This window comes from Onychomys torridus, chromosome 13, assembly GCF_903995425.1.
Source record: "Onychomys torridus chromosome 13, mOncTor1.1, whole genome shotgun sequence".
Classification (NCBI taxonomy): Eukaryota; Metazoa; Chordata; class Mammalia; order Rodentia; family Cricetidae; genus Onychomys; species Onychomys torridus.
The window spans coordinates 1,083,895-1,155,983 of record NC_050455.1 but is presented as its reverse complement, the minus strand read 5'-3'; the positions used below and the strand labels follow the sequence as shown (position 1 = coordinate 1,155,983).

Sequence of the window (72,089 nt, the reverse complement as noted above, 5' to 3'; positions counted from 1 at the left end):
ATGGGTGAAAATGACCCCCAGCAATATATTGCACAATTCTCTATTAACTTGCAGTTTTTTAAATGCTAATGAGAAACAACAGCTGCAGAGAGACATTGGTTAGGAGAAAAAACTGCTGAGTTAAATCCCCATGAATAATTCAAAGATGTGTTGACCTCAGAATGGAAACCAGGATATGTGTTACATTGGGAAAGAGGTTTGCTTTTGTTTCTACAGGAGAAGATAAACTATGGATACTATCAACATTGATAAAGATTAGATTCAAACAGGAGAGACCTTTTGATTAGGAGAGGTGATAGTTCATCAAAGAGCATGGTATTCAATCTAAACTAACTTACAAGACTGACATATGTCTTTCATTTGATCAAACATAACCTGCCAAAAAGGGAAACTCCACAATGTTAGGGTTGGGTCAGGGTTTTGTTTTTGTCTTTCCAGGAGAATAAAAGCATCCAACTAAAGACTCTGAAGACCACTGCACAAATAAGACATCTAAAAAAGGATGAAACAGAGAAAATGTCCAAAAAAAGAGTAAATCAGCTTAATAGTATAGCACATTTCCAACAGAAAAAAATTTCATAAATCAGCTGGGCAGTGGTGATGCACACCTTTAATCCCAGCACTTGGGAGGCAGAGGCAGGCGGATCTCTGTGAGTTCGAGGCCAGCCTGGGCTACAGAGTGAGTTCCAGGAAAGGCTCCAAAGCTACACAGAGAAACCCTGTCTCAAAAATTTTTTTCAGAAATCTTCCCAAATGTTTGTTTCTGCTGTTCTCTACAGACATATAAGGCAAATGACCTTTTTGTAATCCCAACTCAATTAAAATTTAAAGCTGATTTTGGAGTTAGAGCATGTTTCTCTCCTTCTCTAAACCCAAGCATGCTTGTTAAAGGAAAATCTAAAGTCTCTGTCTCATGTCAGAAGAATCACCTGATAGGGCACAGAAGAAAAACCAAAAATAAGGGACTATTCTGTTGTCACTAATCTCATAATTCCTTGGCTTTATTTTGACTCTAAAACTTTTCCTAAATTATAAATATTATCTCAAAATTTATAAGATTAATATATGTATATATATTTAAACTTTCTATCATGGTATTAACGGTCATATAGTGTACTAATTCTAGAAATAAGCTTTATCTAGCTTCCTGTAGGTGACTTCAGACTTGAGTCTAAAGCAGATATTAGGAATTAAACTCTTATATATCCTGGGTGTGTTTAATAGATTGTAGTCCTTTAACCTGTCTGAGATCTGCTGCATATGACATTTAAAATGTTCAAGTTTTCTGTAGTGAATGGTGACCATTCCTAGAAGCAACATTTGAAGTCTCCAAAGGGAGGATAAGGCCCAACAATGATGACTCCACTTGGATTGTTATAATACCACTAAGCTGATAAACACCACTACCACTCAAAGATCAGCTTTGGACTACAAACTGGTCAGGACAATTTCAAGGCAGTTAGCTTAGATGGTCCAACATCTTAGACTACTCCAGCCAGAACTTCAGATAAGCCTCACACTTTTCCACCACACCAAAACTGGGCAACTCTCCTAGGACTTGATCTTTATCTCAGTTTTTTTCAGGGTCCCCTAAAGATGCCATCACCCCCAGACAATAGGAAGTAATTTGAAGAACATGATGCCCACATTCCCAAGAGGTGAGGTGGGTGGTTTGGGGTCATTCGGTGGATGTTATCATTCAGGAGGGTTGGTTACAAGTTGTTATTGGTCATGGTCAGGGATGAAACTAAGCAAAGGACTTTAGACTCAGGGATCTTGTTCTGAAAAGAAAAGTGGGGATACAGAAATGATAGGATAAAAGGGCAGATTATTGAATCTACTTTTAAGCTAAAAAAGCAATTGCTAGTCTCAAATATTTTATATTGTTATGGATTTTTATACATTGATACAAATTTAAGGTTACTTTTGTTATATTGTATATATGTTTTCATTCTTTTTCAAGGTATTGTACCTATGCAGCTCATTTAAAAAATGTAATGTAAAGTTCTAGTCCTAGAAATATATTTAGGATAATAAAGAAAGATTAGCAGTCATCTATAACAATAAAACTTATAGTCATGTTAGGTATGTTTTCAAGGTCAAACAGAGATATATTTTAAATAGATTGATGGTCTTCAAATACTTCAGAGACCTACAGAATTATGGAATTTAAAATGCTTTAATAACATAAGACTTTTCATGACAGTGAAACACATCTGCTCCTAGCAGCATCAATTTACTTCAAAAAAGAATTATGGGCATCAAAGAACCTCCATGTGGAGTTTGCTTTCATCATGGCAAAGTTAGCCACTGGGCAAGAAACTGCTCTTACCTCGACTGCTGACAACATGATCTCTAAATTGGACAAGCAGGACACAAAAGAAGGCAACTGTCAAACTCTGCCAAGACAAGGTAGGACAGTCCTTCAAATTTTCCTGCTTCACAGAAAGATCTGTCAGATATTCTAGGCCTGTTGGCCAAAGATGGATGACCCAACATTGCAGAGGAACAAGGAGTGACTGCCCAAACTACAAGATGTCTCTGTTGTTTCTATAATTTTGCAAGTTGTTTGCTCTGCACTCTTGTTTACTCAGGTAATACTGTATTCTTCTTGGGTCTCTGATGGTGTTAAAGACAGTTATAGTTACAGTTTTCCTTAGTTATGATAGAAAGTAAATTAGATACAAAACTTAGCACTCACCAAGAGAGGATAGATAATGGTGTATTTTCTCTGAATTTGCCTAGTACACATGAATTGGACATCATGAATGTAATTCTTACTTGATAATTGTTCTTATTGTATATAGTTTTACTATGTTATTGTTAAAATCTTTTCTATTTAGAAAAGAAGTGGGAAATGTTGCAGAAGATTTGTTTGTATTGTTGTTTTGAGACCACCAATGGAATTAAACCTTGATTCAGAGGGTGGAGCTGGCCTGAATAAACCATAAAGTTTTCTGACTAACTCAGAGGAAATGGAGAAACTCAGAGAGAAATAAGGAGGGACTTGGAAAGATTCACAGGGCTTTTCTATCTGAGAAGGTAGAAAGGAGGACAGCAGATTTTAAACCCTAATATCTGATCCCCGAGATTTATTTATTAATAAAACAAAAGAATCCACAATGTGTCAGAATTCTGGGTATAGAAGCAAGATGATTAGAAGTTCAAACTCATCTTTGGCTACTTAAGTTCAAAGCCAGCCTGGGCTGTATAAGGCCCTGTCTCAAAAAAAAAAAAAAATTGGTCAGCCAAGATTACATAGTAAGACCCTGTCTCAAAAAGGAGAGGGAGAGAGAGAATGAAATATAAAGAAGATTGGAAGGAAGGAAAGAAAAAGCAGTCAGCTTTATGTATCCCATAATGAAGTCAATCGTGGTGGAGCTGAGAACAGGACTCCGTGGTCGAGCACTTGCCCTACACGCGCAGGGTCCTGGATTTGATCCCCACACTGAAAGTGAAGTACCAGAAGGAAATAAATCCAGCTAGATAAAAGCCACTTGAATGAGATCCCATTGCTCCCTTGTCTCTCCTCTTTCCCTCACTTCAACACAGGAGGACTCAGAAGCTGCCTGGACAAGTGGGGAATAGCAGCCCTCTTTTCTGATAAGTGTTTCCAACTCATGAGCTAAAAGGAGAGGACAACTGTTACTTTAAACCAAATTTGAAGTAAAAATGTTTATAGTGAACTCTAAATGACATGTCAACAATGTGTCAGGGTTTCATGTTGCTCAGGTTGACCTCAAATCCCAAGTCAAACGGTCTGCCTTCCAAATAGTTGGGATCACAGGTGCACACTGCTGTATCCAGCTGCCAGTGTTTATTTTCAAAGCATGTATTAGATTCTTGGTCTAGAAACAGCAGAAAAATTAAAAAAGATGACAACCTAAAGGCCTAGATAACATAATAACAAAGAAGTCTTTGCAGGCCTTGAAAAGAGTTCAAGTAACTTCTGAAGGCAAAAATCAGACAACAGTAACAGTTTGAAGAGCTAGTGAATTCATGGGAACTCCTGCAGACAGCTTTGGCAGAGATGGCTAGTTCCTCCGTCTTGGTCTGGATCCCAGAAAGTCTAGTGGGTCTGTTGTCTGTTATAGACATTAAATGCTATATTCTGGCTGTGTGTCCCTGAAGTTTTCCTATCTTAAAATTTAACTCCTAATGTGATAACTTGAAAAAAAATAATTTAGAGAAAAGAAGAGAAAGCAGAGACTTCCAGGAGATGGTTATGTCAGGGGTTTTAAACCCTCATAAATGGATTCAGGTCTGTACAGAACTACCTTGAGCCAGGTGTAGTGATAGATACCTTTAATTCCTGCTCTGCAGAGGCAGAGGCAGATGTTCTGAGGTTAAGCAACAGCCTGGTCTGCTGGAGGATGGGGAGGAGGGCTGTGACATGCTGCCTTGTGGACGTGATATGACTGTTTCATTCATGAACTGACCACAGTTGTGATGACCTGAACATGATCAAGCCAGGTAACATTCCAGCATGGATGGGGAGGGGCTTCATGAGGCCTCTGTCCTCCCTGAGCAGATACTACAGTTCCTGGAAGGACAGGAATCATTTTTTCTTCAGTGATAGAATCACTGGTAAGTTGCCCATAGGTGGGTCTATGTGAGTTTGAAGTTAGCCTGGTCTACAGAGCAAGTTCCAGGACAGCCAGGGCTACACAGAGAAACCTTGTCTTGAAAAACAAAAACAAACAAAGAGTTAAGATTTATACCTTTCCCAGTTCTCTCCCTCTGCTTCCTGTTTATTGTTCAAGATGTGAGCCCTTGGCTTCCTGTTCCAGCCATCAGTTCTGCCACAATGGACTCTTACCCATCTGGAACTGTAAACACAAATAAACCTTTCCGTCTACAATCTGCCTTGGTCATGATTTATCATAGCACCAGAATGGTGACTGATACAGTGCTGGTTTTATAGGCCTGTAGGAATGCAAATGTGACAGCGTCACGGAGCCTGTACCAAGGTTCTAGAAAGTCACCAGGGTCAAGCAGCATGTATCAGGGTCTGATTCCCTGCAAACAGGCTCCGAACAGACATGTGATAAAGCTAGGAAGGTGAACCCTAAGTGGCTACAGAGCCCCAGGATGTTGAAGATGCCATGGCCATGGGATATCTGCTAAGATAATTTGCAGGCATGGGATAGAGCTAGCCCAAGATAGAGGCTCTGTGTGCTGTGGGCAGCAGAACTTGCCAGGTAGGTTCTCCAAGCCCATTGAATCCCAAATGATGCTCCTATAAGCCCTAGATGGCAGATATAGAGCTTTAGCATTTGGTGTTTCCCTGCTATACTTCAGTGTTACTTTGGTCTGTCTGTCTTTGCTATACCCCATTTCTCTCCTCGCCATGAGAGTATTTCTCTGGTACCACTCTACATTGCAACTTTTACTTTGTAGGGTTTCACACATGAGTTTGTCGATGTCTCAGGAGAGTCTGACTATTTTTTGTTTGTTTGTTTGTTTGTTTGTTTGTTTTTGTTGTTGTTGTTGTTTTTCGAGACAGAGTTTCTCTGTGTAACAGCCCTGGCTGTCCTGGGATTTGCTCTGTAGACCAGGCTGGCCTCAAACTCAGAGATCCACCTGCCTCTGCCTCCTGAGTGCTGGGATTCTAGGTGTGCACCACCATGCTCAGCTGAGACACTACTCTTATGCTTTTAAAGACTGTTGGAACTATCTAGATTTGGGGGACTTTTAGAGATGGACTACATGAATGCTGCATTATAAAATTAACATGAGTCTTTAGGGGCCATAAGTTGTGAGTGAGATATTATACTCTTTAAATGTTTGGGTGTCATGTTGACAAGGGGAGAATTTAGGATCATTAATCTTGATTGTGGACTTTACAAAATTTAGAACCACCTAAGAGACGAACACCTGGAAGTGCCTATGAGAACGTTTCCAGAGAGGTGAAGCTGAGGAGGGAGAATATACCTGAATATGGACAGCACCATTCCATGGGTTCTACCCTGAATAAAGAAGAGAGTGAACTAAATACCAGCCCTCCCCTCTCTCTCCTTTCACCCTCCCTACTCCCCTCCTTTCTCTGAATCCTGACTCTAGATGCCACCTACCTCCCATGCCTCCTATGTCTTTTCCACCATGGTGAACTGTACTCTCAAACTGTGAGTTGGAATAGATTATTTTTTCCTTAAGTTACCTTCTCAGGAATTTTGTCACAATAATAAGTAACTAGACAGGCAGTGGTGGTGGTGCACACCTTTAATCCCAGCACTTCGGAGGCAGAGGCAGAGGCAGGCAGAGGATCTCTGTGAGATCCAGGACAACCTGGTCCACAGAGTGAGTTCCAAGACAGCCAGGACTGTTACACAGAGAAATCCTGTCTCAGGAAAAAACAAAGTACTAATACACACTGACTGACCTGGAACTTGCTATGTAAGCCAGGCTGGCCTCAGACTTGCAGCTCTCCTCTTGCTTCTGCCTCCTGAAGTGGAATTGCAGAGCTGCACCACTATGCCTGGCCCCTGCTGGTGTCTTTACTTCAACTTCACAGCTTCTAGTCTTTCAGTAATAAATTCCCATTGATTATGAATTGCATAACAGCCTGGCGGCAGTGGAGACAGTGATAGTGGTGGTAGTGGCGCACGCCTTTAATCCCATCACTCAGGAGGCAGAGGCAGGTGAATCTCTCTGAGTTCGAGGCCACCCTGGGCTACAAAGCAAGTTCCAGAACAGCCAGGGATACACAGAGAAACCCTGTCTCAAAAAAACAAAGGAAACAACAACAACAAAAATTGCATAACAAAGTTTTTTTTTCCATAGCAACACAAGTAGACTAAGATACCATCTCCTTCACATATGAGGCCCCTATTATGTTGAGGGAAGCCATGAGCCCAACTAAAGACTGACATTTCCAAAATCCCATAAGGCAGTGTGACCATTTGGCCCAGTTCTAGAAAGTGAAGTCATTGAGTGAGGTGTCTGAGGTCACTCCTTAAGGAGGTGACAGTGCCTTCTATCACTTGCCCTTTCTACCTGCCTGCAATACAATAGAAAGGGCCGAGAGAATCACAAAAGCGACCACAAGAATACACATTAAGCAATGAAAAACAGCATCTTGGGACATTGAAGATGTTCTTTGAGTTGCTGCCGATACCCTATATCATTACCTGCCTTCACATGAAAGAAAAACAAAACCTTATCTTGTTCAACCCCCCTTTATAAGCAGTCCCTGATGCCATACTATTTTTTCAAGATGTCTAGCTATCATTTGGAAGGTGATAACTACATGGAAACATGTGATTAGGAATAGATTTATGAGACTGGGCAGACTTGAACTTGTTTAATTCACAAGAAACAGCCTGGGGAACAAGGGAGAAAAACAGACAAATAGATGAAGTGCCAGATAATAGAGATGACTGGTAAGACTATATTAATTTTCCATTGCTGCTTTATAAAATGCCACAGATACAGTGATTTCACACTTGTTTATTGTCTCTCCGTCTCTCTGAGTGAGTCAAGACTCCAGATGCAGTTACTAGATCCTCTGCTCAGAGTCTCACAAACCAGGAGTCTAGTCTGAAGTCCAAAGTCCTCTTCCAAGCTCACAGTTGCTCACAGAATGCATTGGCTTGCTGCTATAGAGCCAGCAGTCAAGCCGCTGATCTCAGGTCTCTCTCTTAAAGGACTCAACCAGTTAGATCAGTCTGCCCAAGATAATCTTCCTTTTGATAACACAAAGTCAACTCACTAGAGACCTAAATTACACCTGCAACTTCCTTTACCTTTGTCATATGAAGCAGTGGTCATCATATTCACATATCCTGACCCCTCACCAAGGGGAGGAGGTGGAACAGAACTGTATAAATGAGGGAATACATTATGAATAAATGATGAATGAGTAAAATGAGAAAGACCCCCACAGGTTCATGTTTGAATACGTGGTCCCCAATGGTGGAACTGTCAAGAGCCCATGCCATTCCCAGTGTGCCTCTTTTGGCCCACTGTTTAGATGTCAGGATGTAAGCTCTCAGATGTTCCTGCTACCATGCTTTGTTCCATCATCACAGACTCCAATCCTCTACACCAGTGATTCTCAACCCCTTTGGGGGTTGCATATCAGATGCGTACATTACAATTCATAACAGTAGCAAAATTACAGTTATGAAGTAACAATGAAATCATTTTATGACTGGGATCACCAAAACATAAAATATTAATTTACCCCACAAGTCAGGAGGCAAAGGCAGAGGTATTGCAAAAGTCCAAGGCTGCCTGATCTACCTAACGATTCCAGGCCAGTAGGGCTACATAGCAAGACCCTGTCTCAAAACACCAAAAGAAGAAGGAAGGAAAGAGAGAGAGAGGGACAGAAGAAGGGAGGGAGGGAGAGAGGGAGGGAGGGAGGGAGGGAGAGAAAAGTGGGAAGGAGGGAGGGAGGGATAATTTTAGCAATCTTTACAGCATTTCACATGACTACTCTATACTACTTTTTGGTTACACTTCCTTGTAGATATTTTAAGTATTAACAGGACAGAATGTTTTCCCAGATGTCAAAACTACCAAAAATATTTCTCTTTCCAAATCCATATGATCAAAAAGTTGCTTCTTGGGCCAGCCAGATGGTTCAGTGGGTAAAGGGGCTTATGCCAAGCCTGATGACCTGAATTTAATCCCTAAAACCACTTCATGATGGAAGAAGCAAAATGACTCCCATAGTTGTCTTCTTACTGCCACACTGGTGCTGTTGTACACACTCACACACACACCAGGGAGCATGTTCATACACACACATACACACACACCAGGGAGCACGTTTATACACACATTCACCAGGGAGCAGGGAGCATGTTCCTACACACACACACACACACACACACACACACACACACACACACACGAGAGAATGATAATCATACTTTTTTAAAAGTTGCTTCTTGGTGAGATGGGCTCAGCAGTAAAGAAAGGCACTTGCTCGGTGACTTGGGTTCCATCCCCAGAACCCATGTAAAGATGAACTGAGAGAGCAGACTCCACCAAAGTGTCCTCATACCTCCACATGCATGTATATACAACACCACCAATCATGCATACACACATAACATCAGTAATTTTTAAGAGAAATTTGCTTCTTTGCATGAAGTGGAAATAGAAGAATTAAGCTGTAGTTCTGATATCTTTGTCTCAGTCATTACATTTATAACCTGTGTCTGTCTGTCTTCCTTCCCTTCCCCCTCCTTCCTTCCTTCCGTGTCTCATAAAAAGTAGGTCCTTGGCTTTTTCCTAGGGAAGGAACATCATTCTCTGTGCCTCTCTGTTTGTCTGTCTTTCCTCCTCACTCCCCTGTTGGGTTATTAGTCTGTAAATTAATCCTCTCCACACAAAGCTATTCCCAAAAGACGCAGTCACCTTGGAGGAAGCAGGGATAATTTTTCTCTCTATTATGGATACAGCGTGGCTTCTACACTCTGAATCTAATAAACACAAATTAATGTTGAGGGAAGCCATGCACACATTTGTACTCAAGACTCCAGAGATGAGTATAAATAATAGACTGGAGTGAGGTCCAAGGCCACAGACTCATCTGACCCTTGATGACTCTGAGCATCTTCGCTAAGTCTCCTGGGCCAAATAGACACCCTTTCTTTCCAATCTAAGTTGCTTTTGCTTTCTTAGATTTGATTTTTTTTTTTTTTTTTTTTTTTTTTGGTTTATCGAGACAGGGTTTCTCGGTGTAGTTTTGGTGCCTGTTCTAAATGTCACTCTGTTGCCCAGGCTGGCCTCGAACTCACAGAGATCCACTTGGCTCTGCCTTCTGAGTGCTGGGATCAAAGGTGTGCACTGCAACCTGGTTTTGCTTTCTTACATCAGTCAGCTCCCCTGCCCTCAGGTATAGGTCCTCGCTTTCTTCCTTGTTTCACACATGAGTGCCAGACAAGCTGTGCAGTGAGCTCCATCTGTCCCACCATAGGAGTGCTTGGATTACACACGTGTGCTACCGTGTCTGGCTTGACATAGGTTCTGGGGAGTCTGAATTCAGCTCTTCACCCTTGTATGTCAAGCACTTTACCCAGTGAGCATTATCCCCAGCCTTTTTTGTGTGTGTGCTGGAAATTAAACCCAGGACCTCCTCCATGCTATGCTTATGCTCTACAACTGAGCTACACATTCTCTCTCTAAATTGCATGGATGTAGAGAGGTTAACACAGTTAATGCCATGGAACAGTCAGCTAACCCAACCCATTTCCACTTCAATTCCCACCCACTTCCCCCTGGAATTTATTTTTTTTTTAATGCTCCAGAAAGCACTTCATTAATAAATACTTTAGTAACCCCACTAAAATCTAAGTATGCTAGGCTGGGTGTGGTGGCACATGTCTGTAATACCTGCACTTGGAAGGTGGAGACAGGAGAATCAGGAGTTCAAGGCCAGCCTGGCCTACATGAGGTCCTATTAAAACAAAACAAAGAATAGAAGAGGACTTACTGTAAAGGAGGAAAGTGAAGTGGGAGGGAGAGGGGGATGAGTGTGGATAATAGGGTCAAAGTGCATCAATACATGTGTTTATCTATGTAATTATGAAAAATAAACTTGTAAGTGCTCTTAAAAACAGAAAATACAAATACTTCTAACTACCTGACTTCATTAAATATCCATTCTTTCTTCATATTTTTCTCATTGTTTTGTGTAATTTTTTTTTAAAGAATAGTTTGGCCAGGCATGGTACCTTATATCTATCATCCCAACAGTCACAATGAGGCTAACCTGGTCTGCATAGTGAGTACCAGCAGGCCAGCTTGGGCTACAGAGTGAGATCCTGTTTGTCTGTCTGTCCATCCTTCTGTCCATCCGTCCAACTGTCTGTCTGTCTCTCTCTCTCTCTCTCTCTCTCTCTCTCTCTCTCTCTCTCTCTCACTCACACACACACACACACACACACACACACACACACACACACATCTGGGTTGCTCTCCTTGGAATTGTCATCTGTGCCTGCTATTATTAAATGGCACAGATGAAGCTTCCTCACAGTCATGAAAGGTTTGTTCTGAAACATTTCACAGTGGTAAAAGTATCAGGGAAGACCTATTAGAAATGAGAAATTCCATATTAGTTCCTCTGCACTATTTATTTCAAAGAAGCTATTATTGAGATAGTTAAATTTCTCATCCACTCAGAACAAGCATTTACAAAGTGCAATAAAAATTGATTCCCTTATGGTTGGATCACATATTGGCTCACTGACATCAAGGAGACAACTAGAATTGAATTCTCCTGCCACTACCTCATCTAGTACCTAAGCACTAGCTTTCGTTAACTATTGTTGACTACAAAATCACCTCAAAAACGTAGTAACTGAAACAACAAAGTACAGTCATAGCAGACAGAGTTTTGTAGGTTAGCTGGGCTCAGCTAGGTGGTGTGTGTGTGTGTGTGTGTGTGTGTGTGTGTGTACATGAATGTGTGTGCACACAGAGGCCAGAGGTCAAGATCTTTTGCTGGAATGTGAAGCCTGCTGAGTAGGCTAGGCTGGCCCATAAGCCCCAGAGATCCATTTGTCTCTGCCTCCTCATCCTAGAATCACAAGCATGCATGTCCAGATTTTCCCATGGATTCTAGGGCTCAAAGTTAGGTTCTCTGCTTGTCCCAGTACCTCACTGACTGAGCTATCCCCCAGCCCTGCCTAGAGGCTCTTGTGTGGCTGTGGTGGGGTCTCTGGGGCCAGAGTCATGGACAGGTCTGGTTGAGTGGAACATCATGAAGATTTCTTTACACAGATGATTGGTACCTCAGCTGGGTTGGCAGAACATCTGGGGGCTGGCTGGGTATTTCCCTCAAAATGAGAAGCCTGTGCATGGGATCACCCCAAGCTTTGTCACTGAGCAGAAGGTCTGAGAAGAACTTCCTACATGGCAACTTGCTTTCCTTCAGCTTGTGTTTCAAAGGCCAAATTAGAAACTGCAAGGCTTCCTATGAAATCACATTCAACATGGTGGGGGAGGGGAGATCACCCCAGTGTGGGTTCAGCCGCTATAGTACACTCACTGCAAGGCTGATTTAGACACTATCCACCATAGCCTCTGAATGAAGAGACTCCTTGACAAGAACAAAACTATGGAGACAAGTCAATGGGGCCTGTTAGAGGACACTGAGCAAGAGTGAGTCTCTCAGAAACCATTCAATAGGGTGGTCTGCAGATTTGTCTAGCCATATAAGTGCCCACTCATCTCTCTCCATCCTGAGTGAGGAATTCATTCCCCTTACAAAACAAGCAGCATTTATGTATCTGCCACCAGAAAGGGCTTTAAAATAAATTCCCAGATCAACAATTCAAAGCCCCAATTCCCTCTCCCAGTCCAGTCTGTCTGTATGGCCCAGAAGAGGAGGAAGCACCTAGAATGTTGACACTGGGTATTTAGGCCAGGGTAGACATGGCTTACTAAACCTAGAGAGCTGCAGAGATCACCACCTCTAGACACCTGACATCCCCATGCATGTATATGTATTACATTGAATTCTAGGGCAAGAGAGAAATTGCTAACAACATTGTTACCCTGGGTGAGACCACAGCTGTATTCAAGTATGCACTGTCAACTGTGTATTTACCCAGGGTGGAAGGCATAGCTCAAGATAAAGCCCACACATTCAGTCCTCAGGACCCAAAACCCAACCAAAGCAAAAAGTCTCCAAATCCCATCCTCTAAGACATGAGACTTAATGGATTTCCTATGAAATCCAGGAATAATGTTACAGTTTGTCATCCAAGTGACATGGAGCAAGTGCCCTAGCAGATTGCTTCAGTCCTCCTTTTACAGTATAGTCCGAGGGTGTTCGCAGAATTGCACCCCACACTCTCACTTTGACATAGCCTACTGGTTTCCAGACAGCAAAAAGATACATTTGTCCAAAGTTTATCAGTTTAACACCAGGATATTTTCTGTGGTCTAGCCCTTAAACTTGAAACAACGTTAACTAGTAAAGTTCTCTTTGCCCTTTGCTGTTGTTTACATGAGATACAAAAACATGATACAAAATTTAAAAGGTGTTTAATGACAAGTCAATTCTGCTTTTCAGATCTAGCCACCAATTTTCAGTCTCTGGAATCATCCACTCTTCTCTTTTGTATTTTTCTGGAATGTATATATTTTTAGGTAGATTTTCTATATTTTAGTATAGTAGACTTGAACTAAATATGGTATATTAACACAAAACTTGTGGTGATGTGTTCCTGTTAAAAGTTGTCATCCATTCAATCTTAGAATGTTTTGACCTTGAGCCAGCATTCAGGAGGCAGAATTACAAGGACTGTTGCAACCTCTGGGCCGCCCAGGTCTACATAAGTAAGTTTCAGGTCATCCATGGTTACTTCCCAAAAAATCTGCCAAAATAAATAAATAAAAGGTTTTTGGCCTTCTCATTGGTAATAGGCCTTTTTATGTGATTTATGCCTTTACTGTGAGTTTTAAGTTGTCTTTAAAAATAACTTTTTACTCTTTGGCAGATGTTCATTGTGACAATTATAAGCAAAGTAAAGCATAATGAGAGAGGTAGAGAAACAGCTTAGTGGTAAGAGCACTTGCTGCTCTCACAAAGAACTGGACTTCACTTCCCAGCATCCACAGGTGAGGTAGCTCCCAACTGCTCACAGCTCCAGCTCCTGAGGTTCCAGTGGCTTCCACATGCACATGCATACACACACACACAGTTTGAAAGTATAACAAGATATACATTCTTACTGGGTTATTTATTTATGAATATCAGTTGAAGAGTTGAAAGTTTTAACTTATTTAGAGATTTTTTATGTGCTATATTTGAAAATGGTATGCTACCTTTGAAACTCATGTGTAGGCAGAGTTTCTCTTTGTCTCCACAGCCATTTCCAAATAACCATTCAGAGACCTATAATTACTTTTAAATGCTCAGCCAATAGCTCAGTATTGTTACTAGCTAACTCTTACATTTTAAAATAACCCGTATTTCTTAGCTACCCTCTGACACATGGTGGTACCTTCCTTCAACATGGCATGTTCATCTTGCTTCTCTCTGCATCTCTGGAGACTCCCAAAACTCTGTCCTTCTTCCTCCCAGCATCCTCTGTGTCTGCTGTTCTGCCTATACCTCCTGCCTAGCTACCAGCCAGTCAGCTTTTTCATTAAACCAATCAGAAGGCACCTTAACAAAGACACATCTTCACAGTGTACAAAAAGTTTATTTCATAACATTCATGTCAAAATGTTGTCCTTAAGGTAACAATGCTGAGAGGCAGTGAGAATTTGAATAGGTAATGGGGTAGTGAAGAGGCTTACCCCCTTTCTGGAGGGACTACATTAATCTTCACAGTAGGTTTCATGGAGCTGGTAGGTTCTGGAGAGCAGACTGTTGTAAGGCCACACCTGTTTGTCTCCTCTGCACAGCCTGCTGTCTTTGTGATATTTACCATATCTGAGACCCTTGTCAGATGAGGTCATCCTGGACTTCCAGTCTCTAGAAATACAAGCTAAGCTTCTTTCCTTTGGAAACCACTCTTACCCTCTGGATATTATGTAATAGCAACTGAAAGTTACACTAAGATACCGGGTCTTTGCTCACATCTTTTCTTCTCCACTAAAGATTGGAGCTGAGAATGAGAGCTGGGCTATAACGTAGTGGTGGGGCACTCCTCAACATTTCATGAGGCTGTGGGTTCAGTCCCTAACACTGCACACAGGAAAAACAACAAAAACCAGTGGTTGTTTTCCTACCTTTGTAGGAAAGCTGAGCTGTAACCCAGACTGAATTTTTAGCTCCACTTATACCAGACAAGTTAAGAAGCAGAGGGGTAGAGACGACAGCACGTTGTTTCCAAAGGTAGTAGTGCTAATGGCCCAGAGCAGAGCTTGGTGCCCAGTGTGGTGAGTATGGATGCCCAACACCATGGAGGAAGGCTTAGAAACAGCAGGAGTGCTGCCATCATGGGGCCAGTGCTGCAATATCTGGAAGTGGGCAGAGTCTGGCATAACCCATGCTGGTTTCCAACTCACTGTGTAGTAGGGGATGACCTTGAACTCCTGACCTCCTCAGTGCTGAGATTCCAGTGATACACCACCATGTCAAATGTATGCACTGCTGGAGATTGAACCCAGGTCCTGGTGTATGCTGAGTAAGCACACTCTGCCTACTGAGTAGTATCCTAGCACCAGCTCTTCAGCTTCTTAAGGCACTGCTTCTGAATCCCAAGCCTTGTTCTTTGGCCTGCAGAAAGATTGTTGTTCATTGCCAAATGCTATTAAAATACATTTCTTTGTACAATAAACCAAAAATGGGTTTTCCTCTTACTCTAAGAACTCTGTGTTGGTGCAACTCTTCCCTTTAGCACATTTTCTGCAATTTAAGTGCTCACTCCTCTGTTAGCTCTAATTTTGAAGTCTTTTGGTCTCTTGATCATCAAAGAAGTTAGTTGAAAGTGAATAAACTCCAGAACTCTCATTTTCTCACCTGTAAATTGGGAGTCCCAGTTCTTGAGTCAAGAAAGACAGGAAATGGAGACAAGAAAGAGGCTTGGGCATCAAGGTGTGGTGGAGGAGAAGCATGCCAGGAGTACAGGACAGTGGTGGACTGCTTTTCTAGCTTGCACCACACACAGAAACAAGACAACACATGTTGCTGGCACAGTGGCACAGGCCTGTAATCACAGCACTAGAAAGATTCAGCCTGGAGATCGCCACAAGCTCCCACTAGTCTGAACCATAGGGTTCCCCAGCCATCCTGCACAGTAAGACCTTGTCTCATATGAAACTTTTTTTAAAAAGTTCATGTTGTAGTGGCATACACTTGTATGGCCAGCACTCGGGGGACTGAGACAGGGTGACTGTGAGTTCTAGGATACCAAGGCTACACAGTGAGTTTCAGGTAAATCTTGGCTATACAGTAGGACCCTGACCCCCCAAAAAAGTGATGGGCTTGGAATGTGGCTCAGTGGTAAAGTGCTTGGTAGCATGCACAAAACTCTAGGTTTGATCCCAAGCAGCTCATAAAACATGGTGGACATGGTGTCAGTGCAACCCCTGATCTCAGCCTTTGGGAGATGGAGGCAAGAGAATCAGAAGTTCAAGGTCATTCTCAGCTCCACAGTGAGTAGGAGGCCAGCCCAAAATACATTAGATTTTAGACTGTCTAGACCAGTGGTTCTCAACCTTCCTAATGCTGAGACCCTTTAATACAGTTCCTCATGTTGTGGTGACCCTCAATCTTAATTTTTTCATTACTACTTTATAACTGTAATTTTGCTACTGTTATGAATCATAATGTAAATATCTGATATGCAGGATATCTGATATACCACCCCTGTGAAAGGGTTGGTCATCCCCAGGGTTAAGACCCACTGGTTGAGAAACAAAAACAAAGTATCAGTGAGAAATCCAGAGAGACTTGTTCAGTGAAAGTAACTGAATTATTCTGGTTTCCAACTCTGACAAGCTCCAATGGCCAAATCAAAGCCAAATAAATCGCTCACTTCCAACCATCTCATTTCCCTGTCAAGTGAGAGATCATTGACTTACAATCCTAACTGGCTGACAACACTTTATTATTTCAAAACTATATGTTCCAAACACAAAGAAGTGATGAGTGTCTGCAGGAATGCACACTAGTTACCCTGATTTGATCACTATAGATTAGACATGTATTGCCATCTCACACTCTGATCCATAAAATACAACTACCATGTGTTGACATAAAAATAAGCAATGTATAGCTGGGGATGTAGCTCAGTTGTCGAGTGCCTAGCAGGCACAAAGCCTGGGCTCAATCCTCTGCACTGTATAAACTTGGTTTGGTGGTAATCCCAGCACTAGAAGCATGAAGGGCGGAAGTTCAGGGTCACCCTTAGTTACACAGTGCGTTCGGGGCAAGCTTGAGCTACATAAGACTCTGATTTTAAAAAGAAAAAAATCGATATATTCAAATAATTTAAACCTGTGACATTTTCTGTAGTCTCATCAGCCCTTACCTTCACTTTACATCTAGCCATCCTTGTTTCAAATGTCTGGAACTATCCTCAAACTTCTGTCACGTTGCCACAAACAAGCCTAAGAGAACCTACTTCATAAATGCTTTCCTGTGTTCATCCTGTGTAATCAGCCAGAATTGCCATACACCTGTGAGTTCACAGCATTAATCAACCACATGATTGAATCCTATTTCCGGTTCCCGACCTTTTCAAGACCCAGTTCTCATTGAAAAGCCCTTAGCTATCTAAAAGAGAGCATGAGGCATGAGTGTCTGCAGTTGATGGGATTTTGGGGTGGTGGGGGTGGTGGGGGTGGTGGAGGATAGTTTCCCTAGGGAAGCAAGCTCCAGTAGGATAGAGGATTCTCTGCCAATGTAGTGCACACTCTCCTTCCGCTTCAACTTTGGAATCGGAAGCAAGTGCCCGCTTCTCTGCAAACCGCTGCGTCCCGAGCTCGGCCGAGTCTATCTATTTCAAGTTCACGGCGGCAGGTGGTGGCCGGCCTGTTCCTTCTGCAGGGCTCACACGCTCGCTCTGGGCACTCCAGGGACACCGGGGGTCCACCTCCGCCGGGCGGTCCAGCGCGTCGGGAAGGTTCGCGGGCGGGGCGGGGCGGGCCACGCCTCCCGGGCCGCGGTTGGCCGAGGCTGCGCTCCGCCCCGCCGGCGCCGCTTCCCCGCACCGCGGGTCCCGGCGCTCCCGCAGGCCGGCCTCCGCTGCAGCTGCGCCGCGCTCGCGCTATGCAGCGCCTGGCCATGGACCTGCGGGTGCTGTCCCGGGAGCTGGCGCTCTACCTGGAGCACCAGGTCCGCGTCGGTTTCTTCGGCTCGGGCGTGGGCTTGTCGCTGATCCTGGGCTTCAGCGTCGCCTACGCCTGCTACTACCTGAGCAGCATTGCCAAGGTGAGCCGGGGGCGGGGGCGACGGAGCGTGGCGGGCCCCGGGGCTGCTCCGAGGGCGCGCGGGCGACACTAGCCGCCTGCCACGGTTCAAGGTCCTGCCACCAGGTCCTCCCGGCGGCCCTTGCCCCCGACCGGCCAGCCCAGCTGCGGTACTTCGGGGAGGACACCCGGCGCTCAGTTCGCGTGTCCTCTGGGATGCCACTGAGCGCATCTTGGGACTGTTGTGATTGTGGCTTCTGTGCGTCAGTCTCCGGGGAGATGGAATCGGAGGGTTCGCGTGCGGCCTGCGGGTGGGGACACGATAAATCCGCTGGTTGCTGGTTTACGGCCGCCGTAAACTTTGTTCTGGACCCCTCACCGATGCTGCTTCTTCCGGCAGAAACCCCAGTTAGTGACTGGAGGTGAGAGTTTCAGCCGCTTCCTCCAGGACCACTGTCCCGTGGTTACAGAAACCTATTACCCGACCGTATGGTGCTGGGAGAGCCGCGGACAGACACTGCTGAGACCCTTCATCACTGCCAAGCCCCTGGTGCAGTACAGGAAGTAAGTGAATGTCTATTTGAGACATATCTTCCAAATCACAGGTTTTAATTCCCACATCCAGTTCTAAGCACATCTGTGGCTAGCAAAATAACAGAACGTAAAGAGAAGAAAACAGGAGGGATGCCCTGCCTGCCCACCCTCCTCCAGCTCAGGAAACTGTCCAGGTGTTGCTCCTCCCAGCCTTTTTTCTTTTTCCCTTTTCCATCCTGATGTAAACAAGCAGAATGGAAGCCCTAGCTTATTTCTGGAATGTGAGAAGAACTTTGTGGGGTTTTTCTTGGGGGGGGGTACTATTTTCCAATTTGTCATTTCCAGTTTGTCCTTGAGGACCTAGACACCTTGATGAGATGCGCTAATGTCGGGTGGTGAGGATCCTGGCAGAGGGGTTCGGGTTCTATGTGTCTACCCACACCAGGGCTCCTAGTAACAAGCACATGGGTTTTTGAGGTGTTGCCTATGTGGGTGGGGACATATCTAACCAGGAGGTGTAAAAGGTGTCTATTACTAATTTCCCTGAGTCATCTGGTCTTTCTGGGGCCTATAGATGCTATGGGACAAGTCATTCAAGAAGCACACTTTGCAGGTACTGCAGCCCAGTGAGGGCTGCTTCATTGAGAACAAGTCAGCACCGGATTTACCCAGAATGGCCTCAATCAATGGGGTTAAATGCTAAGTGTGCGAAAGTAATAAGGAAGTGACTGAACATATGAAGAGCTCTGTGTGTGATACCGAGGATGAATCCAAGGCCTTGTGCTAGGCAGGTGCTCTACCACACTCCCACCCAAATATTTGAAGTTCTTTGAAGTTTTTATTCTTTTTTAAGTTCATTTTAAAAACGATTTATTGATTCTTTGATAATTTTGTGCATGTATATAATGTATTTTGACCACATTCACACACACACACCCCGGTTACCCTGATTTATCCCCTTCCGAAGTTCATTTTTTACCTACTTTTATTGGAAATATGGTATTAATCTTGATAATAGTTTTGTAATAAAAGAAAGTAACTTACAGATATCTATATGTGAATGTGGGTAAGTTATTTTGGGATGACCAGGTAATGTCACATCTATAGAATGAAAACACCAATGCACCTTAAACCACTACTCAGTAATGCCCTTGGAACGGTTGCTTTCAGTGAACTCATTAAAACGGCAGATGGAGGACAGATCTCACTGGACTGGTCCGATAACAATAACAGTTCGTGCTATATGGATGCCAGCACCAGACCTACTATCTTGCTGTTGCCTGGCCTCACTGGAACAAGCAAGGAATCCTACATCCTTCATATGATCCATCTCAGCAAAGAACTAGGATACAGGTACCTGTGAAAGATTATTTCCCACTTTTCACTTAGTTCTTACTGACATATAAATATTTCAGGCTGAGTGAGTTCGTGGGTGGCATAAGCCTTTAATTCCAGCACTAGGGAAACAGAGCAGGTAGATCTCTGTGAGTCCAATGCCAGCTTAATCTTTGTAGAAAGTTCCAGGCCATTAGGGTACACAGAGAGAAACCCTGTCCCCCCTCAAAAAATTTCCCCCCAAGATGGTGTTGAACACCTTTAATCCCAGAACTCGTGAGGGAGATGCAGGTGGATCTCTGAGAAGGCCAACCTCTTCTACAGAGCAAATTCCAGGATAGTCAGGGCTACAGAGAAACCCTGCCTCAAAAAAACAAAGATTTCTTTCCTTAGGTGTATGTTTCAAATACACACACTCACACTCCCTCATCCATAAATTAAGCAATCTCTTAAATTATTACTTAATTCTGATTCCTCTTTGTCTCCATTTCCTAAGTGATCAGCTCGTACAACAAGCTTAGGTAAATGAGCAAATGGTATTAGAACCACCTGAGAATTGATAGTGTTATCTCCCCCACATACACCCACACCTGAGAAGTAGTAGACCCTGCAAGAGAGATGCTATTCAGAATAGCAGTTCCACACTCCTGAGAGTGTACAGAGGGGCTCTCCTGTCACACTTTGAATTGGGGCCTTAGGTTTGTTCATCTTATTTGTCTGACTTAGATCCAAGTGTGAAAATGTTCAGCATTAGCTTGTAGGTCATCCTTGGTTTTCCACAGGCGATCAGTTCTTTTTTGTCCACCTGAATTTGCAGGTGCACATGGCTAGTGGCCAGCTGATACCATAGCGGTTTTTAAACAACAATTATTCAACTTGGCCACCAGGTACAATTTAATTTTTCCAAGTGACTTGGCAGCTTTACATTTCAGATTGAGCTCTCGTGTCTTAAAGCAGGCTGTTATGAAAGGTACTGTTTTTTGTGTGTTGGTCTTTTAGCTGATGGTAATGTTGCAGTGGTACACTCTGTGACTTGTGTTTAGAGTCAACTCTTTTTTTCTAAACTGGGAATGCTCATTTGTATGACACTTTGGTGTAAAGAGGGAAATGTCATAATAGAAAATTCTGTTTTGACAAGTTAACTCTGGTCTTTTACAGACAAAGCCTCTTATGGCCATAAAATATCATTCTCTCAGAAGCTCAAAGTATTTATTGTAGACTTGGGGTTTGCTAAGAAGTAACAGAAACCCACGATTATTCCATTTTAAACAACATCCACTTAGATTGAAGCTTGTTTCTAATTTACATCTAAAACTTGGTCATGCTAAAATGGTGGGGTCTATAAAGCCACCTCCCAATTCCAGTTTTGAGACAGGATTTCATGTAGCCCAAGCTAACCTCAAAGTCAACTATGTAGCCAAAATTTAGGGAAGGCTTGTACTAGGAATTATGAGGAGTCACAAAGAATATGAAAACCTGTACTTTCCTAGGGACCTTGTGAGGAGAAGGCTGGGCCAGTTTATTGTCAGCAGCTTAAAGAGCTAATCAAGGGAAGCCTTGAACTTCTGGTCCTCCTCCTCCACCTCAGAGGATTTAATTACACATTTGTCACTACTCTAGGTTCAGGATATTATGGAGACCTAGCCCAGGGTTCTATGCACACAAGACTTGGAGTGTTTCAGCCTGAGTGTGAAGTGTCCTAGGCTGGGTCAGACTGGCCTTGGCAGGAAGGAGGAGGAAAGAACAGGCTATTGTCAGTAAACTCTTTGTGCCCTTGGGACGTAGTCCCATTTATTTCTAGCTGCCAAGAGTCTGGTCTGGCTGAGGAAATGGCTCAGTCATACAGTGCCTGCCCAGCAAACATGAGAACCTGAGCTCAGATCCTCGGAATCCACATGAAAGTTGAGCCTAGGAATTGGAGAGGTGGCTCAGCAGTTAGAGCACTGGCTGCCCTTGCAGAGGACCGGATTTAGTCCCTAGCACCCACATGGCAGCTCTCTGCTGTGTAGTTTCCAGACTCTTCTGACCTCCATGGGCACCAGGCATGCAACATGACATACATACATATATGCAAACTAACACACACATAAAATAAAAATAAATAAATATTTTTAAAAAGCTAGACAGTGTGGTATGTGCCTGTCTCCCCAATACTGGAAATAATGGAGGAAATCAAGTCCTGAAACTCATAAGCCAGCCAGTCTACCCAGATTGATGAGCTTCAGGCCTACTTAGAGACCCTTTTCTGAAAAGGTGAAGCAGATAGTGATTGAAGAAAGACCTCTACGTCAACCTTTCTTCCACATACATGCACCAACACATACCCATCCTTCCTAACAAGTACATGCAACACATGCACACACGAACACAAAGAAATTCTGAGTTTAACAAATAGAGCCTTGAGAGAAAAAAATTTCAAATCTCTAACCTAAGTCAGAGAGGCTGTATCGGTTCACTTCTGCCGTTTAACAAACCCTCCCAAAGGTTAGCAGTTTAAAGCAGCCATTCTGCTCAGGGTAGGGGCTGGCAGTTTGGGTTAAGGTTGCTAAATTCAGTCTTAACTAGAATGTTTGTGCATATGTGGTTAGCTGTTAAGATGGTTGCATGCTTGGGGACTCTGGGACCACTCAGCTCCACTGTTGTGATGCCTCATTTGCCCTCAGGTTTACCCTGGGCAGTACTTTTGGTAGAAGAGAGATTACTGAATGTAAAAGCAGAAGCTGTCAGGGCCTCAGAGGCCCAAGCTGAGAGCTCCCACAGTGTTACTTCTGTGTTGGTCTGCTGACGAAACCAAGGCAGGTGATATAGGCATCGCAGAGTCCCAGCAGGCATTGTGGATGATTACAGAAAGGACAGGCAGTTTCAAGACCACTGAAATAAAATGTAAATCTGGAAGCTTGACAGAAAGCAAAGGAGCTTAAACTACTGGGGGTGTGGCTGGGATCTGGCAGGTGACAGGGCTTGAGGAAGGCTTTGTAATATGGTGAGACAGATTTTTCTAGCTCCAGTTTTTATTATTATTATTATTATTATTATTGTTGTTGTTATTATTATTATTATTGTTATTATTATTAAAAGACCAATTAGAATTTGCGTCACAGGTAGTTCCCTCTGATAACAAAAGCTCCTCTTCTTTGAGATGGGATTTAGGGTTCAGCCTGACTCTGATGCTGACTGCCACTCGGAGTGGTCCTAGCAGCTAGCTGAATCACCCCATCACAGTCCCCTCTCTTGTCAGCGCTCAGTTGGACTGTGTGCAGTGCTTGTCTGCACACAGGAGTCTTTAGAAAATGTTTGTCTTCTTTCTGTCATCTTCTAGTCTAATCAGAGCAGAAACTTTTTATAATTTAGAAACACAAGGCACACCTCGTCTCTTTTCAGGAGCATGTGGCCATCGCTGTAATGTCTCTGCATAGGTAAGCATCCATGTGACACAAAGGTGTCAGCTCCGCTCACTAACTTGCATAGAGGACTTGGGGTGGGAGCGTGAGGTCTGTCAGGTCACCCGGGATCTGATGCTTCTAGTAAGATACTGAGTCATGAGAGAGAATCTAACTCCAGCCTGTGGATGGATGAAACCAAAGGATTTGTGGTCAATGTAAACACATTTTCTACTCATTCAAAATCAGTGATTGATGGAAAGGAAAGTGGGCCAAAGTTTAGGTTAAGATAATTATGAGTAAAAGTGTTCTAACTAGCTCAAAGGTATTTAGACCTGCTTTCAGTGACCATCTTCACAGCACTATGGTTGCAAAATGTCCTCTTGGAGGAGACTTTTGTTGAACCAGAAAAATTCTTTCCCATTTTATCAGTCTGTTGAGACAAATGTTTCCTGGAGGGTACATGAAGTAAGAAAGGTCTCAAGGCCACAGTAAGTTTAGAAGTATCCTATGGAAATCAGAAGACGAGGAAAAGGGTAGTTGTGGTGCTAATAATGTGTTCCTTAATAAATTTGCCTGAAGATCAGAGAACAGAACAAGCCACTAGATTAAACATAGAGGCCAGGCAGTGATCACACACCTTTAATCCTAGCACTCAGGAAGCAGAGATCTGTCTGAATCTCTGTGAGTTCAAAACCACCCTGGACTACATGAGATTGACTCAGTCTAGGAGAGAAACAGAGCCAGGCAGTGGTGGCACACTCATTTAATCCCAATAGTTGGGAATCACCCACCTTTAATCCCAGCACTAGGAAAGTTGAGACAGGAAATGAAACAGGTGGGCAGAGAAAGGTGTATAAGGCATGAGGAGACAGGAACTGAAGTCTTTCAGCTGAGGAGTCCTAGAGGTGAGAGGTGGCTTGTTCTTTTCTCTCTTTCAGTAAATCTTTCAGTATTTACCCCAATTTCTAGCTCCAGTTTTTTTGTTTGTTTGTTTTGTTTTTTTAGTTTTTTTTATTAAAAGACCAATTAGAATTCATGTTACAAGTAGTTCCCTCTAATAACAAAAAGCCCTTTTTCTTTGAGACAGGGTCTCACTTCGTAGCCTAGGCTAGCCTAGAACTCAATATGTAGTTGAGGCTGCCTCAGTTGTCCAAGTGCTACTCCTCCTCCTCCTCCTCCTCCTCCTCCTCTTCTTCTTCTTCTTCCTCCTCCTCTTCCTCTTCTCTTCCTTCTCCTGTTTCTTCTTCTTTCTCCTCCTCCTTCTCCTCCTTCTTCATCATCTAAGATTTTTTAAATTTTTTATTTCATGTATGTCTGTGTTTACCTGCATGTATGTCTGTGTGAGGGTATCAGATCCCCTGCAACTGGAGTTAACAGATGGTTTTGAGCCGAGTCAAACCCAGGTCCTCTGGAAGAACAGCCAGTGCTCATAACTGCTGAGCCATCTCTCTAACTCCCATGCTGGCTTCTTTAAAAATCTCAATTCAGTAGCTGGGGAAATGGCTATGATGATAAAGACCATTTGCCATGAAAGCATGAGGACCTGAGTTGGAAACCTTCAGGACCATGTTTAAAAATAAACATTCAGATGCCACAGGTATAGCACAGGTGTCTGTAATCCTATAACTCCCCCTAGGACATGGGAGTAGAGACAGGAGAGCCCCAGGAGATCATGGGCCAGCTAGCCTGGCCTACAGAGGAGAAAAAGGTGACACAGAGACCCTGTGTCACACAAAGTAGAACTTGAAGACTGGCACTAGAGGTTGTCCTTTGGCCTCCACGTGCACACTGTGGCAAACACACACACACACACACACACACACACACACACGTGCGCGCACACACATAAAATCTCTATTTGTGACATACATACCTATAGTCTGTCTGTCTGCTCAGGAGGCTGAGGCAGGAGGATCACTTGAGCTCAGGAGTTTGGGGCCCATCCTGAGCAACATAATGAAACATTCATCAAGAAAACGAAGTTTGAAAAAAGCATAATAAAAGAAATCTACATGTAGTAGCATAGCCTAATAGGTAGTATTTGTATCTGAACAATCTTTTTCTTAAATCTTTTTCCCATCTCTGAGTTGATTTCCAGAACTAAAACACAAACAAGGGAAAAACAGTGATTCTGACTGAATCTGGAGGCTTTTACCTTGGCCTTTTCAGTCCTTTATCATTATGCTCCACCCCCAGATAATATTGAAGAGTGACCCATCCAGAATTATGTAATAACAAGTTTGTGGAAATCTAGGTCAATCATTTAAGTATTTTGGTGCTGTGCAGTAGCTTATATTCCCCAGGAGCCTATAGTCTAGTTGCAGTGACAGCACATGCAGAAACAGGGAAGTGTGCAGGCCCAGAACTGGCTGCAAGTGGCAGAAAACCCAGACTAACAATGGCCCCAACAAAATCCAAGTTGGGCTGCAGGGTATCCCAGTGTTGGAGCACTTGGCTTAGCATATATGAAGCCCTGGGATGGATACTCAGCCCCAGAGGGGTAAAAGTAAGGCATAGATATCTTTGTCCTGAAAGTTCAGTAGGCAGTCACAACTTGTCTGGTCAACATCACTACCCAGAGCCCAGGCACACTGTGTGTGTGTGTGTGTGTGTGTGTGTGTGTGTGTGTGTGTGTGTGTGTGTGTGTGTATGTGCGTGTGCGTGCTTGTCTGCATGTGTGCACATGAGCAGGGCATGCATAAGCATGCATCACACATGTTCCCCAAGCCAAGCTTTGTTGTTGTTTGAATTTGTTTTTGTTGTTGTTTTATTGATATTTTTGTGAGGCGCTGATGAACACTTTAACTCTATGGCATGTATATGATGTACATATGTGTAGATTCAAACGTGCTTACCCATGTGTGCACATGTGAAAGCTGGAAGCTGACATAAGGGTGTTTTTCTCTGTCACTCTCTGTCTCTTCTCCTTTTCTTTTTTTTTTTTTTCAGGGGTGGGCAGGTTCTTTCCCTGAATCTGGAGCTTACCATTTTTTATGTATGTATGTATGTATGTATGTATGTATGTATGTATGTATGTATGTATGTATGTATTTAGCTAAGGACCGAAGCTCCAGGGTTGGGGATTTAGCTCAGTGGTAGAGCGCTCACCTAGCAAGTGCAAGGCCCTGGGTTTGATCCTCAGCTCCAAAAAAAAAAAAAAAAAAAAAGACTTACATTTTGAAACATATTTCACTACTTTTTTTTTCCTATGTAGAGGGAGCACTGTTTTTGTTATGTGGTCTGACAGGACAATGGCCTTTTATTCACTGCAGAACCCACTTATTGGCAACAAGGAGAGAGAGTCACTTGGGAAATGGTTTAAATAGGTTAAATATTTCAAGTGTGTCTTCACTTTTCTGTTTGAGGTTTTATTTAGGGATGTGGTGAGCATGATATCACAGGTGTCAATGATGTGACATTTCCAGCATCATTAGAGGGACAATGTCCTCCCTTGGGACAATCTGCAGGTGCCTCCAAGGGAGGAAGAACAAGGAAACTGAACTAAGGAAAATGGGTCTGTGGAAACAGGAGTTTGTTTTGACTGCCTCCCTCATTTTAGACTAGAAATTATTTTAAGTTATCAGAAACTTTTGTCTTGATAATTCATTTTTTGTAAAAAATAACATTTTTAAGTGTGAAAAAATAAGGTAATTATAACTTATTGTTCTTGAAACTAGCTAGGTTAAGGACATTAGAAAACACTGATGAAAAGTTTAGATTCTGTAATGATAGACTAGAAAAATAATTATGATGGATACTGACAAGTGATCCCATTGTGAGATCATCCACTGTCAAATACACATCAGAGATTAAGGTGTGTCCTAGTGGCCAAGTACTTGCCTAGCATGCCCAAGGCTTTGCTTCCATCTCCAACACATACACACACAGAAGTGAAAACAAAAGTAACTTTAATCCTTTCAGGGTCAGAGATTTATTGTAAGAGTTGGCATGCCCATCAGATACACTCTATACTCAGAACTCCCATCTTCTTTGGAAAGAGAGACTTGAATGTTAGCTTAGATAACAAAGATGGAACAGTGAGCTGGGTTGGGGGATCTTTGAGTGGAGTCTGTGGAGTTCAACTTCTGGCTGGGTTACAAACTACATATAGCTTACAGGAACATCTTACTCTGATCTGTCTGCTCTTCCATTCTCTCCTTTGCAGAGGGATACCTTCCACTTCCTAGAATTATGTGACTCACATGTAGTCTGTAAATAACATTGACTGTTCACCAAGAACAAACATTTAGAAAGTATTATTCTTGGAGTCTTTGGGAATGAATGAGAGCCATTGTCTGGCTTCTGGAAGAGCCTAATCATTCTAGAAGGGCCAGATAGAAATAAGGTGCACTGGGCAGAATATTACCCAAAGAAACCTTCCAGGCAAGCCCAGAGTAGCATGCCTGGCAGGCAGTGAGTGAGCCAAAGGAAAGGATGTGCCTTGCTGAGACAGGGCGGCTGCTGGCTGCTTTATCACCTACAGTCCACACTTCTTGCCAAGTCTTGAGATGCTGCTGCTACCTATGAGCACTCAGCTAATTTGACTACATATTTAGTTGACAAAATATATGTAAAAAGAATAGAGACCTGGACTGGAATGCAAGTGAGTCAGGTAAAATGTGAGAACATTAAAAAGCTCCTGAGTGAAATTTCAAGTCAGAGGCGATTGGACTGAAAAGGGAATTCCAATAAAACAGTATGAGATGGCCTTTGAACAAGTAGTCTTTTTGTTTGTATGTTTCTTGGGCGGGGGGGGGGGGGGGTGTTTGGTTGGGTGGTTGTTTTTTGAGACAGGGTTTCTCTGTATAGCCCTGCTGTCTTGGAACTTGCTCTACAGACCAGGCTGGCCTGGAACTCACAGAGATCCCCCTGCCTCTGCCTTCTGCGTGCTGCAGTGATGAAAGAGCAGTCTTGATGCAGCTGTGTTTGAGGTTTTCTCTTTCCTCACATGCGGGAAGTGTTTGACACTTTCATCCATGCAAACACTGGTTTAAAATATATTGTGTCTAAAAATTAAACTGTATTCTCAAAATAGTAACTGGCTGTTCTGGTTTTTAAAGCCATGGGGCCACTAAGCCTTAACTCCCATCAAAGATAACAAGAATTGCTACTTTGGCTTGTGGGAATTAAATGTAGCCTTTGAGGTAAGGGGACAGAGAAGTGGTGAGTTGAATAAAGAGTTCCAAAATACAGTTAGAGAAAAATAAGTCCTGCTGTTCTGTAGCTCTGGTGGGGGATGGGTATATGTAGTTTACAACAATAGCTTCTATGTCTTTTAAATAACTAGATAAGACCCCTGGAAAGGCTCCAACACAAAGAAATGGTGAAAGTCAGGAACTAGAAGCACTTAATTACCTTGAATTGATGATTCACATTGGATACATGTATTGAATTATCATGCAGTATCATCTGCTGATTTGTACAATTATGTCAATTGGAAATGAAATTTTCAAATTAGCTTTGTTGATTGATTGCCGGTAATAGACTCCCTACTATGCACTATATACAATCTTATTTCATTACAACTAATTCCAGGACATGTTTTGTTTGAACCAGGGTCTCAATTATGTAGCCATACCGTCTTAAGATTCATCATATAACCCAGGATGGCCTTAAATTTACCAGGCTACGTTAATGACTTAGTCATAGTTTAACCAAAATTATATGGCTAGTATGCAACAAGATCAGGATTGAACTTCACAGATTTGCTATAGATAATTATGTGGTTTCTATTAGGCTGTTTGGAATGTTATTAATTCTTGATGAACCCTAATAACTTCATTTTTTGACACAGGGTGTTATGTAGCCCAGGCTGACCTTGAGTTCTCTTTGTAGCTGTTATCAGCACTGATGCCCCTCACTTTCATCTTCCACAATCTGGAACTATCAGTATGCACCACCAAATGAAACTCCTTTGATAACTTTTTATACCCTTGGATGTCTAGATGCTCAGTTCATGACAAATAACTCTTCAAATGACATAAATATTGTTTACCAAGGCAATGTAATGCTGGAGAGATGATTCGGGAGTGAGTTCGGAGTGTTCACTGCTCTTCCAGAGGACCCCAGTTCAGTTTTGTCAGACAGCTCACATTGTAGATGGCAAAAGAAGTTATGATGAGAAATCCAGGTGTTTAAACAAAAATGAATCCAGCATCACTGTAATCTCAGGTGTCCACAGTGGCTTACTCTTGCCTGGCTCTTTATCTCACTTATAGTCAGGGAGCCCTTTCCCTCCGTCTTTGTGCTAATTCTTGAACCTTTTCTGCACCTTCTTTTGTTTCTGCTTGGAAGCCTTGTCTTCATCATCCATCTCCTTGGCCTGCTTCTTGAACATCTCAGGGGCTTACCTTTGTAGTCTGACAGAGTGCCTGTTGTCCCTTCACTGAGCCTAAGTCAGACATTTTTAATTTCATGTCACAGAATATATAATTAACTGATGTTATTATGACTACTCTAGGTTTCTTTTGCTTATTGTTTGCATGATGCTTTTGCATTATTTAACTTTCAGAGTGTCTCTATTTTTAAACTTAATAGCATATATAGTAGACTGTAATTTCAGCACTTGGGAGGTAGAAGCAGGAGATTTAGAAGTTCAGAATCGTCCTCACCTACACCGTGATTTCAAATCCAGTTTACAAGAGACTGTCTCAGAAACTGTAAACTCAAGCCAGGCATGGTGGTGCACATCTTTAATCCCAGCACTTTGGAGGCAGAGGCAGGCTGGTCTATGTGAATTCAAGTACAGCCTGGTCTATTCAAAGAGTTCTAGGACATCCAGCATTACATAGAGAAACCCTGACTCAAAAAACAAAGCAAGCAAAAGCCCATGAACTATATATATGGACCTTGTTTTATCTAGCCTAACAGTTTCTACTTTTTAATTAGAATTTTTAGTCCTTTTGTATTTAATGCAATTAATGCTATGGTAGATTTAAGGTATAACATTTATAATTTAGTTTCTATCTTTTAAATTCCTATTACTTCCCCCTTTCCCTAGTCTATAAATGTACATATTTTATCAAATTTGAAAAGCTTTGAGATATTAGTTCTTCCATTTTTCTTCATTCTTCCTGTCATTTCTTTCTGGAGTCTCAATTACATTTGTAGCAGGTATGTGGATACTATTTGGTTTTCTTTTGTTTGTTTGTAGACAAGATCTCACTGTGTAGCCCTCACTGGCCTGGGAATGGCTATGTTGGCCAGGATAACCTGGCCTGAACTCACAGATATGCTGGCAGCCTCTGCCTCCTGAGTGCTAGGACATGTACCAGCACACCTGCCTCTTTTTATATTAAACAAACAAGTGAGGTTCAGTTTGTTATGATGCTAGGGAAATGAACTTGGCCTTGTGCTTGCCAAGTACTCACTTAGCTATATCCTCAGCCTCTTGGGATTTCCATTTTTAAAAGATGTACTTGTCTTTATTTTGTATGTATGTCTATGTGTGCCTGATGCCTGAGGAGGCCAGAAGATGGCTTCAGATATCCCAGAACTATAGTTACAGACGGCTGAGAGCCACCATGTGGGTGCTAGGAACTGAACCCGGGACCTCTGGAAGAGCAGCCAGTGCTATTAACTGCTGAGCCATCTCTCCAGCCTCAGAAACTTCTGTTTCTGTAGGTGCTGTTCCTCTGCTGGGGCTTTCTTTTTTAATTCTTCACACACACACACACACACACACACACACACACACCCCACATGTTCTAAGTTAGCTTTGATTCTACCATCTAGCCCACACCAGGGACAGTTGTCTTATTTCTTGAATGTGGTTCTGTTTTTGTGGTTCACTAATTTTGAGTTGTGTTGTGAATGATCCATTTTAAAAATTCTGGGTGCAAGCCAGGCGGCAGTGGCACTTGGATGCAGAGGCAGGCAGATCTCTGAGTTTGAGGCCAGCCTGGTCTACAAAGAGTGAGTTTCAGGACAGCCAGGGCTACATAGAGAAACCCTGTCTAAGAAAAAACAAAAATAAAAAGGCTGGATTCTGTTATATTTTCCTGAATAATACTGATTTTTCTTTATTCTGTCAGCAGATAGCTTGGCTAAACTCAGACTTCAACTCTGTATCATCTGTGATGAACAGCCACTAACATCTGTGTAGTTGCTGCTCAGAACCTGCCGGGGAGGGTGGCACTGGGGAGTGATGTGGAGATTGGGGCCCAGTTCCCATCTAGAGTTTAGAGCTCTTCTCTGCGCTCCCTGTTCCAGCTAGAATAGCCCCAGGCCTTATACTCTTCGAGATCATAAGATGAAGTACTTCTACTGGATTTTTGTCTGCAATGGAAATACCAGCTACTGCCACTCCTCACAAAACTGAAGAGGGACCCCTCCCGCAATGCCGTTTCATTCTGTCCGCTTGGCTTTCAGCTCCTGCCTACTTGGCTGCTGTTCTCTACCTGCTTCTTACACTGTGAGAGTTTATGTTACTGTTCTATGGAAGGGGTGGCCTGAGGAGCCCTGCCCCGACAGTCCTTGCCATCTCCTCTAACCTGGCACTAGAGCTCCGCACCTGGGGCTGGAGCGAGAGTCAGCAGTTAAGAGTGCTTGCTGCTGTGGCAGAAGACTGAGTTCAGTTCCCTGTACCTGCATCAGTAGCTCACAATGGCTTATAACTCCAACTCGAGGGATCTGATGCCCTCTTTCTAGCCTCCTGAGGCACCAGCATACACATAAAGACACACACTGTGTGCATTGATTATCCTTTAGATCACTGTCTTAGTTACTGTTCAGTTGCTATAAGGACACACAAATGACCAAGCAGTTTATTAAAAAAGAGCATTTCATTGGTGGCCTAAGGGTTAGTTCATGATAATCAGGGTGGGGAGCATGGCAGCAGGCAGGCAGGCATGGTGCTGCAGCAGTAGCTGAGAACTCTCATCTGATCCACAAGCAGGAGGCAGAGGGAGCTAGACTGAGTCTGGTGTGAAGCCCATCCCCACTAACACACCTCCAACAAGGCCACACCTCCTGATCCTTCCCAAACAGTTCCAGCAACTGGGGACCAGGCATTTAAAACATAGGCACTTATAGGGCCATTCTCAATGAAACCACCACAATAGCCATGTTTTAGCTGAGATAGCATCTTCCTTCCCTAGCCTTAGGACAGCTTCTACACTCTTACCTTGTATCGTCATTACACTCACTAGATCACTATGTCAGTTCTGCTGAACCCTGAAGCTTCCCTTTCTGTGCCCCTCTTGTCATGTCCTACTGCTCTGTTGTCAGCTGAAAGTATGGCTCATCGCCCCTCAGTCGCACTGAAGGTGTTCCTTGGAGGACGTTGGTGTGTCACTGTTTTTTTTCTGTGTGTTGCTGTTTTGTTGGTGTATTATTGTTTTGTTTGTGTGTTGCTATTTTTTGTGTGTTGCTGTTTTGTTTGTATATTGCTGTTTTGTTTCTCTCTTAGCTCTTAGAGGCTTTGATTTGCTTTTTAGTTTAGATTCTGTTTCATGAAGGTTTTGAATGAATGGGTCATTCTAATATTAGTAATCCTGTAAAGTATGTAAAACATGCTCTGTCAAGGTGGTAAACAGTCACAGTGCCTGTTACCTGGAATGCACTCATTCCTAAAGGTTCCTCTCACTCTACTGCTTTCTGATTGCTGCTTCTACTTTTATGTTTTATCATTGTATTTTATTTATTTGTTTTGTGTATGCATGGAGGTCAGAGGACAAGCTGTGGAAATTGTTTCTCTCCTTCTGACACATGGGTCCCAGGGATCCAATCCAGGGTGTCAGGCTTGACAGCACACATTGAAGCCTCTGTCCCTCCTTCTCAACTGTGTCTGCAGTCATCAATACCATGGCAAAAGTGGCTTCCTTGTCCTTTACATTCAGTGGGATCATGGACTCACATGGTTTCAATTCCAGGAGGCAGTTGAGTTTTTGAGTTCCAGGCCAGCCTGGTCTACAGAGAGAGTTCCAGGACATCCAGAGCTACACAGAGAAATCCTGTCTCACAAAACAAACAACCAGCTGGTGGTAATAGAGCTAGAAAATATCTAAGACTGTCAGATAAAATCTGTTTATCTTACAAATTTCAGTTTTCTGTTCTCGTTTCCTTTCCTGGGAACCTGACTGATAGTCTGCTCCTAAGTGTGTCTGGTGTGTGTAGTAGAAAAGCCCACTTGTGTTCTGGTACCTTGAGCAGATCCAGACTCTCTGGTCCACTGTTATTCATGGTAACAGTGCTTTACAAGCAAGGGGAAGTTTTGCACTAAGGAACATGTGGCAACATCTAGAGATTTTTTTTTTTCAAACAGTGCTAGGACAGAACCAGGCTCTCACATGTGACAGTTAAGTTTCTACCACTGAACTATTTCCCCACTTCTGAGAACATTATTGATTATTGTGCCTGGGGCATTTTTACTGGCTTGTTGTTGGTTGTTTTTGCTTTTTACTCCTAGCTTTTTTGGGTCCCAGTTCCCAAATAAATCATACATGGAGTCTTTACTCTTACTTATAAATGCCTGGCCTTAGCTTGGCTTGTTTCTGGCCAGTTTTCCTTAACTTAAATTATCCTGTCTACCTTTTGTCTCTGGGCTTTTCCTTCCCTTACTTCTGTGTATCTCACTTTCACTCTTATTCCATGGCTGGCTGGGTGGCTGGGTGGCTGGCCCCTAGCATCCTCCTCTCCTTATTCTTTCTCTCTTCTTCTTATTGCTCCTCTCAGATTTATCCTATTTATTCTCTCTGCCTTCCAGCCCTGCCTATCATTTCCCTTGCCTTGCTTTTGGATGTTTAATTCTTTATTAGACCTTCAGGTGTTTTAGACAGGCACAGTAACACAGCTTCACAGAGTTGAACAAATGCAACACATCTTTGCATCATTAAACAAATGTTGCACAGTATAATCAAATGTAACACTTCTTAAAATAATATTCCACAACACTGGCTTCTAGTTGGTATAGACCAGAGATATTACTGAACATTTTATAATCTATGTGGCAGCCCTATAACAAAGAGTCATTTAACCAAAACACCTATAGTGTTGATGATTAAAAAACCTTGGGTTATACTTAGCTCCCTGCCTTTTCCTTAACCTTCATTAGAGAAACTAATCTGCTTCCCTGGTGCATTACTATAATGAAATACTTGAGGCTGGATATTTATAGAGAAAAGAGGTTTATTTTGATTTGCTTTCCAGAGGTCCAAGATCAAGGTATTGAACATGATAATAACTTTCCTTCTGGCTGGGTCCTAAAATGGCTCAGGGTATTACATGGTGAGAGATATGGAGCACTCACATGTGTGTCCTATCTTTCACTCTTCTTTAATAGTAGGAATACACCTGGATGACTGTGTCTAATACCAATCATCTCCCAAAGGCCCCACCTATGAAGATGGGTTTAAGTGTCTAATCTCTTAACACCTCACAATTAAATTCCCACACAGGAACCCTTAGGGGGCATATGCAAGCCATGTGCAATTGTGGTTAATGTATTCTCTTGTTGCAGAAAGTTCTTTATACCAGATTTCTTTTTAAGATTCATTTTTTAAAATATGTGTCTGCATACATGTGTGCAGATACCCATGGAGGCCAGAGAACATCATGTCCACTGAAGCTGGGTTGTAGGTGGTTGTGAACTGCCTGATGTAGGTTCTGAGAACTAAACTCAAGTCCTCTGCACAGGCACTGTGAGCTCTTGATCACTGAGGTTAACTTCTGTGTTAATTATATTTCCATTGCTATAATGAAACACCTTGACCAAGGCAACTTAGAGAAGAAAGCATTTGATTGAGCTTAGAGGCCATGGTGGTGGGACAAAGGCATAGCAGCAGGAACAGCTAAGTGCTCCCATCTCAAACCACAGCAGGAGGCAGAGAGCACACTGGGAATTGCTGCAGAATATTTGTTTACACTGTAAATGATGGGTCTCTGCCCAAGGTACCTTCTGCTTGGTCCCCCCCCCCAGCTGGGGACTGAACCCAGGGCCTTGTGCTTGCTAGGCAAGGGCTCTACCACTGAGCTAAATCCCCAACCCCTGCTTGGTTTAATAAAGAGCTGAATGGCCAATAACTAGGCAGAAGAGAATAAGCAGGACTTCTGGGCAGAGAGACTGGGAGAAAGAATCTTGGTGCACAATTTTGCGAGCAGACTCAGAACAATATGCCATACTAAGAAGAAGTAACCAAGCTACATGGCAGAACATAGAGTTTTTTAAAAAATGGGTTAAGTTATAAGATCTAATCAAGAAAAAGTGTAAGCTAGGACCGAGCTTTTACAATTAATAATAGTTTCTGGGTCACTATTGTGGGCTGGCAGTCCAAGGATAGTCTGACAAGAAAGCTCGCTATAGGGAATGGTGTGAGTCTTCTGAAACCTCAGTCTTGCCCACAGTGACACACCTCTTCTGACAAGCCACACCTCCTGATCCTTCCCACAGAGTTCCGCCAACTAGGGGTCAGGCATTCAAACACGTGAGTCTGTGGAGGTCATTCTCATCCACCACACCACCTCCCAGCCCTCTTCACACCAGGTGTGTTCATTGGTATGTCTTCTCCTTGTTTCTGTTTTCTTTGAGAAGAAACATTAAATAGTTAAAATATGCAGGAGGAACATTTAGCAGCCCCATTTTTTTTTTTTTTATGTGCACACCATTTAAAGTCATTTGGGCAAATGGAAAAAAAAATTATTTGGAGAGTGCTAATTAATGGGCTTGTCACCACCTCTCACCAGCTGGTGGAGAGAGGGCAGCCTGGCTGGGCAGTTCCTCATCCCTCCTTACCCTTCTGCCCACATCCAGACTAGCAGGGGAGAGCTGTGACAGAGATGGAGAGGTCAAGTCAGTTTCCCCTCTAACAGGAGACCCAGGCTGTAATCCACTTCCTGTGGTTGCCCGGTCTGCAGCTTGGAGGACAGTCCCAGGTGGATAAGTTGCTTTTGCATGCATTTGCAAACCATCTTTTCCTCTCCCCTCTCTAGCCTTGTGGCCTTCTCACACTGCAGTCATATGACATCTTACTCCATAAGCCATTTGACTCTGTCCTTAATGTTTGCTCCCTAAAGCAGTTCTTACATAACTAGCAGCTTCAGGCTCAAGGTCACACACGTGGCTTAGGTGCTTATGCAAGTGAATCTTAGTGGCCAACTTACATTTTATTTATATCTAGTCTGTCTTCACATTCTTTTTGGGTGGAGTGGGGGAGGGAGCTAAGATAGAAGAAAGCCAGGTATAGTTGAATGTGCCTGTCAATCCAGCTAGTTGGGAAGCTGAGGCAGAGGGTGACTTCAACCTGAGTTTAGGACCAGCCTGGAAAAGGTTTTTTTTAAAGATTTCTTTATTTATTATGCATATGGTGTTCTGCCTACATGTATGCCTGCACTACAGGCCAGAAGAGGGTGCCAAATCTCATTACAGGTGGTTGTGACCCACTATGTGGTTGCTGGGAATTGAACTCAGGACCTCTGGAAGAGCAGCCAGTGCTCTTAACCTCTCAGCCATCTCTCCAGTCCAGAGATCCCATCTCTTAAAACAAAATCAGTGGAGAAAGCCTCATTGTGTAGCCTAGCTAGCCTGCAACTCTCTATGTAGACCAGGCTGGCCTCCACCTCTCAAGTGCTGGGATTAATGGCATGTGCCACCACACCTAGCTATGATGTAATATTACTGTTTTCTCAAATTAGATTTTTGTGCTGGTAGATGCACGTGCACATATGGGTAAATGTACACATTTGTGCACATGCATATAGAGGTGCTAGTGGATACATGTGCGTACACATTTGTGCACATACATATAGGGATGCTAGTGGATAAGTGTGTGTGTACACATTTGTGCACATGCTTTTAGAGGCTCAGTTACTATTCACCTCATTCTTTGAGGACAGTTTCCCACTGGCCTGAGACTCACAGGCCAGCAAGCCCTGAGAACTCTGTCTGTGCCTCCATAGTGCTGGAGTTACAAGTGTGCTGCATTACTCTGACTTTTATGTGGGTTTTACTAGACTGAGCCATCTGCTTAGCCTGATTTCTGAGGTTTTTAACCATTTATTTATTTCTTTTTAGCTAGACCTAAAAATTCTGTAGATAGCACTTCAGATGTAAAAACCAATGACAGGATAAATAAATAAGTTAATAACCAGATCTAAATCACCACCTTCAGTGGAGGTGGTGTGCCTTGAATCCTAACACCCTGAGAGGTTAGTCAGAATTGAGCATGTCCTAGAGGACTACTAGCTTATCCCTGCTCTGAACCTGCACAATGCTCACAGTACTCCAAAAGAAGAAACTTGGGATCTTACACAGGCTTGATTGCATAGGTAAACAGACAGAAAAGGAATTTTAATTGGCATGAAAATATATACACACATATATACATTTACTAAATCCATAAGAGCCTATCTAGGTATGAGTCAAGATTTTGTCCAAAAGTTGTAATATATACTATATATGTGTTAATATATAATGTATATAATTGTTAACACTAAGCAGTAGTGTATTGGTGTTCTAGTCCACCTTATCGGGCATTTGTAGCACTACCAGTGGTAATGATTTTACCATGTATAAAATCCTGGTCTTGGTTTGGTGAGATGGCTAAGTGGTAAATATGCTTGACACCAAGCCTGATGACATGATTTTCATCCTCAGGACCCACATGACAGAAGGGAAGGACAGATTTGTCCTCTAACTCCCATACTTAATACCATGGTAAATACACACACACACACACACACACACACACACACACACACACACACATATTGAAGGCTATTTGAGTCCAGCCCCTTGATAGTCCTCTCCCAGGGTCCATAGAAGAATCTACAACCAGCTTATAATCTAGTCTTTGACGATAGTAAATGAATCTACGTACACGAAACCCCTTAGTCCACACACTGTATTCTTCTGAGTCAGTTCTCTCTATACAGCTTCTAGTCTGCTCTCACGCCCAGCTCCTCTCTTGCCTGATTTCTCTGCATTTATCTGCTGACCTCTAAGTGCTATCTTAATTCTCTCATCTGAGTTCTGCCCCAGCTAGGTTCTCATCCATCTAGTTCCTTCTCATCTCAGCCCCTCCCCCACCTCCTTCTCTCTCATCTTGTTCTTCCCCATCCGGCTCTTCCTCATCTTCTCTTTTCTCTTCTCCATCCCACCTCTGAAAATAAAACTGCCTTTTTATACCTTTGATCCTTATCTCTCCAAGCTATCTTTGCTCCTACAATTTTTGGCGAGTGTGCTCCGTGGCTAGGCAACTTCCATCACAGCTAGATGTACCTGTAAGTGAGAACCCTTCAGTTCTGAGTTAATTGTTAATTGTTAAGGGTGGATCTAAAACTAGAGATGAGACTTTGGAAAGGAGAAAGTTATGCTTAATTAGCACATCCGCCAGGCCTTCTCAAACAGAGTCTGGATGCTTAAGTCTGTTCTTAGAGAATCTGTGAGGTACCTCAGATAAGACACTTTCATCCATCTGTCTGGGGATGGTCCTGGCTGGATGCTACTAATGACGATAATTACAGAAAGGCCAGAAATTAGGAATTTTGACAGTGTCTGATGTTGCACAGTTGGAGAAAGTTATACAAATACTTTAATTGTATAGGGGAAATTGTGCCCAATGAATGATGGAAAAACCACAATAGCACATGAGAAATTGATAGTAGGAAACAGCTAATGATCAAAAGCCAATAATCACCAAGACTCCTTGAGCCTTGGCCTCACCCTCTGGAAGAGTTCCTAACTCCTTCAGGTCTGGCTTTGTCATAATCAGCTGAATTCCTACTTCATATATTTTCCACATCCTTCAGCATACACGGAAACAAATAAGATTCTTTTAAAAAAAAAAAATCTTAAGGCCTAAAGAGATGATTCAGGAGCTAAGAGTATTTGTTGCTCTTGCAGAGGACCAGAGTTCTGTTCCCAGCTCCCAAATTGTGCCTCACTGTAATTCCTACCCCAGGGGATCTGATTCCCATTACTTGCCTCCAAAGGCACCAGCACTCATGTGCCCATCCCACTTAGATACATAGTGTCTTAGTTAGAGTTTCTATTGCTGTGAACCTGGATCCTCTAGAAGAACAATCAGTGCTCTTAACCGCTGAGCCATCTCTCCAGCCCTCCATGGCCACTTTTATAAAGGAAAGCATTTAATTGGGGTGGCGTACAGTGCAGAGGTTTAGTCCACTATCATAATGGTGGGAAGCAGGCAGACATGGTGCTAGAAAAGGAGCTGAGAGTTCTTATATTTTGACTCACAGCCAACAGGAAGTGATCTGGGCATGGCTTGAGCATATATGAAACCTCAAAGTCCACCTCCACAGTGACTCACTTCATCCAACAAGTCCACACGCACTCCAACACCATACTTCCTAATAGTGCCACGCCCTTTGGGGGCAATTTTTTTAAAACCACCACAAATAGTCATTCACATAATTAAAAATAAAGTAGATATTTGTTTGAGACAGGGTCTCACTATATACCTCTGGTTGTCCTTAAACTCATGGAGATGCTCCTGCCTCTGCCTCCTGAGTACTAGGATTAAAGGCATACGCCACCATACTTGACTGAAGTAATTTTTTTAAATTCTGATTTCTGTGTTTGCTGAACCTTGAGGAATAAGAGTTGTTCTCTAATATATGGATAAACTCTTATTTGTGCTATAAAAACAATGTAGAGAAGACATATGAAACAATATATAAATTTGACTTAAAATTGTTTTGAAAATGCTTATCAGAGGCATATATGTATAGAAAATATAAACTATACACTCTTTAGCAGGAAAAAGTAACAAGACTATTACATAGGACTGGTGATATTAGTCAGTGGTAAGAATGTTTGCTAACAAACATGTGGCCCTGTGTTCAGTCTCTAGTGCTGCCAAAAAATAAGGATTTGTAGTCATTTAGAGAGAATTGTTAAACATTTTTGGACTACCAAAATGCTACTGCTTGGTGTTAAAATATTATACTATTACAGGCATTTTTAATTGCAGTGTGTGTGTGTGTGTGTGTGTGTGTGTGTGTGTGTGTGTGTGTTCCTACACCATTGTGCTTGTGTGAGGCTCAGAGGACAACTTGCAAGAGTCTGTTCTCTTTTTAAACCTTGTGGGTCATGGGATTGAACCCAAATCAGGCTTGGCAGCAAGTGCCTTTACCAGCTAAGCCATCACAGAGTCCCTAAAACATCTTTTTTTTTTTTTCAGTCTGTTTTGGCAGATGTTTGAAATGGGGTCTCCATCTCTCAGGCTAGTTTTGAGACAGGGTCTCCATCTCCCAGCCTGGTTTTGAGACGGGGTCTCCATCTCTCCTAGGATGGTTTCAAACTTTCTTCTGCTACAAAGGTAAAAAAAAAAAAATGACCTTGCACTTCTGATCTTCCTGCCTCTGCTCCCCTTGTGCTGGTATTGTAGGCATACATAACCATAACCACTTTATACAGTACTGGCATTTGAACCCAGGACTTCGTGCATGCTGGGCATGCACTCCAACTGAGCTACATCCCTGGTCCAACTTTTTTACTGTTTTAATGCTGTAGGATAGTGTCAGTAAGAGGATCTCAATAGTATATCACTAGGAAGAATTGTGTGGAGAAATAACAAAATTGCTTTCCTCATTTTTAGGTGTGTGGTTTTTAATAACAGAGGAGTGGCAGGAGAGAATCTCTTGGTAAGTAAATTGAAACAACAAGCCTCAACTTGAAAAAGAACCATTTCCTATTTTATAATGAAAAGCATATTTTTATTGAAACTAATTTTGCAGTTAATATAAGATCATAGTAAAATCTCTCCAGCCCAAATTAGTATACTGTATAATTTTTTTATTTGCTTATGTATATGTGTTAGTATGTGTATCAGATACCCTGGAGCTAGAATTATATGCAGGTGTGAGTCATTTCATGAGTTCTGGGAACTGAACTTGGGTCCTCTGGGAGAACAGGGAGTGCTCTCAACCACTGAGCCATCTCTCTAGCCACCAACATTCTATTTTATAACAACTTTTATATTCACTATATTCTAACACCAATAGATATTAATGTATATCTTTTTTGTTTGTTTTGGTTGGTTGTTTGTTTTGTTTTGTTTTTTGGTTTTTGGGGGTTTTTTTTTGGTTTTTGGTTTTTGGTTTTGGTTTTGGTTTTGGTTTTTTGAGACAGGGTTTCTCTGTAGAGCCCTGGCTGTCCTGGAACTCACCCTGTAGACCAGGTCGGCCTCAAACTCCGAGATCCACCTGCCTCCACCTCATGAGTGCTGGGATTAAAGGTGTGCACCACCACCATCCAGCTGTGTCTATCATTTAATAATGCAAAATACATTTTCTTTACAAATTAACCAATATAGTCTGGAGATAAAGCTAAGTGGTTATAGTTCTTACCTAGCATGTGTGAAGTCCTAGGTCAATCCCAGTACAGCATTGGGGGTGAGATCTTACTGTTCTGTAAGACTGTTGGTGTAAGACACCATGACCAGGACAACCTATAAAAGAAAGCATTTAATTGGAGCCTTGCTAACTATTTCATAGGGTGAGTACATGACCATCATGGTAAGGAGCATGGCAGCAGTCAGACAGCAGCAGCTCTGAGAGCTTCTGATTCAAAGGCAGCAGACAAAGAAAGCAAGACTGGGCCTGATGTGAAGCCCACCCCTGGTAACACACTTCCTCCAACAAGGCCATACCTCCAAATCCTTCCCAAAACAGTTCCACCACCTAGGAACCAAGCACTCCAACATATGAGTCAATGGGGGCTATTCTTAGTCAAACCACCCCAAACAACAAAAACAGTGATACTTGTTTTTCTGTCATGAAAAGAGATTTAGGTGGGCAGTGGTAGTGCATAACTTTAATCCCCATACTAGGGTGGGAGAGGCAGGTGGATCTCTGAGTTCGAAGCCAACCTGGGCTAGAGTTAGGTTCCAGGACAGCCAGTGCTACACAGTAAAACCTTGTCTCAAAAATCAAAACAAAATACAAAAAAGAAAAGATATTTAGTTTTGTCATGGCACAGATAGGCTATATTCTGTCTGCATATTTGACAGGCAGGCTTTACAAAGAAGTACCATTATTAATATCATTTTAAACTTAAATCATGACTCTAACTTCTATTTAGTCTTTACTAGGATAGGAGTTCTTCCACATCACTGCTGCATTTGATAATTAAATCTGTAACTTGAATCGGGCATGGTGATGTGCAGCATCTTTCTTCCCAGCTACTTGGGAGGCTAAGAGGATCATTTGAGCTCAGGAATTCAAGGCCAACTTGGGCAACACAGTGAGACCTCAACCTCAGAACAACAACCAAAAACAAAACAAAAACCTGTGAACCATGTTGTAAGATATTACATGTACTACAAAAGTTGATCTTGACTGTCAACTTGATCTAATGGAAAAGTGCCTATGAAATGAGTAGCACACTGTAGGACAGGTCTAGAGAAAATTAACTAAGGGTGAAAGACCTACTCAGAATATAGGTCCATTCCAGAGGCTGTGGGGAAAGGGAGAAAGTCGGTCAGTCTGGACTTCTCTCTCTCTCTCCTTATCTCCCTCACCCTTTCCTACTCCTTCCCACTATCCTTCCTGGCCACCATGATAGAATCTGCCACCCCCCTTCCATGATGAATTGAAACCACTGAATCGTTCATCCTTTAAGTTGTTTTCTTAGATGTTCTGTCAAAATAATGAGAAAATTTAATACAGAAGTTTGGTACCAGGAGTGTGGTGGTTGCTGCGACAAAACCTTCCTATTGGGTTTTTGAGCCTTGGACTTAGTTTTCGGGAGAAATTTGAAAACTTGGCTATCTGGTCTAGAAAGCTTAGGATGGTGCAGTCTCGGTATCAATGGGTGATTCTGTTAGGAGCTCAGATGACGCTAGTGCTGATAAAAATGTGGACAGACTCTGACTGTGATTTCAGATGGAAACAAGGACTCTGTTGGAAACTGTGTTATGTTCTGGCAATGAACTTAGTCTGTGTCTTGAGATTTTAAAAAAGGCAGCCAAATATTCAGGACATAACATGGTTATTGCTAGCTGCATTTGGGGTGGGGAAGGTTGTTTCTAGACAAGGTTTCTCTATATAACAGCCATGGATGTCCTGGAACTCACTCTGTAGACTAGACTGGCCTTGAACTCACAAAGATCTGCTTGCCTCTGCCTCACGAGTGCTGGGGTTAAAGGCGTGCGCCACTGCCCAGCTGCTAGCTCCATTTTTTATGAGACTTGGGGGAAAACAAGCAGAGGAGAAAGACACCCTCCCCGCAAAGTGAAGAGTAGTTAGAGAAACCAATGTGAAGTTGGGAGTAAAAGCAGCATGGTTTCTGGAGAGACCAGTGCTGTTAAGGAGGCCAGTCACTTTGCACTGAAACACTAGAGTAGATGCCTTCATGGCATGCTTGAACTGCCGGACCCTACCTATGGCAAGCTCAAAGATATGACAAAGTAAGCTCTTTGAAATATTTTATCTTAAGAAGAGAATACTTGGCCAGGTAGTGGTGGTACATACCTTTAATCCCAGCACTCAGGAGGCAGAGGCAGGAGGATCTCTGTGAGTTGGAAGCCAGCCTGTTCTACAGAGAGAGTTCCAGGACAGCCAGGGCTACACACAGAAACACTGTCTTGAAAAAACCAAAATAACCAAAAAAGAAAGAAAAATACATAAAGGAAGAAGAAGAGGAAGAGAATTCTTCTAGGGTTCTTGTTCTCATAGGGCCAACTAGGAGGTGGTTTCCCCAGGATCTACTTTACCATGCTCAACCTCTTATGCAACTGTGGTCCACGGTAATCTTATTATCATTTGAGATGTTAGCAGACTTGAGGTTCATGTGATGCTGATTACAGGCACACAATATGCAAGAGTTTTATTTTTATCTTCCAGGATAAAACTTGTTAAATTCCAAAGCAATAATTTTGTGTGTGGTGAGGAGCAGACAGTGTGTAACAGGGCAGTGGTCTCTGCAGAAAATCCTTGAGAGGGTGATGCACAAAGCTGGGAGGTTAAAGACTGAATGTGTAATGAGATGCCAGGATTTGGAAATGTGAGGAATATGGAAAGCTGCAAGTGGGAAATGAAGCCAGATCAAGACAGAGGCCGTGGGCTGCAAATGCCATGGACACAGGGTAAGGGCCCAGCTTGTCTGCGCTCATCATTCCATCGTCACATACTCTGTACCAGGCAGGAAGCATGCAGGACTAGCGCTTTCCCTGCTGTGTTTCATTCGTACTGTGGTCCAGTCAGTCCTTCCTTGCCATTTTCTATTCCTTTTGGAATGATAATGTCTACCATTTTCATTCTCTCAGTAGTATAAACTTCCTTTATGATTTTTAGGGACTCACAGCCAAGAATTTGACTTGACAAACAATGTTGGAACTGCTAAGATGTGGGAGCTTAGAGAGATGGACATGAGCTTTGCTGGGCCACAATTGGAATGTCTTAAGTGGCAGTGCATTTGGTTGCCAGGGTGACAAGGAGTGGTTGACTTGAGAAGTACCTGTGGAAGCTGAATGTAGTGGTGCACACATACAAACCTAGGATTCAGGAGACTGAGGAAGGAAGATTGCTGAGAACTTGAAGCCAGCCTGGGATCCACGGTGAATTTGAGGCAAGAAACAAAAATAAAACTAAATTGGAAATTGACTTTGAAAGAATGCTATAACATTCATCCACAAATCTCCAAAGGGCCGTTAAGTTCTTATGGTGATGCTGTGTAGATGAACACTGGTTTGGGTTTTTGTTTTTTTGGTTTTTTTTAAAGAATTCACTGACTTCTAAGCAAGAGAATAATAATAAATAACTTGTTTTCTGGGTTTTATGCAGTGTAACCTGATAAACACCTCCCAGAAGTTCTGTTATTATTCTAGTCTGACAAGGACTAGTATAATAAGTCTCAATAATGATAAGAACCATATTCAAGTTTTCTTCTCATCAGTAACCAGCTAAGTAACCTAATACATCATTCTCTGTTTAGCAAAAAACAATAATAATAAATACATGCTATTTCACAAGAATATTTGAAGTTCACATGGAATTATAAATACAAATTTTTTTTGTAAAATTAAAGAGTTTTACCATCCAAGGCTTAATTGCTACTGTGTTAACTCATTATATCATTAGGGCACAAGAAGGATATATTCAATTATAATTAATCAGTATATGTGTCTTAGTTAGATTTCTGCTGCTGCAACAAAACACCATGACCAAAAGCAATGGGTAGGAAAGGGTTGGTTTACACTTCCCAGAATATTTCACCTCAGTGATGCTGGCCTCTTCTTAATCACCTCAAATTTCTCAGCTCCAGCCAACCAGCATAGAACATCCCAGCAAAGCAAAGGTTTCACTTTAGTAGTTCTGGTAACTTGTTAATCACAGCTGATTCTTCAACTCCAGCTAACCAGAACCACAGAATCTTAATTCAAAAATAACAAATGCCCTGATAGAGTCTTTAAACTTCCCTCTGAAACTGCACAAGCCCTCCACAGTCTTTCCTTCTAAGCTCATACAAAACAGCTCACCAAGCATTGAACACTCAATGGCTTTTTTTGCTTAAAATTCCAAAGTCATTTTACACTCCTCCACAAAAAACGTGGTCAGGTCTGTCACAGCAATGCCTCACAATGTGTTAACATATCAATTATAATACTTTTTAAGTATTTATAACTGTATTTTAGACAATTAGTAAAATAGTATGTCCAAAGGATTACTTCTGGTTGCGTGCTAGTCGTCCGTCCAACATCTTGAGAATTACTCGAGTAGATCACAAAGGAAGATGCCAGTACTGGTGAGGTCTACCTTCGGCATTTAGAGCCCTTGGTATTCCTTCTTTCTGTCATAGAGCCGTGAGCGGTTTCTGTTTCAAGTGAAAAGGAAGTTTTGTGTTTATTTATGCTTCTCCTTGTTTCAGAAAGGATTTTAGTGTGGCTGAGCCCCAGAGTAAGAAAGACCTTAGGTAGGCATAAAAAAAAGAACAAAAGATGAGTCAGCAAAGATCAAACTGGAAGGGACTGTCTCTAACTGAAATTACCCCAGAAAACCTGGCAACGGTGAAATGGTATTTAGGTAAGCAGTTTTCCTAGGACAGGAGAAAGCCGTAGAAGTCAAGGCCTTTCTAGAAGGGGTCAGAGATACACTTGGGATGCACAGGGTGCATGGCTTCTGCAAGGGTCAGGAGGTAGATGTTTCCACCATATTGTCCTTCTTTCTTCTCAGTCCTGCAGGGATGAGGAACAGCCAGGGCCTTCCTCTGAGGAAGTGAGAACCCACTGAGCCTTGCTGAGTTTGCTCAGTGCTTCCCTGCAGGAGTCTGCATTGCCTACCAACTCTGTATTACTACCCATCACTTCCTAAATTAACCTTGGAATGATAGCTCCCCAACCTAATTTTTTTAATTTAAAAAAAAACAACAACAACAACAAAAAAAAAAAAACAAGAGCTAGAAGGAGGCTTCTAGAAAGGATTTGGCCTGAGGGAGAAGAACAAGTTGCAGAGGACAGTGCAGCTGGTCATGATTGAGCTGACAGATGTGCTCCCCAGGCAGGCACTTGACGCTCACACTGGGCTGCTCACACTGTTCTGCACAGTCCATGAATCTAGATGCTGTACCAGTTTGGCCTGAAGGCAAATTGTGGGGCATTTTCTTGATATCTTTTTCTTTTTCTTCTTTTTTTGGTAATTTTTTACTGAACATAGATTCTTCTCTCTCATACAATATATCCCAAACAAAGTTTCCCCTCCCTCCACTTCTCCCAGCTCCCCCTAACAATTCCTGTACCCCAAATCCACTCCCCCTCAGTTTCCTTTTCAGAAAAGAGCAGGCCTCCAAAAGACAAAGCCAAACAGGACAAAACAAGATACAGTAAGACAAGGCAACCCACTAGGAGGAAAAGAGTTCCAAAAGCCAGAAACACACTGGCTCCACTGTCAGGAGTCCCACAGAACACCTAGCTAACAGCTGTAACACACACAGAGGACCTAGTGCAGACCCAGGCAAGGCCCTGTGCTTGCCATTTCTTTGAGCTCATGTGATCTCTGCCTAGTTGATTCTGTGGGCCGTGTTCTGGTGTCCTCCACCCCCTCTGATTCCAACTGTTTTTCCTCGCCCTTTTCCAAGGGGTTCTGTCTGCATAATGTCTGAGTGTGGGTCTCTGCAACTGTTCCTATCTGCTACTGGAGGAAGCCTCTCTGATGATCACTGGATAAGGCACTGATCTATGAGTATAGATTAGGAATCATTTCATTAATTTTTTTTTTTTTAGAAGAGTCTATTACTAGCTGGTACTATCCCTAGACAAGTAAGCCTGAGCTGTGTAAGAAAGGCAGCTGAACGTGAGCCAGGAAGCAGCTTTCTTTCATAGGTTCTGCTTCACTCAGCTCTTGCTTGAGTTCCTGCCCTGATTTCCTTAGGTGATTATAGTTGAAAGTTTTCCTGTGTCCTGGCTAGCCAGGGTCCAGACAGATCTTTCCCACTCACGTCCCCCAAGTAAACACACAGAGGCTTATATTAATTATGAATTGCATGACCATGGCCTATGGCTCAATTTTCTTGCTAGCTAGCTCTCATAACTAAACTCAGACCATTTCTATTAATCTATATGTTGCCACATGTTCTGTGGCTTACCCGTCTGCTGGTATGTTGATCCTCGGGTGTCAGGCTGGTGTCTTCCTGCCTTTCCTTTCTCTTCCTGTCTGTCTGCTTGATTTCCACCTGCCTCTAAGCTGCCTTGCCATTGGCCAGTGCAGTTTTATTTATCAACAAATCAGAGCAACATATATTCACAGCATACAGAAAGACATCCCACAGCAGGTGATGGACTGTAATCTGGAAGGATAAGTTGAAATAAACCCTTTCCTACTCAAAAGCAAAGAGAAAGACAGACTTAAATGATTGAGTGGTTTTAGAAATAATAATAGCTTAGCTCCTGTTTGATGAGTGCTTAGCATGAGCCCATTAGCCTATAAGGTCCGAGACACTTAGGACAGCCCTCGGACCACAGGAGCCCCAGACACGGACACTCCACCAGCTAGAGGTGCCTCTCCTGTTGTCACTGCGGGCTCCTTCTCTTGGTGCGGCTATCACTCTGCGTCTTCCCTCTTAGAACGGTAGTCCCTAGCCCTGGCCGCACACCTGGGATCCTCTGAGAAGGCTGGAACACCCTGACCATGAACTCCATCTGTCTTCATTGGGTGTCACATGGTTTGCTGGCGGCAGGCTTCCCAGCCCAGGATCATTCATGTACTCCAAAGCCCAGCCATGGAAAACTTGAGATGTGCCTCTTAGGATTCTGCACTGGAAAGATCTGGCTGGCTAACCTGCTCTAAAGCATGCCCAGAATCATGGGTGCCCTGTGCCTTATGCGGACGACTACAAAAGCATGCACTGTTCCCATCTGGGGCCATGACAGGAGGGCACACAGGTCACCCTGGTCTCCAGGGGGCTGATGGGGCTATTTACTGGGGCTTTTTATTTCATGGTTAATTGTTTTTTAAAAAAGTAATATGCTTCCAGGCAAATTTTGACACTTGGTCATTTTTGTACATCCATCAGTAACAAGAGGAACAACTGTACATTGGAATGCTGGTTTTTTTTATACTTTTTCTTTGCTGACTCCTTGATAAATTTATATTCTAAAACTAAAATCAGTTTTCTTAGGAATAATGTGGGCAGTTCAGTAGGAACTGGACAGGGGATAGGTGTGATTTTAAAACAGATCACACTGTAGAGATGGATTGAAGAACACAATTAGTCCTGTTCTAAGAACTACTCCTTCTGGTAGGCATAGCCACACAAGAATCAGAGTTGCCTTAAATAGAATCATTAAATAATTGCATACAGATCACTAGGCCTTGAGTGAGGAACTATAAAATTAAATATTCTAATTTCCAGACAGAAAACTAAAATTTTAGGTGGCCTGATTCAGTATTAGAAGCTACACTGCACAGCTGGGACTAAATGGATACAGTATCATAATAGAAAATATTTAGTAAGTCGAATTTATATTGCATTGTCTAGATAGAGGCGGCGTTTGGAAGCCTCACTTCTTCATTGGGCAGACAGCACTCAGGGTGGAGGAAATAGTTCCCTGGTGAGAAACTAGCAGCAGTGTAGCTCCCTCCCCCAGACAGGGTCTCGCTCAGGCTGGCCTGGAGCTCACAGAGGGCCACTAAACATGCCTCCCACATGCTAGGATTAGACACCCAAATGCCCTGGAATTTAACCTTCTATAGCATTATTAGAAAATCTTGTTTGCTTGCTTGGCCTTTTTTTTAAAAAATAAAGAATTATTTTGCCTTTTAGGGAGCATACATGATTATTTTCTATATAATGTACTTCCCTGTATTTTCTCACACATCTGCGTGTTTGCTCCTGTTTTAATTGAAGGTATTTACACTGGGCTGGTCCCACTCATACCAAGCTTTCCTTGCACGTTGAAGGTCTTTTTCTTAGTGTGCTACCAGATCATGTTGATTTTAAGTGACAGATGTGTTAGAAGATATGAGCATATTATTATTAATGATATGTACAAACCAAGATTATTTTGTTGTTGTTGTTGCTGCTGTTTTTGTTTTTTGAGACAGGGTTTCTCTCTGTAACCCTGGCTGTCCTGGAACTCATTCTGTATATCAGGCTGGCCTCGAACTCAGAGATCTGCCTGCCTCTGCCTCCTGAGTGCTGGAATTAAAGGTGTGCACGGTGTCTGCCTCTGCAGCTGCCACCCACCCTCACCCCTCGCAAGGTTATTTTTTATATTTATGACACTTCTTGCTTGTTTGTTTTTTGTGTTTGTTTGTTTGTTTTGAGACAAGGTTTCTCTGTGTAGTTTTGAAGCTTTTCCTAGATCTCACTCTGTAGCCCAGGCTGGCCTCAAACTCACAGAGATCCACCTGCCTCTGCCTCCCGAGTGCTGGGATTAAAGGTGTGCACCACAACCGTCCGGCCTTGCTTTTTTTTTTTTTTTTTTTTAACTAAACCTTTCTACTCTGTACAAATCATTCTCCCCATATTTTAACAATAATGCCCTCCTGTCTAGACACCACGGACTTACTGCTGTGCAAACACTGAAGACTTGGAGACGGTCATCCAGCACGTCCACAGCCTGTACCCTTTGGCCCCGTTTCTGGCAGCAGGCGTGTCAATGGGAGGGTAAGGACTTCTCATTCTACAGTGTGGGGAGGGAGCAGTCCTCAAGGCTGGCACTCTCTCTCTTTCTCTCTCAGGGCACTACAACAAGCAAAGGGAGCAGTCCTCACAGCTCTCTCTAGGAGGACTACAAACTAGCTCAACACTTGACTCTGAATGACTCTCACTTGTGGCTGAAGGAAGGCAGGAAGGAATCAGCTCAGACCAGTTTCAGTATTTTCCTGGCTTTTGTAATGCAAAGGGTACAATGAGTCCCTTTGGAGAGCAATCAAATAAACTTAATTTTGTTAGTGTCCCACTCCAGATGCTGTTAAGCTAAGATGGCTTGTGCACGTACCCTTTCATTGGGGTTTGTTTGGAACTTTTGAAGATTTATTTTTATTTATGTTTATGTGTTTGTCTGTATATGTATATGCCATGCTGGGGGTGGGGTGCCGGAGAAGGCCAGAAGATGGTATTGGACCCCTGCAGCTGGAGTCACAAGTGTTTGTGAGCAGCTTGCTATGAGTGCTGGGCTGAACTCAGGTCCTCTGAGAAGACAGCAAGGGCTTCATGGTGGAGTATCTCCAGCCCCTTTTTGGAACTCTCTCTTGCCACACTTAGATTTGAGTGATCTCTGATTAGTGGGGGAGGGGAGGGAGAGAAAGAAAGTGAACTTAAAGAAATCTAAAAGTTATTACCTAGTATTTTCCTGGACTTTAGACCCCCTAACCATTGTCCAAACTTATTTTTTAATTTAATTAATTAATGTATGTTTTATAGTGCTGGGGATTGAAGCTAGGATCAATGCATGTTAGGCAGACACTTTACCACTGAGCCCCATACCTTTATCCCAAGCTATTGTATTTCATTTTTCTAAAGTTTATCTACTGAAAAATTCTCTTTTGCAAATCTTTGTTTTTCCTATCTGCAGAATAAATTATCAAAAAATAGACATATATAACTATAGACATTTCCCCCTACCAGACCCTATAAGATTAATGCTAATTATCTCCTTTTCATTAGAATATTTTACCATATATTTTATTCTACATTTTGGTACTTAGGCACACTAAATGACCATTTGTCTTTATTTTAAAAGCTGATTATGGGGAGCTGGAGAGATGTCTCAGCAATTAAGAACACATGCTGTTCTTAAGAACCCAGGTTCAGTTCCAGCACCCAGATGGTAGCTCACAACATCTATATATAACTCCAGTTCCAAGGGATCCTAAGTGAGCTCTTGTGGCCTCCATGGGCACTGCACATACATGGTTCACAGACATATATGCAGGCAAACACTTATATACATAAAATAAAATTAAATTACTCTTTTTTTTTATCCTCTTTTTAAAAGCCAGTCAACATTGAAAATAGAATTTTTTTAAACTTTATTCTGGATGTATCTACCATCTCAGTTTTCAGAACATCTTAAGAGAATATACATGCTGGAAAGCAAAAGGTGGACATGGACAATAGGCCCTGCCGAGGAGGTGCTGACCAGAGCTTTTTAGATTCTGATAGAGAATCCATCCCTTACATTAGCATGGAAGGTCTGACTTGACCCAGTAAAGAAGGAACTCTCTGACTCAGCATGGAAACAGCAGAGACTCCGGGTTGTACTTAATGGACATATTTTAGCCTCTTTCCTTCAGCCACAGACTGAACCTGAAAAGACAGTGAAAGCTGAACTTTTCCCTTAATCATATAAATCCATGACTTTTTTTTCAAAACTAGCCCTTACATAAAGAGGCCCCAACTGTCAATTCAGAAGCTCTTGGGAAAGGCCTATTCATCCAGCATTGAAGCCTCAGTGCCCAAAGGCCGGGCCTGGCCGTTAGATTAGCTTTTCCAGCTGGCTGAATATTAATGTCTTGTGAATTATTTGAAGGAGTCACACCTTCTAGTTGCCTAGCACTGTGACACGTTCCCAAGTGGGTACACTTACTTTCTTTCCTTCTTTCTTTTTTGAAATGCAGCTGAGAAAAGCAGAATCTAAGCAAGAGTTTTAAGCCCAGTGAGCCATGGACTGGGGTCATCCCAGTGCCTGCAGTGCCTGGGGCCAAGTGTGGGCTGTGAGCCAGAACTGAGTTAAGTCAAGAAACTCTGCAGCTCTAGACCCAGATTCTGCTCTCCCAGTGAGTTGGTAAATACTTTTTAAATGAATAGAAAATTCCAAACACATGAAATGGAAAATAAGAATATTCCCTGCATACAGTCATCCCCCAGCTTCAGTAATTATCAACTCATGGGTAATCTTGTTTTATCAATATCACACACTTCTCTAGTTTATTCCCAACTCCAATTACTATTAACCAAACCTCATAATCATTTTATTATTATTTCAAATGGTACTAAGTAGATCACATGTTTAAAACATGGGAGGCCCTGGGTTCAATTCCTAGCTCCTCAGAATAATAAATCAATTGGTTGAATCACTTCTTGGCCTTTTGGCTGTGAGCCAGTAAGTATGGAATCTGTTCTTCTCACCTTAGTGTCTGATAAAGCCCCTATTGCAGGACAATCGGTACGTGGATTTTGGAGCAAGGAGACGGGGTGGGATCTTGCTTTTTCTATACAGTGCATCAACTTTGTATCACAGCACCTCTTGGAGTGGAGCACACAGAAGAAAGTCATTATATTAATATTTCAGTTGGTAGCTCTAAATGGAAGACCTATGTCTTTTTTCAAAAAGGCCCAGTACTCTTACATACCTGAACAAGATTAGCAGTATTCTTAAGTATCAGTGAGTATTGAGTGTTCACATTTCCCCAATTGTGTCTGCTATTTAATTATATAGTTTGAAATACAGATGCCAAATAAAATCTATTCTTTGGTGTTTAAATCCTTTCATCCATGAGTTCTTTCTCTATCTAGACCTCCTGTAGTGTTTGCCCCCACCACCACTGGTGAGCAAATGGGGGCCTTCTTTCCATGTAAAATAACCTTTTGAGGTAGCATCTTGACATTCTATCACTTCTGAATTGCCTCTAAAGATTTGGCGGTGCCTATTTCAGGGTCTTTCTGCTTTACATCCTTTCCAGCTGTTGTGGTTTGCGTACTTTACCAGCCTCTGGCCACTGTCTGACCTCTAGTTGAAGTGTCAGATTACTATATGGGAACCCTAGGATGAATTCTTCTCATGACAGAAGCATCCTTCAAATGGTTAGTGACCACAGCACTGTGTGCAAGTCATTATAAAGGGTTGTTTTCTTTTTGGTTTTTCGAGACAGGGTCTCTCTGTGTAGCTTTGCGCCTTTCCTGGAGCTCACTTGGTAGCCCAGGCTGGCCTCAAACTCACAGAGATCCACCTGGCTCTGCCTCCCAAGTGCTGGGATTACAGGTGTGCGCCACCACTGCCCGGCATAAAGGGTCGTTTTCAAATTGCATGTGATGGAACGTATCTGTAATTCTAGCATTCCTGGAGGCTAAGGCAGGAGGGTTACAAGTTCCAAGCCAGCCTCAGCTAAAAACAGTGAAATATAGTCTCAAAAAAAAAGAGCAGTCGGTTTCAGAACTGGTAAGACAGTAGACAAGGGCACTTGCTGCCATGCATGAGGAACTGAGTTTTATCCTGTGATCTACATAGAAGGAAGGAACTGACTCACTCAAATTGTTCTCTGGCCTCCACAAACTTGCTATAGAATGTACATACATGTACACACACACTAAATAAATATTATTTTAAAATTGTTTCAAAAAAATTATTTTCGCCCTTTTCTCTTCCCGCTCTCTTCCCTCCGCGCAGTCTCTCTCTCTCTCTCTCTCTCTCTCTCTCTCTCTCTCTCTCTCTCTCTCTCTCCCAATAAAGCTCTAAAAGGTAAAAAAAAAAATTATTTTCAAAAGCCAGATGTCCACTTTTCATACAAATTTCCTGCTCTTAAGCTGGGCAGTGGTGGCATACACCTTTAATCCCGGCACTTGGGAAGCAGAGGCAATTGGATCTCTATGAGTTCAAGGCTAGCCTGATTTACAGAGTGAGTTTCAGGACAGCCAGGGCTACACAGAGAAACCCTGACTCAAAAAACAAACAAACAAAAACTCCTGTCCTTGTAAACCATTTGAGTTGTAAAAGGTAACAAGGAAGTATTTTATCCATTCTCCTGCTTCAGAGCCTAGTCTGTTGAAGAAGCTATATACGGAAGATAGAATGGGAGGTGGCATTACCTTTCTTACTTTGAGCCATTGAGTGCTAACTCAGACTCAACTCTTGTCCCTCTTATCCAAATGGAGCTTGGCTAGAATTGAAGAAATTGATAGAATAAAAGAAACAGAGGAAGGAAGAGAGGTTCAGTAACTTTAGGGGCCAAATGCTCTGCCACAGCTCAGTCTAACAGTGGACTGTAGAGTGCTTTGGAGACTCACTGAGGGATGCAAGGTGCATAGGCACAGAGGGTGACCAACCACCCAGACCAATAGACTCAGGGCGTGAGATCCAGACACCAATAGTTCACATAGTCCCTGTGATCCCAGTGCACAGCTGCGTTTGAGAACCACACAGTAAATATCTTTCATGCTCTTATGGTTTGATTTACTCCATAAAAGGAAACATAGAAACAAATTGTCTCACAGTTTGGTCAAATGCATTGTAAGTAAGTATATGGGCCAGGCATGGGGCTGTACACTTATCCCCCAAGGACTCAAGAAGCAGAAATGGGAGATTGTATGACCCTGTTTCAGGAAGGAAAAAAAATACTTTTATACAAATATGAACATGGGCAGGTGAAATGTCTCAGTGGATAAAGGTACTGGCCACCAACTTCTGACCTGAGTTCCACCCCTGGGCCCACATGATGGGAGGTGAGAACTGAGTCTAGCAGGTTGCCCTCTGACCTCCATTCATACCCTGTGCATGTGCACAGATAAATGTAAAATGTTCCAGAGACGATGGCTATGAGGAAAGAACAAAGACACCCTTCCAGTGCACAGGACTTCAGCAGTGGTCACCGATGATGGCACAGACCCGGCTCTTGAGAGGCTGAGGCAGTCCAGGTCATCCTACAGAGTTGAGTGTTCAGAGGTGGTCCTGGGCTGTCTGAGACCTTATCTCACAAAGAAAAAGAGACTAATAAGCAAGCATTGGTTACTTGCTGGTGTCTGCCTTGTCCTGTGACATGTACAGTTAGAAAGGGACTTTTGAGAGATGTAACCAGTCAAAATCTTGTTTCTTGCCATTTTAGAATGCTGCTTCTAAATTACTTGGGCAAAATTGGGTCCAAAACTCCTTTGATGGCAGCTGCAACATTTTCAGTTGGCTGGAATACTTTCGCCTGCTCAGAGTCATTGGAGAAACCACTAAACTGGCTGCTTTTTAATTATTACCTGACAACTTGCCTCCAGTCTTCAGTTAAGAAGTAAGTCATATTTAAAGCCTTTGTTACTAAACAATTTAGATTACATGACTCAGCAGTGTGAAATTTTAAAGTGTAACACTACCAGTATATGTGTATTTGTTTATATAATAAATTTATTACTGTACTAAGATATTCTCTATGTTATGAATGCATACCAAAAATTATAAGGTAAAAATATCGACAAAAGTCATAATGCATCTGGGTGGTGGTGGTGCACACCTTTACTCTGTGAATTTGAGGCCAGCCTGTTCTACAAAATGAGTTCTAGGACAGCGAGGACTGTTACACAGAGAAGCCCTGTCTTGAAGAAAAATAGGCATAATGCATTCTTTCTGTTTGTACCCCACCCCTGCATTGAAGGTTGCTATTCTAAATTATTCTGAAAACTACAACATTAGTGCAGAGTGTATTTGGTGATATGTTTGGGCTGTTTCCTTAGATTTTCTGGTTGTTAGCCTTTTCCAAACCTAATTCTTCCTCAGGTAATGTGTTAAGAATGTCCTGTATAGTTAGGTATGGTGGCTCACCCCTTTGATCCTAGCACTCAGGAGGCAGAGGCAGGCATATCTCTGAGTTCAAAGCCAACCTGATCCAAATAGTGAGCTCCAGGACAGTTTGAGCTGCATAGAGAGAGACCCTGTCTCAAAAAAAAAAAAAAAAAAAAAAAGGAGTGTTTCATGTTTGTAGCTGAAAGTTTTCCAAGTTTCCTGTGTTCCTCCTAACTCACAGTCAGGACAAATCTCTCTCACCTGCCAGTCCTGCAGCTGCTCTGTCCCAAATAAACACACACAGGCTTATATTATTTTTAAACTATGACCATGGCAGGCTTCTTACTATCTAGTTCTTATATCTTAAATTAACCCATTTCTATAAATCTGTACTTTGCCACGTGGCTTGTGGCTTACTGGTACTTTTACATCTTGCTTCTTATGGCCATGGCTGGCAGCGGCTCCTCTGCTCTTTCTCTCTCTCTGTATGTATGGATTTTCCGCCTGCCCTAAGCTGCCTTGCAATAAGACAAACGGCTTTATTTATCAACCAATCAGAGCAACATATTTTCACAGCATACAGAAAGACATTCCCCTATCACATGTTGAATAATATAGCTTTTTAAGCATGTTCTTACAAGTGTGGTGTGTTTTAGAAATGGGAGAATGTGAATTGGCAAGATGGTTTGGTGGGTAAAGGTGCCTGCCACCAAGCCTGACAACCAGAGTTTAATCCCTGTGACTCTTATGGTGAAGGAGAGAACAGATTCCCTCTTGAGCTATACACACACACACACACACACACACACACACACACACACACACTGTGGCATACACACATGAACACAAATTAAATGATTTTTTTTTATTTTAAGAAAATGTACTCAAAACAAGAAAGAAATAGAATACAGTTCTATTTCTGTCTTATATATTCATAGCTCATGGTTCTCATATTTTCAAAATAATGTCTTTGCATCTGTTTTTCTGGAGTTGTTCATCTTCTAACAGTGAAAACCTGCATGGTAGCTCAGAGCATCAAGATGTTTCTGCTTTATTCCTTTAACGGCCGTTACTATTCATTTGTATGTTCAGTGCTGGGGACTGAGTCCAGGATCTCAAACATGCTGGGCACATACTCAACCTCTACAGCCCCAACTAGAGCCCTACCATACATTTTAAAATGAATTGACAAATATAAACATGGTTTAATGATTTAATGCTAAAAATACCACACAATCATTGTGTCATTATTATAGCATCACTGGCACTGTCACTGAAATGGGAACAGTAGCAAGAAAAATGAAGAATCATTTGGAATGAAGTATTAGTTGAGGACCTAAGGATGTAGCTCAGCGTTACAACATATGGGCGTCATGTTCCAGGTGCTAAATTCAATCTCTGTCACTGCCAAAAGATGGATATATATTGATCACCCTGGTGAGAAAATGGGAACTTGCACCAAAACTGTCCTCTAACCAAACATGTGCACCATAGTATGAGAGAGAGGGGGGAGAGGTTAAGCAAACGTAGAATATTTTCATTACACTTTTATTAACTTACTTCATGTGGGCAGTGTGCTGTATAGGTCAAAGAACAGTTCGTGTAAAGAAATTGTCTTTCTACCATGTGGGCAGAAGTGAACTCAGGCCATCAGGCTTGACAGCCTGTGTCCTTAGCCACTGAGCCATCTCACTGGTCCAGCAGATACGATTTTAGTACCCTGTGCTAAGCTGTTTAATTACCTACTCTTATATATTTTAGATATGGCTGAAGTAGAGATGATCTTAATTTTTAGTTTGAAATTTCTTTTGTTTTAGGCACCAGCATATGTTTGTCAAACAAATTGACATGGACCAGGTCATGAAGGTAAGGGGTAGCTTTTCCTAATATTTTTATTTCCTCTTGTGACTCTAAGAGTAGATTCAGTCTGGATTTGCTTTTCAGGCTAAGTCTATTAGAGAGTTTGATAAACGATTCACCTCAGTCATGTTTGGATACCGAACAATTGATGATTATTACATGGATGCCAGTCCAAACCGCAGACTGAAGTCAGTGGGAATCCCAGTGTTGTGCCTGAATGCTGTGGATGATGTTTTCTCACCCAGCCATGGTAAGAATACCATCAGTCTACACTCTTTGGTGTGAATTAACTTTTTTTTCAAAGACCTGTCTTTTAGTTTCATTTCTGTGTATATCTGTGAGTATATGCCATGTGTGTGTCAGTGGCCCCAGAGGCCAGAAGAGGACAACAGATGCCCTGGAGCTAGAGTTACAGATTGTTGTGAGCCACCAGACATAGGTGCTGGGAACTGAAACTGGATCCTTTGGGAGAGCAACAACTGCCAAGTCATCTCCCCAGTTCCCAGGTTAGCTTTTAAAATAGTGTTCTTTTCAAGGAACTATGGTAATAAAAATATAACAGTTATACATTATCTTCTATTATGATTTTTTTTTAATTAAAATGCTTCCTGGCATGGAGCTCCACACCTATAATCCCAGCGATTTAGACACTGACGCAAGAAGAAGAAATGAGTTTGAGGCTGGCCTGAACTTTAACAAGCTGAAGAGCAGCCTGGGCAGGAAGACATTTATCTCAAACATAAAAACCAGCAAACAAAAATTAGCTTTAGCCAGGCGGTGGTGGCGCACGCCTTTAATCCCAGCACTCGGGAGACAGAGCCAGGCGAATCTCTGTGAGTTTGAGGCCAGCCTGGGCTACCAAGTGAGATCCAGGAAAGGCGCAAAGCTACACAGAGAAACCCTGTCTCGAAAAACCAAAAAAAAAAAAAAAAGTTAGCTTTATAACTTAGTATCCAAGTGTTTCAGACCCCAGGGTCAGTGCTTTCAGGATCCTGTCTGCTGTCAGAGACTCAGGTCCAGTTAGAACTGATTGTGTGTCCTCTCAAATGCCTTTAAACAGACAGTGCTCCAGCATCTTTGCCTGGGGAGAGCACTGGCATTGTTTGCCCTTTTTCCTGGCATTCCAAAATAAAAGGAGTTGGAGTTTTTCTCCCCCTTTAACGTGGAAGAGGACTTGAGACCTTAGAAACACAATGTCCTTGAGTATTTCTATGCTGGAAGCAAATTTGTGCCAAAAGTTTACTTGTAAAGGAAAACAGTCTAGTTGTTTTTTTTTCTCCTGATACAGTAAAGGAAGAAAATTATCCCAAAATTAACTTTCATACTCTCTTAATTTAAGAATAGCAATTGGGCAAGAGAGATGGCTTGGTGGTTGGGAGCATATATTGCTCTTGTCGAGGACCCTGGTTCAGTTCCCAGCATATCAGGCAACTCAAAGTCACCTGGAACTCCAGATCTAGCACCATCTTCTGGCCTCCACAGGCACTTTACTCGTGTGTACATAATTTAAAGTAATAACCTCCACAGGCCTTGGGAGGCAGAGGCAGGCCTGGGCTACAGAGTGAGTTCCAGGAAAGGTGCAAAGCTACACAGAGAAACCCTGTCTCAAAAAAAAAAAAAAAAAAAAAAAAAAGCCTCTTGATTTAAAAAATAAATGAAAAAGAACAGCAGTAAACATACATGTTTGTTTATTGAAAGTAATCTTACAAACTTCCGTATCAGAAGGCTTGACCTCTAACTGTTGTGTGAAGGTTGAAGGATGGTTATTCTTTTGCTGTTGTCAACACAGGATGTCATTGTGTAGCCCAGGCTTCCCTGGAACTCTTGATCTTCCTGACTCCACCCCTGTGTTCTGGTATGTCAGGTGTGAGCCACCATGCCTGACTGAAAAAAATCTTCTGAAATCAGTTTTGAAACTTTAATGTGTTTGCGTGTTTTGCTTGTGTGTCTGGACCTGGTACCCACAGAGGCCAGAAGAGGAGGTCTTAGCTCCTGGAACTAGAGTTACAGATGGTTGTGAGCTGCCACTAGAAGATCAACCAGTGCTCTTAACCACTGAGTCATCTCTCCAGGACCTCAAGAAAAAAATCTTTTAAACATTTTCTCCAAATACTTAATTAAAAACATTTATTTGGGGTTGAGCTGGAGCTCATTGTAGGGTGCTTACCTGGCACATTTGGGGCCCTGAGTTCAGTCACCACTAACTCCCAACATACACAAATATTTTACATCCCAACATACACAAATATTTTAGATCAACCGTCATTTCCCTGGGAGGTCAGATCTTCCAGAGGTGATTTTCAACATCTGGCACATTATAGATGAGAAAATGAAGCAGGCTGTAGTATCTATTACAAGGTTGCTTCCCATAATTCCCCTGGATAAGGTCTGATGTTTCTCCACCCATTCTTATCCTTTGCTGCCTCAGCTACAAACAAGAGATTCCCAACATTTAACCTGACACACTAGGGTGAAGTTTGAACTCAATTATTTCCTATTTTTTCCCAGGCCCTTAAAATAGTCTTACCACATAGTAGACAATTGTCCGCAGCCCAAGGGAACAAGCAGCCACCATCATTCACATGACTGCAGTGTAGTAGACCCTTTGTTCTGAGATGACTGTAGCAGTCAGGGTTAGACACTCAGAGTTCTGGGGTGGAGCCCAGTGAGTGAGCTTAGGTTGAGCACTCATGAGGTCCCTGGTTAGTCTTTGGGACATGTGCCCATGCACTTGTGCACACGTGCGCATGTATGTACACACACACACATACACACACACACACACACACACACACACTCACACACACTTTATTTTTTCACTGTCTGAACTCTAAAGTCTAGGAGAAAAAAGAAAATAACTTTAATTCATGCCCTTGAAGTTTCTGCTCAAAGTTAACTGGATAGAGGGCGTGCAAACACTGCCCTTACTCATGAATTACTGTGTTTTGCTTCAGAGCTGTTTTCCCTTAAGTTTCTCTTTTCTGTTGAGTGTAAACAGAAAATCAGAAAGATAGAAAAAATAATTATCCTGTCTTAAATGTCTCAGCAACAGAAGGTAAACACTCATTACTGTTGGCCAGAATTTTCTTTTTGTTTTTTATATCTTTATAACTTTTGCTTTTACTGTACATATCACATTTGGGATTTTAAGTCCTTTGTACAGCTACCAATCATATTTAGAAATCTAGATTCACATATAATCAAAATTACACAGATTAGATTTACAACTCTCACAAAAAAGGTTAGCTTAATTTTAATTTCTCAAAACAAGAATCAGCCTGTATATGTATTTTATTTTATCTGATACTCTGTATGTGTTTGTGTGAGGATCCATGCACTAGCGTGAGTGCCACAGCACACGTGTGGGGGTCCCAGTCAGCTCTGCCACAGCACACATGTGGGGGTCCCAGTCAGCTCTGCCACAGCACACATGTGGGGGTCCCAGTCAGCTCTGCCACAGCACACATGTGGAGGTCCCAGTCAGCTCTGGCACTACGCACGTGTGGAGGTCCCAGTCAGCTCTGGCACTGCACACGTGTGGGGGTCCCAGTCAGCTCTGGCACTGCGCACGTGTGGGGGTCCGAGTCAGCTCTGGCACTGCACACGTGTGGGGGTCCCAGTCAGCTCTGGCACTACGCACGTGTGGGGGTCCGAGTCAGCTCTGGCACTGCACACGTGAGGGAGTCCCAGTCAGCTCTGGCACTGCACACGTGAGGGGGTCCAAGTCAGCTCTGGCACTGCACATGTGAGGGGGTCCAAGTCAGCTCTGGCACTGCACACGTGAGGGGGTCCAAGTCAGCTCTGGCACTGCCATGAGGGTCCCAGAGAGCCAGCGCAGTCTATCAGGAGGACACAAGCACCTTGGCAGCTGAGTTGTCTTATAGCCAAGAAACAGCCTATGTGTTTAGGTTATGTAAAATCTTAGATTGATTCTTTTAAAAATAACAAGACTACAAATGTGGATTATTATAAGAATATAGATGATTGGTATAAATTAGTCAAACTTATTCCATTTATTTGTTTAATGATGTTCCTACTGATTAGAAATGATAAAATATACTTTTCCTAATGAAAAATGTTAATGACCTCTCTCCCCCCCCTCTTTACCACCAACCCCCTCCATCTTACTGCTTCAATTCCTCAAGCTATCCCAATAGAAACTGCTAAGCAAAACCCTAATGTCGCTCTGGTCCTTACTTCTTACGGAGGCCATATTGGTTTTCTGGAGGGAATCTGGCCTAGGCAATGCACTTACATGGATCGAGTCTTCAAGCAGTTTGTGCAAGCCATGGTTGAGCATGGACATGAACTCTCCGACATGTAGTTCTTGGGTGCGTAAACCGAGCCGCCATTGTTAAAGCATCCCAGCCGAGTGCGCAAATGTCAACTCCTGAGGATGAAGCTGATACGCCGCAGAAGATGGTGAAGAGGTCCAGTGGTGTGCAGAACTACTTCCTGGGGAAACAAAGCAACTTTGTAGCAAGAAACTAAAGATAGTTTAGATTGTAACTGTCATAGATCTTATTTTTAGTCTGCCTTACCAAGTATGACCTTAAATTAAGTAGTCCTTACAATTGCACTTAACCAAAACTATTGTGTAAAAGATTTTAATTCCTCAGGGTTTTAATTTAGGCTAGTATTTTTAGATTACTCAGTTCAGTGACTTACTAGTATCTAATAACTGTTAGGTTTTCATGACTTGAATGTAAGTTATAAGAGGGGCATTCATGATAACATGACACTGAGGAAGGATGAACAGCAATGCACTAAGTGTTGTTCTGACTTTAAAGGGCAAGTGCAGCAATGTTAGCCTGACTCCTATACCTGCTCTTTTATTCTGATAATATTGAATTAGGGCTGACTTACATTTTATAATTATCATTTACATGCTTATTTTTAAAATAGTACATGTGCAAACATATATTAAAATAAATTCTATCATTTTAAACTGTTTCTCTGTGAGTTTTTATCTACAAAAGTAGAGTCCTGTTGGGTATGGTAGCACACAGTTTTAATCTCAGCACTCAGGAGCCACAAGCAGGTGGATTACAGTGAGTGTGAGGCCAGCCTAGATTGTAGTGAGCTCCACTCAGCCAGGGCTATATAGTCTCAAAAAAAAAGGAAGGAAGGAAGGAAGGAAGGAAGGCAGGCATGCAGGCCAGAGCATAATACCTGAAAAGTATGTTAATGATAATGTCATGAATGTATTACCAAGAACACACTTTTTTTACTTCACTTTGCAGAATATAGGCTTAAGAACACTTTCCAGGCTAGGCACAGATCGGTTGGTAGGTTGCTTGCCTAGCATGCAGAGAACCTTGATTTAATCCCCAGAACTATATAGAAAATTGATCATATGGCCGAGCACGTAGCCTGTATCCCAGCACTATGGAGGTTGTTCAACAGCAGCTTGAGCCACATGAGCTTCTGCCAAGAGTGGAGAGCTGCAGGATATTTAATTGGGTTGAGAGGTAGCACAAGCCACACACACACAGACACACACACACAGACACAGACTCACACACACAGACACACACACACACAGACATACACATGCACACACACAGACAGACACACAGACACACACACACAGACACACACAGACTCACACACACACAGATGCACACACACACACAGACACACACACACACACACAGACACACACACAGACGCACACAGACACACACACACAGACACACACAGACTCACACACAGACGCACACACACACAGACATACACATGCACACACACACAGACACACACACAATGTGATGATTTTTTTAAATTAACTTTAAAAATAAAAAATAATTTGAGCATCAGGGGCTTAGTTAGTTCAGCTGTAGAGTGTATGCCCATGTCCAAGACCTCAAGTTCAAACTCCCAATCCTGGAGGAAAAAAACAAAACAAAAAAAACCCAGTAATTTGGTAGTTATTGGCAAATGACCTTTTATAGAAGTTGTACCATTTTTGTGGTCCTAACAGCAGTGCTGCCATTGTTACCAAAACTGTCTGTCTAGCCTGGCTGGCCTAGGACTTGCTATGTAAACCAGGAGAGCCTCCAACTTACAGAGATCCACCAGCTTTTCTTTCCTAGGCTGAGATTAGTGGTGTGTGCCGTCAAGACATGTCTCATTATGTAGCCTGTGCTGATTCCAGGCTCGCAGTCCTCTAGCTTCGGTTTCCTGAGTAGCTGGGATACAAAGTTGTAACCATGTCCAACTCCCAAACTTTTTTATTGTTTGATAATTTCATACATGAATATAATGTATTTTGATCAAATCTGCCCCTACTTCCCATCAATTCTTTCTGTATCCACTCTTGCCATTTTTATGTGCATTGTTGTTTGTCCTGCATGTATGTCTGTGTGAGGGTGTCCTGTGCTCTACAACTGGAGTTACAGTTGTGAGCTGCCATGTGGATACTGGGAATTAAACCTGGGTCTTCTGGGAAAGCAGCCAATGCTCTTAACCACTGAGCCATCTCTCCAGGCTCATGTGTTGTTTTTTGTTTTTTTATTTTGTTTTGTTTTTTAATTAAAGTGAATCCGCTTAGTGTAACGCCATCCACTGCAACATGAACAGCCTATCTGGGTCTGCATCCAAAGAGAATGACCTCTCCCTCCCCCAGTGGTCACTCACTGCCAATAGTGCCCCTACTCCCAAGGCTCAGGGACCATCATGTGGTGGGAAGATTGTGAGAACCAGTGGTAGTGGAGGACTGTGGCAAAATAGTGTGCAGCAGCTGTGCACAGCCAAGGCACTTGACCTGACTGGGAGCATGGGAAAAACGAAGAAAAGATTAACAGACAGAAAAAGTGGGGTAAGGTGGACCCCAGATGGGAAAGCTGCAGGGCGGCAGAAGCTCAGCATGTTTATCATACAGCCAAATAATGAAGTGGGGGTTGTTACAGATAAGGAGAGAGACAGGGTTTGTGGTATAGATCTGGATCAGGGAAACAGGTTTAGCTCCCCTAGACAAGAACAGCAAACATGGGTGGTGAGGCTATGGTGAACATTGTCTGCACACTGTCATCATCCACTCTCAGGCCTCCAAGCAAGACTTTGCCATTTCCCCTGAGCAGTGTGAAGCTAGGCTCCTCCACAGGACCGTGCACAAGGACCCCAGCGGCTGTGACCGTGCACAAGGACCCCAGCGGCTGTGACCGTGCACAAGGACCCCAGAGGCTGTGACTGTGCACAAGGACCCCAGCACCTGTGACTGTGCACAAGGACCCCAGCGGCTGTGACTGTGCACAAGGACCCCAGCGGCTGTGACTGTGCACAAGGACCCCAGCACCTGTGACTGTGCACAAGGACCCCAGCGGCTGTGACTGTACACAAGGACCCCAGCGGCTGTGACTGTGCACAAGGACCCCAGCACCTGTGACTGTGCACAAGGACCCCAGCGGCTGGCTGTGACTGTGCACAAGGACCCCAGCACCTGTGACTGTGCACAAGGACCCCAGCAGCTGTGACTGTGCACAAGGACCCCAGCACCTGTGACTGTGCACAAGGACCCCAGCGCTGTGACTGTGCACAAGGACCCCAGCACCTGTGACTGTGCACAAGGACCCCAGCGGCTGTGACTGTGCACAAGGACCCCAGAGGCTGTGACTGTGCACAAGGACCCCAGCGGCTGTGACTGTGCACAAGGACCCCAGCGGCTGTGACTGTGCACAAGGACCCCAGCGGCTGGCTGTGACTGTGCACAAGGACCCCGGCACCTGTGACTGTGCACAAGGACCCCAGCACCTGTGACTGTGCACAAGGACCCCAGCACCTGTGACTGTGCACAAGGACCCCAGCGGCTGTGACTGTGCACAAGGACCCCAGCGGCTGTGACTGTGCACAAGGACCCCAGCACCTGTGACTGTGCACAAGGACCCCAGCGGCTGGCTGTGACTGTGCACAAGGACCCCGGCACCTGTGACTGTGCACAAGGACCCCAGCAGCTGTGACTGTGCACAAGGACCCCAGCACCTGTGACTGTGCACAAGGACCCCAGCGGCTGTGACTGTGCACAAGGACCCCAGCACCTGTGACTGTGCACAAGGACCCCAGCGGCTGTGACTGTGCACAAGGACCCCAGAGGCTGTGACTGTGCACAAGGACCCCAGCGGCTGTGACTGTGCACAAGGACCCCAGCGGCTGTGACTGTGCACAAGGCCTGCAGAAAGTCAAGCCTGTCAAAACTGTGGACAAGGGTGAGGCTCATAAAGTCCTACTCCTAGCTTATAGAGCTTTAACTTTTATTTTATTTTACTTAATTTGGAGAGAGAGAGAGAGAGAGAGAGAGAGAGAGAGAGAGAGCGAGCACTTGCCTGTGCATAAGTGCCAGGATGAGCTTGTTATGGTCAGAGGACAACTGAGTCAGTTCTCCTTCCATGTGGGCCAGGGGAGACTTGTCTCAAAAAATAAAGGTTCAAATTTTTTATTTTGAGATTTATTTGGAGTGTTTGGCATTTTTGATGGTATAAAGGGATGTTAGGTAAAAAGAAAAGTGAGGTGCAAAGCAGTGTGTGCAATGGGACAAAATTACACACAAGGAAATTCCACAAACGATAGAAAAATTAGAGACACTATTGTATTTTTAAGTGGCAGCAAGGAGTCACACCATACAACAAGGCCCATGATGGAAGTTTATTGAGGGGAGGGGAGAGAAGGAGGACGAGAGTAGAGGAAGAGGAAGAGGGGGAGGGAGAGAGAGAGGGAAGCAAAGCCTTCCTTTTATAAAGGAACGAGGGAATGCACACATGGTGCTCTTAGTGGCTGCTGCTGAGGTACATCCTGTCGGGACCCTAAGGGCAGGCCGGTGCAGATCCTGAATGCTAACACACCTCCTTTCGTTTATTACAAAAAGGTGAGTTAGAAATGGGTAGCAGGTGACGGGGATTGGGGGTGGGAGATGAGGGTGCTGTGTTCTCAAGACTGCTTCCTGCTGGCCCGGGCAGGCATCGATCATCTTTGGGGGACCTAAGAAAACTAGGGTGCTGGCCATGTCCTGGGGTAGCTGGCTATTTCACTTCGCTGTCCAAGCTCTGTGGAACTGTCAGGTGCCTCTTGGACCTGGCAAGGTGTTGTTTGAGGTGAATCCAAGTCCACTTCCTGGAGCTCATGAGAACTTTGAGTTTACAAAAAGAGGTAAAAAAAGAGGTTTTAGACACATTAGAAAGCAACCAAAAAGAATTTTAAATTCTGAGCTTGTTACTATAATACTATAGTTGTGGGGTATAGTGTTTAGTACTCCACCAGAGTTAGATTAATAGCTTATCAGAATTTCATCAATTAATATCAAGGTTGTAAACAGTAACATAGCATGAGAGAGAAAAATGGAATAGGTTTTATTCTTTTATACATCTCAATTCACTTTCTCCTTATCAGCACTTAAGCTTTCCTATCTTCACATAAAGAAGCCTTAAAGCACACGTTCCTTTCCCATCACCACAGCATCACCTTGACACCCTCCTTCTATCCCATTTACCAGGAGACACGGGTAGTTGATTCCTGAGGGCAGTCAAAATATTTGAGGCTTGCTGCTTTCTTGGTTTAAAAAGAGATACAATGAACAGAGAGCTCATTAGGACTAAGAAGTGTACTCTTTAACCACAGTAAAAACAAACAAACAAAAAACACCTCTTTAACTGCCAGCCACATAGCTGCTTATATCATGATGGGGTCCCCAGCCAAGATGGAGAAAAGCCACACAGCTGCTGTTTAAAACATGTTTTTCTAAACAATAGTTACAAGCACATGTACATAGAGTTGGATCCAAGTTCATACACATACACACAAAATTAAACCCAGCTTAAATTTACACATATAGGGTTAAATTCAAATCACACACACACACACACACACACACACACACACACACACACACACACTAAACAGAAGTTGAATAAATTAAAAGAGGGAAAACTGATGTGTGCTGAGCCAGATGAAGCTGGCTTCTCCATTTCAGATTCACCTCGCATGTTGCAGCAAACAGGACATTTAGAGATTAGACAGACAAAGCAAGTCTTGGAGCAAAGAAAAAGAAAGTGGAGAATTCTTTCTTGGTTCCCTGACTGCCTGGTACAAGAAATACTGAGGCCAGTCTCACATCCAGGGACCCAATTGTTGGTATTGAATGGAAGGCCAGGCTGTTGATGAATGGGAAAGCAGGTTTGTTACAGTGGAAGAGAGCAGATCCATCGGATGGAGCAGGCAGATAAGGTCCTAGTGTGAAGTGGGTACCTTTGGCAGGCCCTGCCAAGGAATGCCACCAAACAAACATGCCATACACAGCTGATAAGAGAAAGCTTGGAAGTAGGGTGCCTTCTTCCATCTATCAGATCCCTGGCAAAAACTGCAAAGGTCCTGTAAAATACCGGAATATGGGGTGCTGGTAAGCGACCATTTTGATTGGTGTCTAAGGAGCATGGGACCAAGTCTGACTGCAAAGGCAGATAAGTTAAGCCCTTAAGTCAGGAGCTAGATATGGAGGTAGGCGCATTTTCCATGAGTAAGGTAGAGAAGGTCCAAGAGCTGGAATCTCTAGCATCTCAGAAATTCAGCAAGGACCAACAAGAAGGCACAGGCTGCTCGGTGGATCATCATCCAAAAATAGCAGGGCCATGGGCTAAAAGCCTGAATACCTGGTCACCTGGTACCAGAACTTTGAGCAAAACCAGGTGAAGACTGTGCTCAAGAACAAAGCCTCGTTTCCATTCGTTGGTGCTGGATGGAGAGTCCCAGTATCTCTTAGGTAGGAAAGTGTAGAAAGAGTAGAAAGGTATATAAGGTGTAAAAACCAGAAACTAGAAGCATTTGGCTGGTTAAGCTTTTAGGCTTTGGAGCAACACAGTTCAGCTGAGATTCATTCTGGATGAGGACACAGAAGTTTGCAGTCTGAGGAAACAAGACCAGCTGAGGAACTGGCAAGGTGAGGTAACTGTGGCTTGTTCTGCTTCTCTGATCTTCCAGCGTTCACCCCAATAACTGGCCTCAGGTTTGATTTTATTAATAAGACCATTTAAGATTCATGCTACATCTGGCACCCAACGTTTGTGATATGAAGTCATGAAAAAGCCTCTTGCCTGTGGCCTTGTGAACCCCAGCTCAGGCCCAAGCTACACTCGGCCAGTTGTGGTGGTGCACACGGGTTGGATTTACTGAAGAAAGCAGAAGCAGGAGGATCCCGAGTTTGAGGCCAGCCTAGGAGGCTTGCTATGGAGAAGCTTCGGCCGGGGCCCACAAACAGTGGTGGGACCATGGAGGCAGCAGCTGCTCCTCCAAGTTGCCTGCTTCTTCTCATCCTGTTGGTGACTGTGGTGATGCTGCTACCAGGGACAAAGGATTTACTGATTGCTTAGAGAAGAATTGCCTGGACCATCGTGCTACAAGAAAGTATCAGCAAAGGTCAGTTTGGAAACGTTTGGCAAGACAAATGGTGGGGAGAAATTGCTGTGAAGATTTTCTCTTCTAGGGAAGAACATTCATGATTATGAGAGACAGACATTTATCAGACTGTGATTGCTCCAAACCACAGAGGAGGGGAAAAAAAAAAAGTCGAAAGGGAACCATGACCATGATTAACAGTGACTTCAAAATCTTCAAAAAGAAAACAGGGGCTGGTTAAGCTTTTAGGCTTTGGAGCAGCAGTTCAGCTGAGAGCCATTGGGATGAGGACACAGAAGCTTGCAGTCTGAGGAAACAAGACCAGCTGAGGAACTGGCGAGGTGAGGAAACTGTGGCTTGTTCTGTTTCTCTGATCTTCCAGCGTTCACCCCAATAACTGGCCGCAGGTTTTGATTTTATTAATAAGACCATTTAAGATTCATGCTACAGGGCTGTCGTGGGTGGACCAAGTCCCAGGGTTCCAGCACGTCTCAGACTGCCAGGAGAGCCTTCCAAGTCATGGCAGCAAGTGGTGTATTTTAAAAAGTGGTGGGAAGGAGTCATGCCACACAACAGGGCCCACGTGGAAGGTTTATTTAGTGGAAGGGAGAGAAGGGGGCAGAGACCCATCCCTGGGGATGGAAGTGAAAGAAGAGAAAGGGGAAGAGAGAGAGGGAGAGAAGTAGGTAAAGCCTTCCTTTTATAAGGGAACATAGAGAATGCACACGGGGTGCTCTTAGTGACTGCAGCTGAGGACGTATCCTGTAAGGACCCTAAGGGCAGGCCAGTACAGATGCCTAAATGCTAACACTAATATGGTCTGGGGAATAGCAGACAGATGGAGAATGTATCTTTTCATTTCTCTACTCGGCAGGTAAAGGGGCTTGCTGCCAAAACTGACAACCTGGGTTCAGTCCCTAGAACCTACCAGCAGAAGGCAAGAACAGATTGCTGAAAGTTGTCCTCTGACCTCCACACATGCTCCACCACACACATGTGCTCACACACATGCATACACAAAAATAAGAACTTTTTAAAAAATGTATTATATTCATTATTTTTAAAATACAAAAATAAATTCAAAGGACTGTAGGAAACACGGCAAGCAGAAGAGCTGGGGGTAGGAGACTGAGAAACCCAAGTCAGTGATATTTAAATGCTAGTTAATCACCCATGAAATAATGTGAGAAATTCAAATGAGTATGAATGCTTTCTAGTATTGTCAAGCAATGCAATGCAGCCAGACTCCTTAGTAAACAGACAATTGTTCAGTTAACTCCAATACCAAACAGTGTCTTGTCCAGTGTGGTGATTTGTACTATAATCCTAGCATTTGGGAGGCTAGGACAGGAGGATAGGCATGAATTCCAGGACAGCCTGGTGCTGTGGATATTGCTCTGTGTAAATAAAATGCTGTTTGGCCAGTGGCCAGGCAGGAAATATAGGTGGGACAAGAGAGAAGAGAATTCTGAGAGGTGGAAGGCTGGGACAGAGAGACACTGCCAGCTGCCACTATGACAAGAAAGATGTAAGGTACTGGTAAGCCACGAGCCACATGGCAAAGTATAGATTATTAGAAATGGGTTAATTTAAGACAGGAGAAGTAGATAACAAGAAGCCTGCCACAGCCATACAGTTTGTAAACAATATAAGTCTCTGTGTGCTTACTTGGTTGTGTCTGAGCGACTTGTGGGACTGGCAGGTGAGAGAGATTTGTCCTGCCTGACTGTGGGCCAGACAGAAAAACTCTAACTACAAATGGTGCCCAACGTGTTGGCAAGAGTTTCCACCTAAAACCTGAGAAAAAAGATTCTAAAACGGAGCTAAAAACAGCTTCCTAGTTGTCTCTCTCAAGTTAGCGGCAGCCTGCCGGTTTGAGCTACTATGGCGGGTTCCTGGCGTGTGCATCTGACCTGCAGTGTGGCGGGAATGAGGAGTCTACAAGCGGCACTTTACTGCATGGTGGATTTAGCCTTTGCTAGTTTAAAAAAAAAAGAAAGAAAGAAAGAAAGAAAGAAAGAAAGAAAGAGAAAAAAAAGGTTTTTGTGCTATGCACTGCTTTGACGGAACTGCTTCTGATAGTTGATGGTACACATGGCTCCAGACCCAGAGCTGGTGGTAAACTGTACCACCGCCACTTTGGGAAGCTGAGGTGGGCAGAGCCAGCAGACACAGTGGAGTTTCAGTCTTACAAAGATGGATATTACACAGAGAATCTGGTTTGTGTTGTCTTTGGGATTTTTAACTGCAGAAAAAGATTTGATCATAAAAGCTGTTGAATTAAACAAATATGTAAATTTTAAAGGTATCTTGACTTCAAAATTTGGATATAAGGATATGTTGCTTTGAAAAAGAGTCTCTGCTTTTTATTTCCACAGAAAGCCAGAGGCTATGGATTTGTTCCAGATTAATATACATCAGGTTTGATCAGCCAAGACCACCTGAAAGGTCTCTGATGACACCATGGCCCAGATGATCCAACATCCAGAATGGTTTCGAGGCAACTGGCTCAGAGGTTTACCATCACAGACCACTCCATAATCCTAAAATTTTCTTTGGGTCCTCATAAGATACAGCGCCCCCCTCCAGCAGGAAGTAGTAAGAGAAACTACACCCAAATTCCCAAAATTATCTAGCTGGATTTGGAGATGAAATTGGCTCACTCCTTCTCTAAACCTAGGCATATTGCTAAAAAAAAAAAAAAAAAAGGTTAAGAGATTCTTGTGTCCCAAATCAGAAGAGCCCTCTGGTGTGGGACAGAGAAAAAACAATATTTAAATCAGGTTGATTATAAATATGATCTCTTTCTAAAGAAGAAAAGGGGATATGATATAGATATAATAGGATGAAAGGGTAGATTAATGAACTTTTACTTTTAAAGAACAACAAT

General features: G+C 42.9%; 1 protein-coding gene across 1 annotated transcript; it reads left to right on the top strand.

Moving 5' to 3' along the window:
• Nucleotides 1-17,609: 17,609 nt before the first annotated feature.
• Abhd3 (abhydrolase domain containing 3, phospholipase) lies at nucleotides 17,610-62,768 on the top strand. The gene is made up of 9 exons (XM_036205099.1): nucleotides 17,610-17,851; nucleotides 18,230-18,393; nucleotides 19,534-19,716; nucleotides 40,637-40,682; nucleotides 50,030-50,142; nucleotides 55,299-55,472; nucleotides 57,778-57,826; nucleotides 57,905-58,070; nucleotides 61,966-62,768. The coding sequence occupies exons 1-9, from the start codon at nucleotides 17,690-17,692 to the stop codon at nucleotides 62,142-62,144; spliced, it is 1,236 nt and encodes a 411-aa protein (XP_036060992.1). The 5' UTR covers nucleotides 17,610-17,689; the 3' UTR covers nucleotides 62,145-62,768.
• Nucleotides 62,769-72,089: the final 9,321 nt, after the last annotated feature.

Excerpts from the sequence above, each read along its gene's own strand:
- Abhd3 (XM_036205099.1), top strand. The coding sequence starts at position 17,690 with ATGCAGCGCCTGGCCATGGACCTGCGGGTGCTGTCCCGGGAGCTGGCG. Across the intron at positions 18,394-19,533 it reads CCCCTGGTGCAGTACAGGAA|TGAACTCATTAAAACGGCAG; the intron begins GTAAGTGAATGT and ends GGTTGCTTTCAG. Across the intron at positions 19,717-40,636 it reads AGCAAAGAACTAGGATACAG|GTGTGTGGTTTTTAATAACA; the intron begins GTACCTGTGAAA and ends CCTCATTTTTAG.